The 72,089-nt window shown below is 39.5% G+C and overlaps 2 protein-coding genes across 2 annotated transcripts in view; both read left to right on the top strand.

Moving 5' to 3' along the window:
• Positions 1-8,390, top strand: part of LSM8 (LSM8 homolog, U6 small nuclear RNA associated) — an 8,395-nt gene extending 5 nt beyond the window's left edge. The window contains exons 1-4 of the mRNA XM_062207188.1: positions 1-106; positions 1,127-1,167; positions 4,065-4,192; positions 7,133-8,390. The exon at positions 1-106 is cut by the window's left edge and continues 5 nt beyond it. Of these exons, the coding sequence (XP_062063172.1) occupies positions 76-106; positions 1,127-1,167; positions 4,065-4,192; positions 7,133-7,223 (291 nt within the window). The 5' untranslated portion in view covers positions 1-75 and the 3' untranslated portion in view covers positions 7,224-8,390. The remainder of the gene's footprint in view (positions 107-1,126; positions 1,168-4,064; positions 4,193-7,132) is intronic.
• Positions 8,391-33,999: 25,609 nt separating this feature from the next.
• ANKRD7 (ankyrin repeat domain 7) lies at positions 34,000-68,615 on the top strand. The gene is made up of 7 exons (XM_062195402.1): positions 34,000-34,202; positions 45,774-45,888; positions 46,020-46,193; positions 48,405-48,511; positions 49,252-49,389; positions 53,974-54,079; positions 68,546-68,615. The coding sequence occupies exons 1-7, from the start codon at positions 34,000-34,002 to the stop codon at positions 68,570-68,572; spliced, it is 870 nt and encodes a 289-aa protein (XP_062051386.1). The 3' UTR covers positions 68,573-68,615.
• The last annotated feature ends 3,474 nt before the right edge of the window (positions 68,616-72,089 follow it).

Here is a 72,089-nt window from a genome sequence, read left to right as displayed (position 1 = left end):
GTTTCTGGCGGGCCCTTTTAGCTCTAACTGTCGCCGGCGCGGCTCTGTTGCCCCGGAACCTCCGGGCCGAGCAGTATGACGTCCGCTTTGGAAAACTACATAAACCGTATCCTCGGGTCGCCTGCCGTGAGCGTTGGCCGGGCGCAGCGGGGCGGGGGCGGGAGAAGCGGGGGTCGGGCTCGGCGGGCGGGTGGGAGCCCGGCCACGGCGGGACCCGGGGTGAGAGGGAGCGGATGAAGCCTCCGGAGCGGCCGACCCCCTCGCGAGGTTCCAGCGGGTCCCGGACGCCTGGCGATTTTACACCGAGAGACACAGACCGACCCGAACGTCCTTGTGGCCAACTTTTCTCTGATTGATAGATCCTCTGCTTGATCGATTGATTGGCCTGTGTGTTCAAGTTTGGGTGATGAGGTGAACGGTTGCGGCAACCAGCGTGTTGCAGATCTTTGCACTGTACTTGCTTCATTCGTAGGCTTGGCGTCTCTAATTGTTGATAAAATGAAGTCACATTTGTTGTTGGATTAGAGTGAGGGGCGGTAGTTTTTATTTATTTATTTTTTTAAAAGTATCGTTTAAAATGTTGCCATTTTGAAATCTCAGGGCAAAAATATTACGTTGTGCTCTCGTTCAAAATTGGAAACAGAAGTTCAGGACTGAAGGCTTCTCATAATGCAAGTGTTATTGGTACCTTATGGCACTGAGTTTAGATTTCTTTGGAATTCCAGAATACAAGCCCTGGGAGACGGTGTCTTAACGTGCCTGAAATTAACATTAATTAATTTAGCACTCACCCAATTTTCATTTGAGAAAGAATAGGCCTAAGAAAGGAGGACATGTCTTGCTCACATCAGAGATTTATTAGGCAACATTGTTAGCAGAAAAGTGGCTGTTCTGATACAGGAGACACTGATCACAAGGAGAAAGAGGCTATTTCTCTCCCCTTTTTAATTGCATAATTATCACAGAGTCGGAGTTAAAGACATTAGAAATGTTCTTGAGTTTTCACGCAGTGGCCATCTTGAGTCTTAGATGTGTTACCTCTTTTTTGTAGTATTCAAGCTATTCCGTTACTAGTCTTAAGTGCTCAGTTTGCCTTCTCAAATGCTTTCCTTGATTCAGTCACCAGGAACTGTAGCTGTTATTACTTCCGATGGGAGAATGATCGTGGTAAGTCTGGCATTTTCCTTCCCTGCTTGGCTTTGTGGGCTTGGTGGTTGTAAATGTTTACGTACAGCCTCCGATGTCTTAACACCCAGACACCAAGGTACACCTGTAGTGCAGTCTCCTTATTGTTGTCTCTCTGCTGCCAGTCCATACGTTCTTCACTAATAAACGTTGATTCTGTGTTACCTACAAGGCTTCTGAGGGAAGCTTTTGCCTTCAGAGAGCTTATAGTCTGATCTGCAGGTTTGTGTCTTAAATTTGTCTTCCTATTTTTGTTTCCTTTCACCATTCAGTGCTATTGTCCTGACATTCACCAGATGAATCATCATAATCATTTGAAGCTTTGTATATTTTTAATCAGAATTTTTTAATGATTTAGATACTACATCTATATGAAAATTTGAACCTTTTATGATCTTAATATCCTTTGAATATTCAAAGGTTGTAATGACCTCTTTGGCAAATAATGATGATTGACTGAATTTATATAAAAAGAACACTTCAAAATCTCATGGAAAATAGCCTTACAAAATAATGCAGCGGTGGGCATTTGGCACCAAGGATAAGAGACTAATTGAAACACTGGTGTTCCATATTGGAGTCCCAGCTCTGGGTCCTGACTCCAGCCAGCATTTTTGCTAATGCAGACTAGAAGGCTGTGGTGTTGGCTCAAGTAATTAGGTCTTTGCCACTCATGAGGGAGACCTGTTTTGAGTTCCTGTCTACAGACTTCAGCTTATTCCAGCCTGCTACTGTTGGCATATGGGGAGTGAACCAGGGGATGGGAGATCACTGTCTGTTTCTGTCTCTGTGCTTAAGAAGATAATGTAAATTTTGTATGAACCTTTTGAAGTCCCCTGTTTTATATGTCCTCAGTCTGTTACTCCACCTCATGTTTCAAAGATAATACTTTCCTGTGACTGATAATTGTATTTGGAATTTGATCTAAGGAATTTATCCTATGGTTTGTAATTCATGCTGTGATTGCTGCTTTCAAAAAAAAAAAAAACAAAAACCCAAGGGCACAGTTAGTTTCTAATCTAATCATTTTGAGTTGATTTCCTACTCTGCAGTTTTGTTTTGAACACTTACAATTTTATCAGTGACTTCTTAGTGACAACTATGGCCACAGTTCTAGAGTTTACCATTTACTAAATGTATATCATATTCCAGATTCTTTATCTGTATTATATCATTATTCATTTGTCAGTATAACCCTGGGAAGAAGAATTGCTTCTTATTCTAAGTTAGGAACCAGGCTTGCAGAAAATGAGTTACTTTCCCATAGTCACAAAGATGGTAAATGACAGAACCAAATGGAGATTTGATACGGATTTAACACCCAAGCCAAGGACAGTTGCCATGCTTCCCCTTTAATCAAGGAAGAACTCAGTGGTCTTTTTAGGCACCTCTCATTGTTTTTGTTTGTTTGTTTTTATTTTGTCAAATTGAGCAGCTTGAAATATTTTAAACTCAGCACTTAAAATGAACTTATTGTTACTAACACATAATTGCCAGTAATTTATTTTGTGAAAACCTCAAGTTTAAAGTTTCTTATTTTTTTAATACGGTAGATAGTAAATTGGAAAATCATTTTAATTTTATAGAAAAGGGAAAATTATACAAGACACTTTTGAGTGCTGAAGTTTAATAGTCATGATTTTGTTTTGTTTTGTTTTGTTTGGAGAGGCAGAGACAAACAGAGTTCCCATATTGCTAGTTCACTCCCCAAATGCCTGTAACAACCAATGCTGGGCCAGGGCAGGAGCAGGGAACTCAATCCAGTTCTGTGTGGATGGCAGCAAACCATTTAATTGAACCACCATGTGCTTCTTCTCAAGGTCTACATTAGCAGGAAGCTGGAGTCAGGAGCTGGGTATCAAACCCAGGTACTTTGATGTGGAACATGGGCATCTTAACCACTAGGCCGTATGTCTCCCCTGTAGTTCTGTATTGATTGATAATTCACTTAATAGAATGAATAGTTACATAAGAGATTATGGGTGAATGCTTGTGATAACTACCACTTGCTAACTAGTATAGCCAATACTCCATTATCTTGGTTCCAAATTATAGGTCCTGGGTTTCTCTATTTCATTCTGACTTTATGTATTTGACTTTGAGAACATGCAGTCATTTATAGTGAACTTGAGAGATTTAACCAACCCAAACCATTATAAGCTGATGTTTCTTCAGAAAGGAGATTAGCTTCTGAGACTGAATTGTGTTCTATCTTTGTTTTCCTTTATCCAAAGCCTGGCTTGTAAGTCTGTTTGTACCTATAGAGAATTTAATAATAATAAATACACATGAGACTCAGGATACTGGCTGCTAGTAATCGTTTATTAAGTGTTAGCTGTTATTACCAATTGAAATTTGAATATATTAATGTGACTTATTTGATTTAGTTGGTTAGGATAGGATAGTATACTTCTGTGGTCTGGCATTGGTGCTAGCCTTTTGTGGTTTCAGGTTTTGATTCTGATACTTAACACCCATGAGACCTTGAGAAAGTGCCTTAGTTTTTCCTTTTTGAGATGGGGATATTATAGTATGAACTCAAAGGGTAGAGATTAGTTGATATAGTATGTGCAGTGTTTGGCGCAGTACCTAGTCCTGTTTTGTAGCGTACAGTGTGTTACTTTGCTGTAGCTGGTCTGTATGTTTCTCCCTTATTTTTAAATATATATATATGTATGTGTGTGTGTGTGTGTGTGTATGTATATTGTTTTCCTTCAAATATCCCTTGTTTAAAAGAAGTCAGTTTATTTGACAGTGGACTTATTACATAAAATAGACAACTTTTGTCATAGTACTTGATGACTAAATGGTTGTAAGGTTGAATATATACATTCAAGTGAAATAAAATATTTGTATTTTTGTCCTGTATGTTTTTACAGGGAACACTGAAAGGCTTTGACCAGACCATTAATTTGATTTTGGATGAAAGCCATGAACGAGTATTTAGCTCATCACAGGGAGTAGAACAAGTGGTACTAGGGTTATACATCGTAAGAGGTGACAATGTGTAAGTAAAATATGTCCTTTTTAGGCATCTTAAAATTATACAAGTGGTGAAGTGGGGAGTGCTGGTGCTGTGGCATAGCTGGTAAAGCTGCTGCCTGTGGCGCCAGCATCCCATAAGGGTTTCAATCCCGTCTGCTCCACTTTTGATCCAACTCCCTGCTAATGCTCCTGGGAAAGCAGCGGAGGATAACCCAAACTGCTTTGGTCCCTGTACCCACGTGGAAGACCTGGAAGAAGCTCCTGGCTCCTGGCTTTGGTCTGACCCAGCCCAGGCCACTGCAGCCATTTGAAGAGTGAACCATTGGATGGAAGATCTCTCTTGCTCTCTCCCTCTCCCTCTTTCCTCCTCCCTCTACCTGTAACTCTGGATGAGATTTCAAAAAATTTTTGGAAAAGGTATTAAAAATGAATTTATTTTGGTGCAGAATTTAGGGCACAGACAAAAAGTTTGTGGAAAAATCTGTATTCTGAAGAGAGTGTGGATTGCCAGTGGCTTTTGTGCACCAAAATATATTTTTGATTTTGTGTTTCCATAGATTTTTTTTTTTTTTTAAGGTTTATTTATTTGAAAGATAGAGAGTGATGGAGAGAGAGGGAGAGACACAGGGCATTCATCCACCGGTTCACTTCCCAAATGGCCTCAATAGCCAGCTCTTGGCCAGGCAGAAGCCAGGAAGCAGGGACTCCATCGTGGTCTCCCACAAGAGCAACAGTAACCCAACTACTTGGGGCATTGTCCATTGCTATCCCTGGTATATTAGCAAGAAAGTAATTTCTACAAACTTTTTGAAGTCCCCTTGTATGTTAGCATTCTTAAGGAGCCACAGTTGCTAAGATATCTTCTGTTTGTTCTGTGACCTCACATAACTTAGGAGAAACCAATAGCCATTTTGGGACTTTTTTTTTTTTTAAGATTTATTTGCTTATTTGAAAGAGTTACGGAGAGAGGAGAGGCAGAGAGAGGTCTTCCACTGGTTCACTCCCCAATTGGCTGCAACGGCTAGAGCTGTGCCAATCCAAAGCCAGGAGTCAGGAGTTTCTTCTGGGTCTCCTACATGGGTACAGGGGCCCAAGGACTTGAGTCATCTTCTGCTTTCCCAGGCCATCAGCAGAGTGCCGGATCGGAAGTGGAGCAGCTGGGACTTGAACCAGCGCCCATATGGAATGTTGGCACTGCAGGTGGTGGCTTTACCCACCACACCACAGCACTGGCCCCTGGGACTATTTTCGTGGTACCATTTTAAGAAAAATCTGAAACATTCTAGAGCAGTGTTGTTCGATAGAACTTGCTGCAATGGTGGAAGTGTTTAGTTTCTGCAATTTTGAATACAGTAGCTACTGACTGTGTGGCTGATGAATATTTGAAAAGTATGTGACTGAAGAACTTGATTTTAAATCCTATTTAATTAATTTTTATAGTCACATGTGGCCAATATTAGTACAGTTATAGAGGGTGGTTGAATGTTGAATCAGTTTTCTAGTGAATAGTGTATAGAATCAAGATCTGGAAGCAGGGGGAGATACTATTTTGGGGGACAGGTAAGAAAAGATGAAGAAATACTTTATTAGTAAATTTAGATTTGATTATCTGATTTGATCTAAATCAAATTTAGATTTGATTATCAGGGGTTCATAAATTACTTTATAGAGATGACTTTTCAGTGAATTTGTAAAGTGAGCTGTAAAGAATGAGGAAGAAGCAAAGCAGACAGGGCCTTGACCTGAACAATATTGGTGATATAGGAGCTATCTTTAATAGTTGATTTTAAGAGTTCTGTGGAGTTTAAAACCTTTGCCTTAGACTCAGTAGTGTGTTGGAACCAGTTTATACTGGCTCATGTTTTCAGGAATGTTGCCAGCCAGTTGATTGTCTTTCTTGTTAGTGGTTTGAAATTTGCCAATAGGATGTTTGTCCCATGACAACCAGGTGGCGCTGCAAGTCAGCTTCCCCCTTTTTCCCCTGAGAGCTGGCTTTTGAATTACCCTTAAGGACTTCAAGTGATACTAAATCTTGAAAGATGGAATTAAAGTCTTTAATTTGTTTTATTTTGAGAAAATAATACAGTCTGCCAGGGTTTGCTCCTTTTCATTTATTAGGGAGTTCAGGGTTGATTTAAATATACAAAATTCTATATTACAAATATTTGAATTTACTCTCATTACCAAGTTGAAATCCAATAAATTACCAATTTTTTGCACAGCCTGTGGTCTGGGTGAGAATGTTGATTATATGTAGTTAGAAGGTCATGAGTTGGTCATGATTTAATGAAATTAATGTTGCAGATTTTATGTTAGTGTTGAATCTAGGAAAAGCTTCCTAGCTTTAACCCTAGCAAATCACATAAATCATTTGATAGATACCAGAGTACCTGTTACTGCTTTAATCTTTGTATGTGAAGAACTCTATCTATACACATAGAAAAATGAAATCAGTTTATTATATATCATTGTTCTATTTTGTTACATCTAATTACTCAAATAATGACTACTTTCATTTGTTATTGCAGTATTTTTTTATTATTGTTAATGTGGGTTTTTTATAACCATTATTATTTATTATTGTTATTGCGGGTTTTTTTTCAGTACTATCTTAGAATTTAATTGAAACAGAATTGAACATTTTTAATTTTTATACCATATTATGTCTTTTTCCTGTTAAGATTTATGATCCAGTTGCTACACTCAATCTTTGTTCTTTAATTTTGGTTCTCATATTAAGGTTATCTTCAAATTATTTTTTACATGTTTAATTCACTGACTCATGAAACTATTGTTTCTACTTTACCTTAAGTATTTTCTTTTTTATCATGCCTTTTCAGGTTATGTTTTGAAAGAATTATACTAAGTGTTTTGATTTGTTTAATAAGATTTTTGAAACACATGTAAATTTATTTCAGAAATGTATTTAACTCTGAATTGTTTCCTCCATAAATAATTACAGTGCAGTCATTGGAGAAATTGATGAAGAGACCGATTCAGCACTTGATTTGGGGAATATTCGAGCAGAACCTCTGAACTCTGTAGCACACTGAGGAAGAACTACATACACTGGACACCTGTAAATCTTTGTATAGAAACTGATTATTCTGAGGATGGTGGGAGTGTGGAATTTTTATGAACATGTAATTGTGATTCATTGTAATATGTAAATTAAAATATTTCTACCTTTAATTGAAAAAAAACTTTTTTTTTGCTTCTGTCATGTTTGGTAGCTTGGTTTATTTTTGTATTAAATACTATGAAAATCTAATGGTAACTTTGAAAACTTTTGGAAAGAAATCGGTACTTTCTTTAATTTTAATTGAAATTTATGGAAAACTAGTTGAAAAGAGAACTTTGTATGCCATAAAGCATTCTAGTAGAACTGGTGGTTCAGGATGTTAGTTTCTCTTTTTTTAAAAAAGTCACAGGAGTGTAAATTGTACAGTTACCTGAACTTTAGGCATTTATCTGCACAGCACTGGTGGTGCTTTGCCAGTGCTTTTGAAAGTAGATCCCTAGCACTTAAAGGCTCGAGTAAAAATGTGTGGTTCAGAAAAAGAAAAATGCTAACACAGTTTTAATACTTTTGGGGGTCCAAAATAGAGAGCTGAATATTAAGGATGATTAGGAAGGATAGGATTGAGGAGGAAGGTATTTTTAGAATCTTTGGATGCCCAATAAGTGAGACATGAAAGTAATATGAACACATTCTTGACTTTAATGAACAGTATGTGACTTGAAGAGATTGAGTCTATGTAATTGTCTTAAAAGCCCTCATAGCTTTTAATTTTTAATACTTGGAAGAGTTTTGGGACCAGCGTTATGGTGTACCAAGTAAAGCTGCCATTTGTGATGCTGGCATCCTGATTGGGCTGCACTTCCAATCCACCTCTGCTAATGGCCTGGGAAAAGCAGCAGAAGATAGATGGCCCATGTGTTTGGGCCCTGCCATTCAAGTGGGAGACCAGGATGAATTTCCTGGCTTCTGACTAGCCTGGCCCAGCCCTGACCATTGTGGCCATCTGGGGAGTGACCCAGTACATGGAAGATAACTCTGTATGCCTCTCTAATTCTGTCTGCTCCCCACCCATGCCAACTCCCCATTGCCCCCATAATTGACTTTCAAATTAAAAAAAAATCTTAAAAATTGGGGATTTTCTAATATTAAAGGTGTTGTTTATAAATGTGAGTAAATAAACCTTACATGTACATTGAAACTAGTGCTTGCTATTATTACCAACAATTTTTCCATGATTCACTGCTTTCACAAATTAGATTTAAGTAGTAAACTTTACATTTTAAAGAAATCATAGAAACAGTGTTGCAATACTGTTTAGATATTTAGGCTAGTGCACAAGAATTCTCATCAACTCCTGTAGATCAAAGTGTGTATCTCTTTGATGAGAACTAAGTAAAAAATACATCCTTGTTATTCAAATAAAACAAGTTTTTGTTTTTAGACGAGGGTGTTTATAACAGAAGTTGGCAAAGTTTTCCATAAAGATCCAGATAGTAAATATTTGAGGCAGTAAATAGGCTTTGAAGGCCATATGGTCACTGTCATAACTAGTCAACTCGTATTTTAACACAAAAGCAGTCATGGGTAATACACTTCTATAAATGAATCATCTTGGCTGTGTTCCAGTGAAACTTCATTTATAAAATAGACAATAGGCCAAATTAGGCCTGAGAAGCCCATGGCTTACGATAAACAGTGTACTTCAATAAGGAGAGATGATGGGCAATTTGTGCAAATTTTGAAATGGGTTCTATCTGAGGATTTATAAAGGTGGGTTACATTCACATTTTTAAATAATTAAAACTTTTACTAGACATTATAGTGCTTTTGACTCCAAAATCTTTTCCAAAGGAAATATCTTCATTCTCACAGCTTTGTAAAAGGAACATTTAGGATGTTTTCTTCATTGGTCATACTCCCTGGAGAATAACTTGGTTGATGTTTAGTACTGCCTGTGGGAAGGACAGATTAACTAGCATTGGCTATTAATAAATAGTTGGCTGTTATAATGTAAGATTTTCTATTCAGTTTAATAATAAAATGAAAATAACGTTGGTAAAGCAGACTTGAACCAGTTTAATTAAATACCATGAAACAAACAGACTTAAGTAGTGGCATTTGGTAAACATTAATATAATTCATTAAATTGCTGAGAAAATTTCATTCTAATAATACAAATGAAGTCCAAAATCAGATCTTTCCCCAAAGTACTAGACATACCAGTACAAATTAAACAGAAACAAGTAAATACTAACTTCAGTCCTCTCCGTCAGTAATAGATTTCTTACATGGTTTATCTCCTTTATGAAATTTAATTTAAAACAATCTATAAAGATGTATTTCTGGTTAATATTGGTAAAATACTCCCAATACATGAATTATTTCATGTATTTAAAAATTTATTTGTGAAGGAGCACCCCTCTCTTGGTTCATAAAGTGCCAACAGCTGGGGGTAGGCAAAACCAGGACTTCAACCCGGGGCACAGCTACTTCAGCTATCACCTGTTGCCTCCCAGGGTGTGCTTTAGTAGGATGCTGGGATTGGGGGAGGAGCCAGGATTCAAACCTGGGCACTCTGACATAGAATGTAGGCACCCAAAGTAGCATCTTAACTGCTAGGCAAAATACTTGCCCTTATATCCTCTTATCAATGGTATATGGGAGAAGTGGATGATAATATATGTGTGGTATGTGCAATTTTTTATTCTTGCATGCACATGGTTGGCTTTTAATGCTTATAACCAATTCAAATTAAAGTGTTTTTTGCATGAGGATTATAAGGAACCACAGCCATGAGTGATAATATGATTAAAATGCAGTGTCAAGTGGTTTTTTTTTTTTTTACATTCTTTAATGAAACTTTTATTCTGTAATTGGTTTCTTATTTATGGAGACTCAAATCAGTTTTAGCCTGTAATTCCGTCTGCTTTGTGACTCCGGCACGATCTAAAGCCAGCTTAATAATGAATGAAAGAAAAATCTTGACAATACAAAGTTATTTGAAAAGGCAATTGACTGCAAAAAGCACTTAATTTTTTTCTTTTTAACTGAAAAGAAGCTATCTGAAATAATAGTTTAAAATAACATTACTTTTGGGTTAAAACCCTTTGATAAATTGACTGCATGTACAGCTTTGGTTTACATAATAAAAATTCTGATCTTCGAAGAATGAGAGATAAAAAGATAAAGTTTTATTTATTTGATTTACTTAAATACCTTTATAAAAGTTTGAACTTGTAAACTAATATTGTGAAATGTAAGAAAAAAACACCTCCTAATTATATTTAGTGCAAATATAGAATAACTGTCCATAACAGGATTACAAGGTAACAGGATTATAAATTTAACCTTGTGGATAAGAAGGTAAACAAGCCCTTCATAGGCGCACATGTGAACCTGCTTGTCTATTAGCTACGTTTATAAAATAACCCTTAACTAGCAATATGGTATACATTCTGGACTTTTTTTTTTTTAATTTTTTTATTTTTTTTATTTTTGACAGGCAGAGTGGACAGTGAGAGAGAGAGACAGAGAGAAAGGTCTTCCTTTGCCATTGGTTCACCCTCCAATGGCCGCTGCAGCCGGTGCGCTGCGGCCGGCACACTGCGCTGTCCCGATGGCAGGAGCCAGGTGCTTCTCCTGGTCTCCCATGGGGTGCAGGGCCCAAGGACTTGGGCCATCCTCCACTGCACTCCCTGGCCACAGCAGAGAGCTGGCCTGGAAGAGGGACAACCGGGACAGAATCCGGTGCCCCAACCGGGACTAGAACCCAGTGTGCCGGCGCCGCAAGGCGGAGGATTAAATCGCCTGTTGAGCCACGGCGCCGGCCACATTCTGGACTTTTACCTTCAAAATTGGAAGGTAGCATTTCTTCAGTGTATGTCGTGTTCCAGGCATGATGCTAAGTGCTTACAACAGTGATCATTTTGCATATGGGAAAACAGGCTCCGAAGAGTTAACTACCTTAGAAGAGGTAGCACAGGTGAGTAACAGGACTCCAGTTCAACCAAGTCTTTCTACCTATACAATATTGCATGTCATCAGCAAGTGTACTCTCAAAATCTGTGCTGTCATATCTATCAAAAGCCTTATTAAGAAATACTCGGATGAGCAGTTCCCAAAATTATTGTGGGCCATTTTCATTATAAATACATGAAGTGGTTTAAACATATTAGCCCTATTCTTACTGAGTATGTTTCAGTAGATCAGTTTAGAGTCAGAAAGAATTATTAAAAGACATTGAAAGTCATACTTTGGGCTGAGTCTCGATTACTCTCCAAAATCCTCTTTCTTAAGATAGAGATAATACCTGTTTTCCTGGGACATGACAAAATTAAACTGCATTTAAAACACTTGGCATAATTTCCAGCACATAACACTGGACAGCTATTCTAGATATTCTAAAGCCATTGTGGAAGAGTTATAAATTGGGCCTTATCACCTAAATTTCACAGAGTCCATCTCACTGGATACCATTATCTATAAGAGACTGGAGTATAGTTTGAAGAATTCAGGTTATGTGGAAAGTAGTCATACGTTTACACTATTTTAACAAATATGCAGTCAAATCAGATTTGTTTCTATGGCAGTCATATACTCCTTGAGTTAGAAAATGAAAGCTTAAAAATCTATGATCAGCAATGCCACTCCCAGGTATTTACCCAAAGGAATTGAAATCAGTATGCCAAAGAGCTATCTGCACCCCCAAGTTTTTGTAACATTATTCACACTAGCCAAGATATGGAAGCAACCTAAGTGTCCATCAGGCGATGAATGGATTTAAAAATGTGTTATAGATACAGTGGATGCTATTCAGCCTTAAAAAAACAGAATTCCATCATTTCCAACAACATAGTTGAATTTACAGGGTATATTAAGTGAAATAAGCCAGGCACAGAATAACAAACCCATATGTCCTCACATACACAAAGGTACTTTAGAAAGTACAGTGCAATTCAAATAAATTTATTTTGCTGAAGAAAATTTTGAAATCCATGCACAGTGGGAAGTAGAGTAGAATGGTGGTTTTTAAAGTCTGGAGTAGGGAGAGGTGGAAGCAGAAAGGGGAGATATAGATCGATAGGCATAAAGACAAGAGAAATAAGTTTTGGTGTTTTATTAAACAGTAGGGTGACTACTGTTAATAACATTTCAAAATATCTACAAAAGAGGACTCTGAATGTTCTCATCAAAAATGAAGGCTTGCTAGTCACCCTGATTTAATCATTATGAAATGTATATATGTGTAGAAGCATTGGTATGATTCTTATTTGTCAAGTAAAACAAAAATCTTGCACAGATTAAGAGGAATCTCTTTATTCTGAACTTGTACAGTTATTACCTCATTTTATAGTTTTAATAATTTAAAATTCTGTTTTACTCATTGGGCTGCTTCTCCTTCCTCCTCCCCAGCTTGGGCTGTTATTCTCAGTTTTTAAATCATGGGCAAATTTGATAAAATCACCTTCTGTTTACATGTATTACTGAAAATAAAATGCAACAAGGAAAACCTCCATCCAGCTTGATACACATCATTAAATAGCATAGTCATTCAGCCCCATACACATTTGTTTAAGTTCATGACGCGTAGGTTTTTAAAATTTCTATGTATTTTTTGTTTAGAAGACGGAGATCTTTGTCTGCTGTCCATTCCCCAAATACCTGAAACCACCAGGGTTGGACCAAGCTGAATCCTGGATCCAAGAATTTCATCCAGTTCTCCCACCTTGGTGACAAGGATGGGAAGTACTTGGGTGCTGCCTCCCAGCGTGCACATTAGTAGGAAGCTGGAGTCAGAGCATAGCTGATGCATGAACCCAGGCATGCTAATAGGGGATATGGGCATCCCAAGCCGCTTCTTTATCCCTATGCCAAAGGCTTACCCCTCAAGACATCTGGTTGCATCCTGTTTACAGGAATTCTGCATGTAAAATTTGGTGAGATATTTTGATGTGATATGGGCTCAGTTGGCCTTTGTCAATCAGTGTTGCCTCCTAGTGATCCCTGATTCCATTTCTGTATATCCTCAAACTAAAAAAAAAAAAAAAAAAAAAAGTTTCTTATTTTGTCAGAGACATTTGTCAAGCAGTTAATACATGCCAGGCACTGTGCTCCAAGCTACCAGGAAATGATATTAAGTTCTTGTCCTTGTGAAACTTGTCTCTATCTGGCACCTCAACCAAATCATCTCACTCAAGGATTTAGTGCCCAAGGCCATGAGTTATTTCATCAAATTGCTTCAGTACTTCAGGATATAATTAATGGAGCCTGGGTTTATTTCTAGCAATGAGAAAAAAATTTTAAATGAATTTAATTTGTATTAATCATTTTCCTTCTTTATTTCTTTTTTTTGTTGTTGTTGTTGTTGTTGTAAGATTGCTCGGGCTGCGTAGGTTGCATAACTCTAAGTATGAAGGCAAAAAATAGCTCTTCATCAGCAGGGTTTTCTGTCATTAGTTGACAAACTGTTGCTTGCTGGCACCATTTGGGGAATAGAAAAGCTAAGAACTGTTCATTAAGACACCTTTCAGAGTTGAAGAGAGACATTTTAACATTAGGATTTATTTATTTATTTATTTAAAAGACTTTATGTATTTGTTTATTTGAAAGGCAGTGAGAGAGAGAAGGAGAGAGAGAGAGAGAGAGAGCTTCTATCTGCTGGTTCACTCCCCAAATGGCCACAGCACCTGGAGCTGGGTGAGGACAAAGCCAAGCTGGGCCAGGACAAAACGAGGAGCCAGTAGCTTCCTCTGGGTCTCCCATTTGGGTGGCAGGTGCTGAAAGACCTGAGCCATCCTCTGCTGCTTTCCCAAGCACATTAGCAGGGAGCCAAATGGGAAGTGGAGCAGCTGGGACTCAAAGAGGCTTCTATATGGGATGCTGGAGCAGCAAATAGCGTCCCAACTCGCTTCACCACAGCACTGGCCCCAGGAATTTTTTAAAATCCAATTTTGAGAGTTTTATTTTGTTATACTCATTTACTTTCAAGTTTTTGTATTTGTTTCTTTTTTAAAAAGCTTTTATTTTATTTTATAGAGTATTACTTGGCAGAAGAGTCACTCAACATGCATTCCTACAGCCAGTGTCAAATCCCATCCTATTAATTCTCCTCCAGAATTTTTTTCTAGTATATGATAGGCTTCCTCTCTCTTTTCATTAGCATAATATTCAACTATCTGACAAGGTTTTGTTTTTAGTTTTCTTTTCCTCACATTTACTGCCTTTACAAATATCCTGTAATGATAAGTTACAAATTATTTTTACACATAAAATATGTTGAAAACAACCCAGGTGTAGGGATGGGTGGGTGAAAGACATCTCTGGGGAAATTCAACACACTGTGAAAGGCATTAAAACCTAGTATGTGTGTTCTAGTATGGGTTCTAGTCCCTGTTGGGACACTGGATTCTGTCCCGGTTGCTCCTCTTCCAGGCCAGCTCTCTGCTGTGGCCCGGAAGTGCAGTGGAGGATGGCCCAAGTGCTTGGGCCCTGCACCCACATGGGAGGGAGACCAGGAGGAAGCACCTGGCTCCTGGCTTCAGATTGGCGCAGCAAGCCGGCTGCAGCGGCCATTTGGGGGGTGAACCAATGGAAGGAAGACCTTTCTCTCTCTCTCTCTCTCACTGTCTAACTCTGCCTGTCAAAAAAAAAAAAAAAAAAGAGGGCAGGAAGTAATTAGATTATATGAGGTCATTAGGGTGTAGCCCCTATGATTGAATCCTAGTGACTTTGTAAGAAAAGACCACATAGATACAGACATGAATGCTCTTTGTCTCTTGCCATATGATGCCCAATGCCACACCGCAGGACTCTGCAAGCAAGAACACCATCCTGAGGGGATGAAACAATCAGGGGCCCACCTGATCTTGGACTGTGAATCTCCAGAACCATTAGCCAAAATAAACTTTTTCTTTATAGACTGCCTCACGTTTCATTATAGTAATGAAAAACTGATTACTACAGGATATATAGGCTTTACCTCATTTGCCTCATATCAGGAAAACTGTAAGTTATAATAAATTATACTCTACAAAGAGGAAAACTCAGTAACCAACACAGGTTTCCATAGAATGCTGCACTATGGCTTACATAACATTTTAAAATAAATTAATTGAAAGAAGTCACAAGGAGATAAGTTAAAAATATTTAATTTGGGAGTGGTGTTTGATGTAGCACTTGGTATGCCCACATCTCAGAGGGCCTTCGTTTGAGTTCTTGACCCACTCCTGATTCCAGCTTCCTGCTAGTGCAGACCCAGGGAGGCAGCAGGTGAAGGCTCAAGTGATTGAGTCCATGCCATCCACAAGGAACACTAGGAGGGAGTTCCTGGATCTCCACTTTGTCTTGGCCCTTTGGGCATGGAGAGTGAACCAGCAGATGGGAGCTCTCTCTCTGTCTCTGCCTCTCAAAAACAATTAAAATAATGTTAAATTTTATTTATTTTAAATGTTAAAATTCTAAAAAGTGCTTAGATTTCTCCACCTGAATTGGGTAAACTTCATTGTAAATGTACAGAAAAAGGCTACAGACCACTCAATTCAGTCAAATAGAATATGTGCATTATACTTATTTGAAAGAGAGAGAGAGAGAGAATCTTCCATCTGCTGTTTCACTCCTCAAAATGGCCACACAATCAGGAGCCTGGAACTCCTTCCATATCTTCCGGGTGCTCACACGGGATGCCAGCATTATAGCTTATCCCACTGCGCCATAATCCCAGTCCCAAAGATGTGATGTTAAAAAGGAAATTGTTAATTAGGGTCTTAGGCTAGGCCAGGATAGCATGGCAGAGCGTAGACTCTGAAATCAGATTTAGCTTAGAGTTTGCACATAGTAATTGTCATATGTTTTGGTTGCTTCAGTGAAAATGAGACGGGTCAGTATCATGGCATAGCTGGTAAAACTACTGTCTACAATGCAAATTCCCATATAGGAGCCAGTTTGTGTTCCAGTTGCTCCACTTCTGATCTAACTCCCTGATAATGTGCCTGGGAATGTAGCGGAGGATGGCCGAACTACTTGTGCCCACTATCCACATGAGAGACCCAGATGAAGCTCTTGAGTTAGGCCTGTCTCAGCCCTGGCCATTGCAGCTACTTGGGAATGGAACCAGTGGATGGAAGAGCTGTCTCTCTCTGTCTTTCCTTCTCTTTCTGTAACTCTGACTTTCAAATAAATAAATAAATCTTAAAAAAAAAGAAAAGAAAAGAAAATGAGACTACATAGTACCTGCCTCTTTGGATTATAAAGATAAACTCCTTGGAAAACTATCTGGAATATAGTAATTTGTCAATTTTTTTTTAAAAATACATATATATGTATATTTTAAAGAATTTTTTTTTTAAACTTTTATTTAATGACTATAAATTTCCAAAGTACAGCTTATGGATTATAATGGCTCCCCCCCCATAACTTCCCTCCCACCCGCAACCCTCCCCTTTCCCGCTCCCTCTCCCCTTCCATTCACATCAAGATTCATTTTCAATTCTCTTTATATACAGAAGATCAGTTTAGTATATATTAAGTAAAGATAATTTGTCAATATTATTAATAGCTAACACTTGTCCCAATATTGTGACCTACAAAAAGGACACACATATAAAATCATTCCTTGATAAAGATGATTTTTTTTTTGACAGGCAGAATTAGACAGTGAGAGAGAGAGAGAGAGACAGAGAGAAAGGTCTTCCTTCTATTGGCTCACCCCCCAAATGGCTGCTACGGCCAGCGCAATGCACCAGTCTGAAGCCAAGAGCCAGGTGCTTCCTCCTGGTCTCCCATGCAGGTGCAGGGCCCAAGCACTTGGGCCATCCTCCACTGCACTCCCAGGCCACAGCAGAGAGCTGGACTGGAAGAGGAGCAACCTGGACAGAATCTGGAGCCCCAAATGGGACTAGAACCCGGTGTACCGGCGCCGCAGGCAGAGGATTAGCCTAGTGAGCCACGGTGCCAGCCTTTTTTTTTTAAGATTTATTTATTTATTTGAGAGGCAGAGTTGCAGACAGGGAGAAGGAGTGACATGTGGGAGACCAGAAGAAGCTCCTGGATCCTGGCTTCAGATCAGCTCAGCTCTGACTGTTGCAATCATTTAGGGAGTGAACCAGCAGATGGAAGACCTCCCTCCCTCTCTCCCTCCCTCTCTCCCTCCTTCTCTTCCTCCCTCTCTCCCTCTCCCTCTCCCTCTTTGCCTCTCCTTCTCTCTCTGTGTTACTCATTCAAATAAATAAATAAATCTTTAAAAAGAAAAGAAAAAAGACCATAGGAGAGATTTAAGATCAGTACTACACTGAGATGATTGGTGCATCAGCTCACACAGCAATTTTAACTGTAATAAATGGAATATTGTCCGTGTAGGCATTTTGCCCGCAGTTTGAGACGTGTGGGGAGACACAAGTGCTTAACAAAGGACTGAATATTTTGGTTTGAAAGCAGTGTCCAAATTACAGATTAAAGAACTATCGTTGCCTTCCTTAAGTGCAAACTGATTAGTAATCAAAATCTAATCAATAACTTTTAGTGAGTGATGCATTTTTGCATTTTTTAAAGATTTATTTATTTATTTGAAAGGCAGAGTTACAGAGAGGCAGAGGCAGAGAGAGAGAGAGAGAGAGAGAGAGAGAGAGAGAGGTCTTCCACCCATTGGTTCACTCCCCAGATGGCCACAAAGGCCAGAGCTGCACCACTCCAAAGCCAGGAGCCAGGAGCTTCTTCCAGGTCTCCCATGTGAGTGCAGGGGCCCAAGGACTTGGGTCATCTTCTGCTTTCCAAGGCCATAACAGAGAGATGGATTGCAAGTGGAAGCCGCCGGGACTCAAACCAGCGGCCATTTGGAATGCAGGCACTGCAGGCGGCGGATTTACCCACTATACCACAGTGCCAACCGTGACGTTCATGCATCTTCATACCTTTAAACTTAAGTGTCTTTCTCATGGCCCAAATACATAATGTAAACCTCATATTGAATCATCGTGTAGAAAAAAGAAGTGCGGGCATTAAGTGTCCAAGAGCACGCTATATTTACTTTGTATAACCACTGGAGGTAATAATAGTTTCAGAGCCATGAAATGAATTGTAAGTGGCTTCTACAGAGCTCTCTAGGGGCAGAAGTTGCTAACTCTGGAGATGGCTACTGCTGCATCTCTAATTGGTTTCTCAAGTGAAAAACCTATCAGTCCTGCATAGCACCTTTGAAAAACATTTAATTTTACTTCCCTGGAGCAAAATTCACCTGAAATCTTTAGAGTCTAGAATATTATTAGCACTATTAGGTTAGAACATGATTCAAACTGAAAATACAATGATCCTTGTTCATTTGAAAATGTTTTAATATTTTCATTAACCTTGGCCGGATTTATTATTTTTATGACTTTAATCTTACATATTTATGAGGTACAGTGTGACAAGTCAATACATATATTCAGTGTGTGAAGACCATATCAGGTTAGTTAGTATTTCTGACTCTTTAAACATTTAAAAACTTTTTTGGTTAATAATAATTGTATATATTAATGGTGTATAGTGTCACATCTCACTAAGTGTATATAATGTGCACTGATAAAACCTGGATCATGTTTCTCTCTCCTTGTCATGTTTCATGATTAGAGCCTTAGAACTCATCTGTTCTGTTTACTCAGAACATATATTAACAGGTTAATCACCCTGTATGTTGTGGAACACTAGGAATTATTCCTTCGATCTAACTGATTTGTTACCCAATATACACTCTCCTTCTAAGCCCCTCCCTGACAACCTTTCCAGCCGCTACTCATTACTATTATATGTTCAGGTCAACTTTTTTGCAGCATCCACATAAGAGGGAGGATATATAATGTTTGTCTTTTTGTGTCTGTTTTTTCACTTAACATAATGCCAAGGGCCAGTGCTGTGGTGTAGCGGGTAAATACCGCCACTTGCATTGCCAGCATCCCATATATGTGCAGTTTGAAGCCTGGCTGCTCCACTTCTGATCCAGCTATCTGCTATGGCCTGGGAAAGCAGCAAAAATGGCCCAAGTCCTGGGCTCCTGCACCTATGTGGGAGACCTGGAGGAAGTTCCTGGCTCCTCCTGGCTTCGGATTGGCCCAGTTCCAGCCATTACGGCCATTTGGGGAGTGAATCAGCAGCCAATGGACAATCTCTCTCTCTCTCTCTCTCTGCTTCTGCCCTTCTGTAACTCTGCCCTTCAAATAAATAAATAAATGTTAAAAAAAATGTAATGCCGTCTAGTTCCATCCATTTTGTAACAAATGAGATAATTTCAATTTTTTATTGCTAAGTAATATTCCACTGTAGATATTTATTCCAGGATACATCTATATCTATATATCTTTTATCCTATATCTGCTAATGGATACATTGGTTGATTCCATATTTTGGCTATTGTGCACAGTGCTGTAATAAATATGGTGGTATAGATATCTCTTTGATACAATGAATTTTTTATTTTGGATATATTCACAATAAGGGATTGCCAGGTTGTATGGCCATTTTGTTTATTGTTTTCTAATAAATCTCCATACTGTTTTTCAAATTAGCTCTATTTTTGCCAATAGTGCTCAAATTTAATACTGTTTTCCCTCTGGCAACTGAATCTATCGTACATGTAACCACCATTTATTTATTTTTAAATTTTTATTTATTTATTTGAGAGGCAGAGCAACAGAGAGAGAGAGAGAAAGAGAGAGAGAGAGAGTTCCTATCTGCTGATTCACTCCCCAAATGCCTGAAATGGCTGAGATTTGGCTGGGACAAGGCTGAAAGCCAAGTACTCAGTCCATGTCTCATACATGGGTGTTAGGAACCCAGTCACTTGAGCCATCATCACTGCCTCCCAGCGTGTGTGTTAGCAGGAAGGTGGAATCAGGAGCCAAATCCAAACATCAAACCTTGGTATTCTGATGTGGGACATGGGTGGCTTAACCTCTAGACTAAATATCCATCCCAGAGCCACCATTTTAATGGAAGAGACTGAGGTTTCCAAACCTTGAATTTTGATGGCAATTGATGGGCAAAGTTTCCCTGAACATTCCACATTCCATTTATAAATGTATAGTAATATTAATATATAGCTTCTATCAAGATCTCAGTAATTTGTCATCAATTGAGATAAAATTTGTGATACCTCACCTTGAGCCAGGCTGTGATCTGGTGTATATCATTCATAAAGAAAAGCGTTCCTAAACATAAGCATGTGGGTTGTGTTTGGTGCAGCAATTAAGATGCTGGTGGGGATACCTGCATCCCACATCAGAGTTGGGTTGGTTTGGGTTGGGATGGGCCTGGGATGGAGTCCTGCTCCAATTCCAGCTTCCTGCTAGTGAACATATTGGAAAAAGGTAAAGGCTCAAGTACTTGGGTCCCTGCCACACACATAAGAGAACTAGACAGAGTTCCAGATTCTTGGCTTTGGTCTGGTCTAGTACCAGCTATTATGAATATTTTTGGAGTGAATCAGTAGATGGAAGATATCTCTTTCCCCACCCCAACCTTTCAAATGAAGATAAAAATTTGAAGAAAAGAATAAGCCTTTAATGCACTTTTAATCTATAGCATTTCATTTCAAATAACCATTAAATCAAGAGAAGACAATTTTATAAATGGCTAGAAGTTATTTTGAGATAACTTATACATTATAGAATTTTGAGCTAAAAGACAGATAAACTTCATTTTTATTAAAGAAGAGGAGAGAAGTATAAAATTAAGAGAGTGGGCCAGTGCTGCGGCTCAATAGGCTAATCCTCTACCTGCAGCGCCAGCACACTGGGTTCTAGTCCCTGTCGGGGCACAGGATTCTGTCCCGGTTGCTCCTCTTCCAGTCCAGCTCTCTGCTATGGCCCGGGAGTGTGGTGGAGGATGGCCCAGGTCCTTGGACCCTGTACTCGCATGGGAGACCAGGAGAAGCACCTGGCTCCTGGCTTCAGATCAGCGAAATGCGCCGGCTGCAGTGCGCCAGCCGCACGGCCACTGGGGGCTGAACCAATGGAAAAGGAAGACCTTTCTCTCTGTCTCTCTCTCTCTCACTGTCCACTGTGCCTGTCAAAAAAAAAAAAAGTATCTGCAAGTCTGGAGCTGCCAAGGAGCATGTGCAGAGAGTCTCTGGGGTGATAGCAACTCAGGAAAACAGAAGCAAGCAATGAAGAGACAGCTGGCCTCATGATATCATATAAGCACCTGGACCCAGCCATGCCTGAAAAGCTAATGCCCAGATTTTTCAGTGAGAGGAGACAGAACTATTTCTTTACATAAAGCATTTTGTGATGCTTTTATAATGTACTACCAAAAGTCCTAACAATATATGTATTTATTTTGCATTAAATATTGATAAAAAGGTTCTTTCCTTTGCTGGACTCTAGCCACGACCTTGCTCAGAATTCAAAAGAGGCCAGCCTCCAGTGTCCTTGTGGTGAAAGGTCTGGTTGATCCCTAATGAGACCAAGGAAATCACCAATGTTAACTACCATCAGCAGATCTAGAAGCTGATCAAAATGGGCTGATCATCTCTAGGCCAACAACTGTCCATTCCTGTATTCCATGCCAGATGCACACCTTGGCTCTGACACCTTGGTTCCCTTTGAAGAGAGAGAAAATGTGCATGGGTAGATGAAAGGGTCAAGCCAATGCTCAAATACTGGAGAAGTAGCCTGGACAAGGAGGATGTAAATTGTGCACTAGCTTCTCAGAAGGTGCTGTGAATCTAAAAAGACTGACTACTATGTGCATTATGGTCTGTACCTGAAGATGAAGGGGGGGGGGGTGTGTGATCAAAAGCAACGGATTCTCATGGAACACATCTGTGAACTGTAGGCATACCAGCTCTGCAGGAAGCTCTAGGTTGACCAGGCTGAGATGTGTAGGTCTAAGACCAAGGGAGCATGCAAGTGGAAGTTGTCAAGACTCTGTCCAAAGAGGAGGAGATCGAGAAATAAAGCTTCCCTTCTTTTGGTCTGTGCACAATGGCTTTGATAATACATAGAATAATAATTGAAATAAACAAGACTTGTGGCCAGTGGTGTAGTACAGTGGGTTGTCACCTGTGACACAACACCCCATAGAAGCATCGGTTGGAGTCCAAGCTGCTCCACTTCTGATAGAGTTCCCTGCTAATATACCTGGGAAAACAGCAAGATGGCCCAAGTACTTGGACTGCTGCCACCCATGTGAGAGACTTGGATGGAGTTCTAGGTTCCAGGCTTTGGCCTGGCTGAGCTTTGGCCTTTGCTGCCACTTGGGAGTAGACGATCAGGTAAAACATCTCTCTCTCCCTGTGTCTCTCCCTCTGTCACTATGCTGTCTAAATAAATAAATAAATCTTAAAAAGAAATACAGGGCCGGCACTGCGGCTCAATAGGCTAATCCTCCGCCTTGCGGCGCCGGCACACCAGGTTCTAGTCCCGGTCGGGGCGCCGGATTCTGTCCCGGTTGCCCCTCTTCCAGGCCAGCTCTCTGCTGTGGCCCGGGAATGCAGTGGAGGATGACCCAAGTGCTTGGGCCCTGCACCCCATGGGAGACCAGGAGAAGCACCTGGCTCCTGGCTTCGGATCAGCACAGTGCGCGGGCCGGAGCGGCCATTGGAGGGTGAACCAATGGCAAAAGGAAGACCTTTCTCTCTGTCTCTCTCTCTCACTGTCCACTCTGCCTGTCAAATAAATAAATAAATAAATAAATACAGAAGTCTTTATATAAATGTTCCATACAAAAAAAATCCCAATAATATTCATAAATTTAAGTATGTGTTTATATCACATACATTTTTGTATTTTTATTTATTTATTTATTTATTTTTTACTTTTTGACAGGCAGAGTGGACAGTGAGAGGGAGAGACAGAGAGAAAGGTCTTCCTTTGCCGTTGGTTCACCCTCCAATGGCCGCTGTGGCCAGCGCATCTCGCTGATCCGAAGCCAGGAGCCAGGTGCTTCTCCTGGTCTTCCATGGGGTGCAGGGCCCAAGCACTTGGGCCATCCTCCACTGCACTCCCGGGCCACAGCAGAGAGCTGGCCTGGAAGAGGGGCAACCGGGACAGAATATGGTGCCCCGACTGGGACTAGAACCCAGTGTGCCGGCGCCGCAAGGCAGAGGATTAGCCTATTGAGCCGCGGCTTCGGCCCTGTATTTTTATTTTTAAAAATAAGATGAAGTGCTGGCACTGTGTCATAGTGGGCTAAGCCTCCGCCTGCAACGCCAGCATCCCATAAGGGCACTGGATCTAGTCCTGGCTGCTCCTCTTCTGATCCAACTCTCTGTTACAGCCTGGGAAGCCAGTAGAAGATTGCCCAAGTGCTTGGGCCCCTGCACTCGCATAGGAGACCTGGAGGAAGCTCCTGGCTCCTGGCTTGAGATCAGTGCAGCTCCAGCCATTACAGCCATTTCAGTAGTGAACCAGCAGATGGAAGACCTTTCTCTCTGTCTCTCCCTCTGTCTCTAACTCTACCTCTCAAATAAATAAATAAAATCTTCATAAACAAATATGAGTTTATCCTGCTCTAAAACTATGAAATTAAACTTTTCTTACAATTCTAGTCATGTGAAATAAAAACATTTACTAATGAACATCTTATGCATATATTTGTAATAACTCTTCAGTTTTGCAAGATTCTACTTCTATCAAAGAGCCTTTAAATGTAATAATTTTATCTTCTGAGTTTCCCAATACATAATTAAGGATTTATCACTAGTTCATAAGTAATCTTCTAGCACAAATCTTACATACAAATGTCTTACAAATCTGTCTGTTGTCAATTATGTCCCTAGATCTTGATCAACTCCAGGTGAATTTGTAATATTCTTACAAATCCCTAGGACCCAAACCAGATTCATTAAAAATAGAGAAGGTGGTAATTCACAATAGCTCAACAATTCTTTCTGCCTCATTAGTGCTCCTCAAAAAAGTAAGGATTCTGGGGATGTATAGAAATATATACATTGGCAAGTTTGTTTCTTGTCACATAGATAATGCCTTTGAAGAATTCTGATATTTGTTTAGGGTCAGGTTTAACAATTAGGAAAACACAACTATTGATTCTGGACTAGGGCAAGAATCTCAGATTTGTGGTCAGTGTTTGTGCAGCCATGGGTTAAGTCACTGTCTGTGACCCTGGCATCCCATATGAGTACCAGTCCAGGCTGCTCCACTTCCAATCCAGCACCCTCCAGTGCCCTGCTAATGTACTGGGAAAGTAGCAGATGATGGCCCAGGTACTTGGGCCTCTACCACCCATGTGTAGAACCAAATGGGCTTCCAACTTTTGGCATCTGCCTGGTCAAGCTCCACACATTGTGGCCATTTGGGGAGTGAACAAATGGACAGAAGATTTCTGCTTCTCTCTCTCTCTCTCTCTCTCTCTCTCTCTCTGTCACTCTGCCTTTCAAATAAATAAATAAATCTACTTTTAAAATCTCATATTTATTTGCGCTTTTGCAAAAAAAAAACTGACTATATTGTGTTTACTTAAGTAAGCCAACTCAAATCCAGGATACTGAATTGTTTATCTAATTATATAGGGTCAGGATCAGAGACTCTATTAGTAAGCATTCCAAACCTACATGCATGAAAAGTGGGACGAAAGGGTCTGGACAGAATTCCATACAAGTCTATAAGTATAGTAAAGTGGAAGGAAAGAACAATGGAAACTTATCTTCTCTAGATGAATTCAGATGTGCCTTGTGGCAGCCTTCTGCATACTTTCTGAGAGTTCATTTCAGAGGGTAACTATTCTATAGGTCAGCAGGTCTTCATCTTGCATTATAAAGTCAAAAGGTCAAGCCTCTGATTGGGCCTGTTATGCTTTCAAAAAGATACCTTAATGAGCTTTGTTTTCTTCAAAGAAAATTTCAACATTTTACTTTTAGGCTTTGCACCCTTTGTTACTACTTTATAATAGTATTGTAATTTTCTACATTTGTCTCTAATCTATAATAGTATTATACTTTTTAAATATTGTCATTACTATATATATTTTTCTTTGAACAATTTGTCACTGTTGAAATAGCCATCAACTCACAGCAAAACACAAAGCAAAGCAATTATCAGAATGACAACAGCATAAAATAAGGAATTAAATAAAATGCAAATGACAGCAATGTAGTATTTTTGAGTGGCTGTGAGCACGTTAGAATAATTTCATCTTTCTTCTAAAAGATTTATTTATTTATTTGAAAGGCAAAGTTGCTTAGAGGGGGAGAGACAGAGTTCTTTCATCCATGAGCTTACTCCTCAAGTGGCTACAAAGGCCGGGATTGGGCCAGGTTGAAGCCAGGAGCCTTGAATCCCAGCGGGGTCTCCCATGTGAGTGGCAAGGGTCCAAAGACTTAGATCATCCTCTGCTGCTATCCCAGGTGCATTAGCAGTGAGCTAGACCAGGAGTGGAGCAGTCAGGACCAGATCTTGTGTCTTTATGGGATGCCAATATTGCAGGCAGCAACCTAACCCATTGCACAACAACACTAGCCCCAGAATACTTCTATTAAGTTGAATGCATTATAAACCTTGGCAATTCTAGCGAATGAAAATTTCAAGTTCTTTATGGGAATCATAGACCACTCTTCACTGGCTTCATATAAGAAGTAGGAGCCCAGGTGCTTTTTTGGTTTTAAAACTTATGTTGTTTATTTATTAAAGGCAGAGTGACTGTATGTGTGTGTGGAGAGGGAGAGGGAGAGGGAGAGAGAGAGAGAGAGAGAGGAGGGGGCAGAGGGAGAGGGAGAGAGAAATCTTCACTGATGAGAGGAACTCCATTATGGTCTCCTTTGTGGGTGGCAATGGCCCAAGAACTTGAGCCATATTCTGCTGTTTTTCCAGGCACATTAACAAGGAACTGGACCATAAGTGGAGCAGTCTGGACATGAACTATGCTCTGATATGTGATGCTGCTGTTGCAGGCAGAGGTTAACTCACTGAGCTACAATGCCACCTCCAGTGGGTTTTTCTTTCACTCCCCTATCAGCATAAGTGATTAGCAACACCTGAAACCTCCCTCCCAGGGCAGTAAGATCTGCCCCTTTGTGACCAGGCAGTTTCATCCCTTTTCAGGATACAAAAAAGTGTTTTGCAGGACCTTCTGCAAATAAGGCAGGCTTTATGACTTTGTTTCTGGGCTTCTACTTTTGTGGGGAATGCTGAAATTCACCCAACTTACCTTTGACTGTTAGTATGACCAAGCTGTCACAAAAATCTTCTTAAAAACATTTCTGGGGCTCACTTGGTTAATCCTCCGCCTGCAGCACCGGCATCCCATGTGGGTGCCGGGTTCTGGTCCCAGTTGCTGCTCTTCCAGTCCAGCTCTCTGCTGTGGCCCGGGAGGGCAGTGGAGGATGGCCCAGGTGCTTGGGCCCCTGCACCCACATGGGAGACCAGGAGGAAGCACCTGCTTTCTGGTTTTCAATTGGTGCAGCGCCGGCCATGGTGGCCATTTGGGGAGTGAACCAGTGGAGGGAGGACCTTTCTCTCTGTCTCTCTCTCTCACTATTTATAACTCTACCTGTCAAATAAATAAAAATAAATAAATGAATAAATAAATAAAGACATTTCTTTACTCATTTATTGTGGGGGCGCAAATGGAAAGAGTTCACTTCCCAGATGTCCATAATGGCTGGATCTGGGTCAGAACAAAGCTGGGAGCTGGAAACTCAATTCATGTCTCTCTGAATACATGAGCCATCACCACTGCCTCCCAGGGTTTGCATTAGCAGGCAGCTGGAATTGGGAGCTGGGACCATAACTTTAGCCCAAACCCTCTGATATTGGATATGAGCATCTCAATCAGGGTCTTAGCCACCAGGCTGATTGTCTACTCAGAAAAACTTCATTATGGACCTCTGGCATTTTCAGTTCTACCATTGTGGTGGGGCAATGGACCATCAGCTTCTTGTGACTGTGGCACCTCCAATATGGTGGACTACCTTCTGTCACTTAGCAGGCTTTTTATTAAACAAGCAAAGTCTACTGGTGATAGTATCTTATTTAATAGTGTATTCCTTTTTGCATAGGGCCATGAAGTGAAAACGTGCTATAGAGTAGAATTTTCCATTCCTTGGTTTCCTTCCTACCACAACAGCCAGGTTTGAGCCGACCTGAAGCTTCCAGGACTCCATCCAGACCTCCCACCTGGGTCACACTGATGTGAGCCATCACCTTAGCAGAAAGCTGGGTCACAGCATAGAAGGCAGGATTTGAACCAGGCCCTCTGACATGGGATGAGAGCGTCCAAGTGGTGACAAATGTCATTGCAGCAAATGCCCACTCCTACTTTGAACCAGGCCCTCTGACATGGGATGAGAGCGTCCCAAGTGGTGACAAATGTCATTGCAGCAAATGCCCACTCCTACTTTGAGCTCTTGGATTTTCTAATTTTCAAGTTGTAAAACACACACACACACACACACACTCAGAGTTCTCCTTGGGTTGTTGTGAAGATCGAATTGAGAAAATATATGGAAATTTTTTTGGAATCTGTGAAGTGTTACGAGTCAAAGGAAGTTATGAATACCATGAATAATTACATCAGTTGGAACTACAATTGGCTGGTGGCACCTCATGTCATATTTTCTTTGTAGTTAAAAATAATAAAGAAAAGGAAATAGGAAAGTGGTGGTAGCATATGTGAAAAACAAATGTTTTCCCAACCACAGCCAGCTGACTAATCCTGGCTATACAGCTTGGATGCCACTGAACAAAACATTTTCATGTGGTCACGCCTAACTACAGTGCAAGCTGAGAAACTGAGCGATTTTGTTTTCTTCTCTCGGTGATACATTGCTCCTCCCAATAAAAACAGACTATTGTTAGAAAGAATGAAAGAACAGAGATAAGGCAGAGAGCCAGCAATGCCTCTCATCGTGCTAGCACAGAAGCAAGCATCTTGGAGGCCACCAAATCCAACTCCTTTGTCCAATCAGGGTTCTTCTTGTATTTTTGGTTGGTAGTCATTAGGCCTCATTTTGTCTGTCTTCTAATGCTGGGGAGAGCCTCAATTTACAACATAACTTCTCTTACTCTCTTTTTAAAAGATTTATTCATTTGTTTATTTATTTTAAATGCAGAGTGACAGAATGAGAAAGAGAGAGAGAGAGAGAGAGCTTTCTTCTCTGGTTTGCTTCTTAAATGGTTGCAACAGCCAGGCCTGGGCCAGGTCACAGCCAAGAGCCTGGAACTCTATCCAGGTATCCCACAAGGAGGCAAGGGTCCAAGACTTGGGCCATCACCCTCTGTCTTCCCAGGTGCATTAGCAGGGAGCTGGGTAAGAAACAGAGCAGATGGGACTTGAACCCATGCTGTCATTCGGATGGTGTCCTAGGTGGTGGTTTAATCCACTGCATCACAAAATGCCAGCTCCCCTGCCATGATTTGAGCCACTTGGAACAAGTTAATAAAATATCCCCAATCAAAAAACCAAGTCTTTAGGTAAAGCTGCATGTTTAAAATAAGTTCTATTTTTAAAAAAATATTTATCTATAACAGTGTACAGCACATTAAAGACAGAGATCCTACATAATATATTTTTTAAAAATTAATTTTCTATACCATTTCCAATTTAACACCAGTTTTTTTTTAATTCCAATTATCTTTATATACAGAAGATCGATTCAGTATATAATTAGTAAAGATCTCATCAGTTTGTACCCACACAGAAACACAAGTGTAAAAATACTGTTTCAGTACTAGTTATAGCATCACTGCACATTAAACAACACATTAAGAACAGATCCCACATGGGATGTAAGTACACAGTGACTCCTGTTGCTGACTTAACAATTTGACACTCCTGTTCATGGCATTAGTAATCTCCCTAGGCTCTAGTCATGAGTTGCCAGGGCTATGGAAGCCTTTAGGGTTCGCTGACTTTGATCTTATTCTGATAGGGTCATAGTCAAAGTGGAAGTTCTCTCCTCCCTTCAGAGAAAGGTACCTCCTTCTTTGATGGCCCCGTTCTTTCCACTGGGATCTCACTCACAGAGATCTTTCATTTAGGTCTTCTTCTTTTTTTCTTTTCCAGAGTGTCTTGGCTTTCCATGCCTACAATACTCTCATGGGCTCTTCAGCCAGATCCGAATGCCTTAAGGGCTGATTCTGAGGCCAGAGTGTTGTTTAGGACATCTGCCATTCTATGAGTCTGCTGTGTATCCCGCTTCCCATGTTGGATCCTTCTCTCCCTTTTTGATTCTATCAGTTAGTATTAGCAGACACTTGTCTTGTTTGTGTGATCCCTTTGACTCTTAGACCTATCAAAGCCATCAATTGTGAACTGAAATTGATCACTTTGACTAGTGAGATGGCATTGGTACACTGTTATTTAATGCTATAACTAGTACTCCAACAGTATTTTTTTTCACTTTGTGTTGCTATATGGGGGCAAACTGTTGAAATCTTTACCTAATATATACTAAACTGATCTTCTGTATATAAAGAGAATTGAAAATGAATCTTGATGTGAATGGAAGGGGAGAGGGAGCAGGACAGGGGAGGGTTGCGGGTGGGAGGGAAGTTATGGGAGGGGGGAAGCCATTGTAACCCATAAGCTGTACTTTGGAAATTTATATTCATTAAATAAAAGTTTAATAAATGAAAAAATACATTTATCTATTTACTCAAAAAATTATTTATTTACTTGAAAGTCAGAGTTACACAGAGAGAGAAGGAGAGGCAGAGAGAGAGAGAGAGAGAGAGAGAGAGAGAGAGAGGGAGGGAGAGGGAGAGGGAGAGATTTTCCATCTGCTGGGGATGGAAAGCAATTTTATAAGTATGTTTGATGAATATTAAAGTTGAATATAATAATAGCATGTTTCAGATGAGAATAACATTAGAGGATGGCTATTTTCTTACTAAGAAAATGAAGATTAGAAAGGCTACATGATTTGTCCTGGTGGAGAGAGAGATATGAATCAGATTAGTGATCTGTTGAGTTAGTTTTTTGCTATACTGCTGCTACCTCCACCTAGGAGAGACTATAAAAGGACTCTATTTTAAGATGATCCATATAAATCTGTAGCTACAAACATGCTGAAATTTTCCTGCAATCCCCATATTAGCACTAGGTCACAGGAACAGGCTTCTTTGGGTCCTGGCACCAAAGTGCCACTGCTTAAATACCTGGACTTAAGAAAAAGGCAAAGTTGCTACAGGTGCTACACGACTCTGTAAGCAGCAGCTCTGGGCATGCACACTCAAAGACTCAAGTCCAGCAGGTGCAGAGCTCCAGGGCACATGTACACGTCTTGGATCACAGTGTCTGTTTTGGCAAGTTAGGCATCAGAATGGTGGAGATGTTCCAGTGATGTTCATGCTCAGGCAAACTGCGTTGCCCAGGAATCTGGGCCTTGCTGACCTCGGGCTTAAGGGCTGTGACAGCCTTTCCCAGGCACGTTTTCTCAAGATTTGAAACTCAAAAGTCAGAAAGAGGTAAAGACAGCACTAAAATACGTATGAATGACTATGCAGATAGACAATGGCAGCCTGACCACATATGAAAATAGAACCCTGACCCGTGTCTTCTGCAGTAATCACCCCGGAATGTTCAAAACCTGATCAATGACTGCCATCTGTGTATTACCTTGTCCCCTCCTGTCAATGTCCCAAAGACAGCCCAAAAAAGCCAAATGGGCTCCTTCGTGTTAGAAGTGGTCAAATCCTGTGTGTATTTTGGAAGTTGTGTGATCAGGATTTGCTAACTGATTAGATATGGCCTTTGAGGAAGAGAAAAGCTAAGTATGACATCCAGAATTTTGACCCAACCAACTGGGAAGAATCACTCATTTTTAAAGGAACACTGAGAAGGCAGGTATTGTGGGGCAGTGGGTTAAAGGGCTGCTTGGGACACCTTTATTCTATATCAGGGTGCCTGGGTTGAGGTCCTGCTTCTGTTTCCACCTTCTTGTTAATATTCCTGAGAGGCAGCAGGTGATGACCCAAATACTTGTGCTCTTTTCAAATATGTTGTAGACCCAAATGGGGCTCCTGGCTTGTGGCCTCATATTCTCCCAGCCTGGTGTGTTGCAAACATTTGGAGAGTGCAGATGAACAATCACTCTTTTTCTGTCTCTCCCACTCTCTGTCACTGCCTTTCACATAAATAAATAAATTGATGGGGGTGAAAGAAAGAGAGAGAGCAATGAGAGAGAGAGAGAGAAAAGGAGATAGTTTCAGGAGGTCGGTTTAGACATATTAAGTATGACATGCTTATAGCATATATAATGTAGACAACCAAATATAGATATTGAATAAGCTATTATGTATAATGGTCTGGCATTCAGGAGAGGGACCAGTCTAGAATTTGCAATTTGGGACTTAATAGCACACAGGTGATATTTAAAGCCAGGGGGATTGAATGAGATATTCATAGGGAATAGGGATAAGAATAAAAGTCAATTGAATTCTGGACATATTTTGTAGTTAGAGGTGATAGGATTTGCAGGCAGTTTAAATGTAGGTGTAGGCGATAGGATTTAAGGATGCCTCCCAAAGATTTGGGAGAAAAAAAGAGCAATTGATAGACTGACCTTATGACTCTTCATATTGAAGATAAAAAAGAACCAATAACTGGACTGAGAAGGAGCCAATAACTGGTTAGAAAGGTGGAAACTGAGTCAGACAAATGTGATGGTTTGGATCCACTCGAAGCAAGTGCTTCAAGAAGCAAGATAATGTCCACTTGTGTCAAATGTTCCAGTGTTAAAGTGAACATTCAGAAATGATGATTGGACTTCACGTGATGGAGATCATAACGAACATTGGTTAAAAGCATTGTCAATGGGGTGGTGGGAGAAACAGTTAATGTAATGATAGGAATTGATGAAAAGGTGAAGATAAAAATAAAAATAAAAATTTGTAGATGAAGATTATAAGATTAAGATAATCCTTCTGAGGAGGTTTTACAGTAAAGTAGAGATGGTTACAGAGAAAGTGGTAGTCACTTTTTTTTTAATTTTAGGATGGGGAAATGCTAGCATGTACTTAATACTAATAAGAACTAGAGGGATAGATATTTGTTGTAGTGGTAAGAGGCTGGTTGGGACACCCACATCTCATATAAGAGTGCCTAGTTGAAGTCCCAGCTCTGCTTTCAATTCTGCTTTCCATCTGATGCACACACTGAGAGGCAGCAGATCATGGCTCAAGTACGTAAGTCCCGTAACCCACGTGGGAGACCTGGATTGAGTTTCAGGCTCCTTTCCTGGCCTGGCCCAGCTCCTGCTGCTGCAGGCATTTTGGGAGTGAACCAGTGGATGGAAGATTCTCTCTCTCTCTCTCTCTCTCTCTCTCTCTCTCTCTCTCTCCCACCCTCCTCTCTCCCTCTAGAAATACATGAGAAAGCAGGGGAGAAGGGTTTGCTGAAGCAATGTCTTTGCATAGGCTACAGAGAATGGAGTCTCTAGGATATGCAAACATAGTGCTGGCCTTCACTAGCAATGTGAACATATCTATGAAGAGCGACGATAAAGAAATGTTTTTGCAAGGTAGATGTCTTGCCTGTAGAATTTCATTTCTCTTCTGACTGGACCTCATTCTCAGGTTCAGGAATCAAGGATTACCTGAGGAGATTAGTGGAAGATTTGAAACAGTCATGGAAAGTGGAAGGTATGCATGGAAGAGGAAAATCTCTAAGGATTGTTAGGAAGAACAACAGTGCACTTGAGGCATATTTTTTTAATTCTTTTTTTTTTTTTTTGACAGGCAGAGTGGACAGTGAAAGAGAGAGAGACAGAGAGAAAGGTCTTCCTTTTCCATTGGTTTACCCTCCAATGGCCGCTGTGGCCAGCGCATCACGCTGATCCGAAGCCAGGAGCCAGGTGCTTCTCCTGGTCTCCCATGCGGGTGCAGGGCCCAAGGACCTGAGCCATCCTCCACTGCCCTCCCGGGCTACAGCAGAGAGCTGGACTGGAAGAGGAGCAACCGGGATATAATCCGGTTCCCTGACCGGGACTAGAACCTGGGGTGCTGGTGCCACAGGCGGAGGATTAGCCTATTGAGCCGTGGCGCCCACCAAGGCATATTTTTATGAACTGAAAATGAAAGATGGCATCATGGCTTTATTTTATTCTTTAATCACATTCATTGGCCCAGATCGGACAGAGAGGTTGGATTTAAGTAGGGCTGTGGTTGGTCAGATAAGTATGAAGAAGAAGAGAGGCAGAGTTATTCAAGGTGTATGCAATGGCAGTGATGATCATGATTGACCATGGAGTTAAACCAAGTTCAACGGGAAAACGAGGGTGCAGAGTGAGGTGGTGAAGCTCAGGGATTCCTGCACAGTAGGGTCAGTGAATCCAATTTTCTAAGGGCTTCTGTAGCTTTGTCATTGAGCAGTGGTGTTCAAAAAGTATGTGTTTAATTGAGACTATGGAGAGATTTTAGTTCTTGTTAAAGATGGACTGTAGCATGGGGACCATGGAGGTGAAGTTGGAAGAAAGTTCAAGGCAAAATCACAAGAAAAAATCCACCCCTTCACCCCACAAAGTAAATCTTAGTTGGCAAGAGTTCAAGCCATTGAAGGAGGAGGGGCTATTTGTAAAAGTTGGTAGATTTCCATCCACGGGCTCATGCTCTCCAAGGAAGGCCATGGATGTGGCTGTATGGCCAAGGCAAAGGGGATAATCTCGCGAGAGCCTCTGGGATGCGGTCACAAACACAGCTGAGAGCTCACAGACGTTGCCTGGCAACCCTGGCCTATATAGCTCTGGGTCTCGGGCCTCCGCTCATGTCCCGTCCACTGTTGGTTCGGGGCTGGAGGAGGCTGTGAGCCCAGAGGCCAGGGCTGAGGAGCAAGGCCTGCGTTTGGACCATATTGGTCCCATTTGACGATAGTAGCCTTGCGCAGCCATGGAGAAGCTCTTAAGGTTCTGCAGCGGGAAGAATGAGTCCCACAGCCACTTCTCAGACCTGCTCAGAGGCTGGGGCTTCGGCCTGCCGAATAAGCGTTTCGGGAAACTTCACAAGGCAGCTTCAGCTGGGGATTTGGAGAAACTGAAGGAATACCTGCAGCTCAAGAAATACGATGTGAACACGCAGGACGAAGATCTCAGGTGACCAGGGCAGAAGAGCCAGCGGGCGCCCGAGGGGCAGCATAGAGGGGAAGCTGGGTAACACTGTTAATGGAAGCAACACCTGCCCGGGGTGTTTGACACTGGTTGTCTGGTAGCCTCTGGCAGATGTCATATTCCAGCTTCTGGCTTCTGACTTAAAGATTTTGAATGCTAATCTGGGTGATTGAGGGGATTCTCTCAAGGTCCACACTATATTCTTTCCCCATCTTGCTATAATGCTCCTGGAAAAAAATCTTTGTCTTTGGCCACATAGGCTTTGTAATTTTACTAATGGAAGAATAGGAAAGCAGTAATGGGGTGACCACGCAGAATAGTGGTTACTAAGATTTTAAGACTTTGGGACACCAAGTTTTTTTTTTTTTTCTAAGAAACTTGTTAACTTTAAATATCAGATTGATTTGGGCAGAGGATGACTTCCCCCTTATTTACTGCACATCCCTTAACACAATTTGCTTTACCACAAATATATGTGAAAACTATATAACCAAACAGTGTTAGATTTTGTGATATAATAGTTAATAACAGACTATTCAAAGGCCAAAATCATTACCATTGAATTTGTCAAGTCACAAAGATCCCTTAGAGCCCAGATGGACTTTGATGCAGCGCTGTCAGCCAGACAGCCTTATTTAAGCCAGTGATCTTCAGTTACAGTTGAGAAGATTCTTGGTAAACGTCCAAACTCAGAGCTGTTGTTGAGCTGTGCTTTGCAAGCAGAGGGCTCCCAGGTAGCTGCATATCCTAGTCAGCTCTGCGTAACAAGTACAGTTTACAGGACCTGTTTTGGCACATTTGGGAGTGCAATGACAGCTTTAACTGATTTTGAATTAAGTTTTACTTTAGGTAAGTATATAATATGAGATCTACCCCTCATCTTCCCTCTCCATTCCCAGACCCATTCTCCACTAAGACCCATTTTTGATTAACTTATACACAGAAGACCAAATCTAACTAAGTAAAAGAGTTCAACAATTTGCACAGTAAAAAAAAAAAAAAAAAAAAAAAAAGCCAGTTTCATGGCTCACTAGGCTAATCCTCTGCCTGTGGTGCCAGTATTCCTGGTTCTAGTCCCTGTTGGGGCATTGGTCCTGTCCCGGTTGCTCCTCTTTCAGTCCAGCTCTCTGCTGTGGCCCAGGAAGGCAGTGGAGGATGGCCCAAGTGCTTGGGCCCTGCACCCGCATGGGAGACCAGGAGGAAGCACCTGGCTCCTGGTTTCGGATCAGTGCAATGTGCCAGCCATAGTGGCCATTTGGGGGTGAACTAATGGAAAGAACACCTTTCTCTCTCTCTCTCCCACTGTCTAACTCTGCCTGTCAAAACAAACAAAAAACTAAAAAACAAAAAACCCTGTTTCTCAACAGTTGAGATAAGGGTTGTTTCAAAATCATTGCATCCTGAAGTTAATTTCACTTTTTTTTTCAGAAAATTAATTTTAATGAAGCACCCAAGAATGATACATCTTTTGGGAGCACTTAGCATAGTTATAATACAACTCTTTGAGGAGAGAGGTCCTGTATGGGAAGGTAGTGCACATTGACTCTTATTGTTAATTTAACAATTAAAAGTCTCATGTATGACATCAGTGATCACCCGATCGCTCTTCACATGAGTTGCTGCCTAGGCTGTGGAAGACTTTGAATCCACAAACTCCATCAGAATTTAGACAAGGCCATAAGCAAAGTGGAAGTTCTCTTTTCCCTTCAGAGAAAAGTACCTCCTTCTTTGATGACTACTTCTTTCCACTGGGGTCTCACCCAGTGAGATCCTTCATGTAGGACACTTTTTTGCCTCAGTGTCTTGGATTTCCATGCTTGAAATGCTCTCATGGGATTTTTCAACCAAAACAGAATGCCTCAAGGGCTGATTCTGAGGTCAGAGTGCTATATAAAGTGATTGAAATTCTATGAGTCTGCTGTGTGGGCTGCTCCCCATGTTGGAGCTTTCACTCATTTTTAATTTTATCTATTATTATTAATATTGACATTTCTCTCATGCACTTACTGGGATCTTTTCTTTATGTTTTACTGCAGTGAGTTTGATTACAATGTGTCATGGCAAGGATCTTTTCTGGTCATGTCTATTAGGAGTTCTGTGTGCTTCCTGTATTGGATTTCTCTTTCTTTCCCCAAATTAGGGAAGTTTTCTGTTATTATTTCACTAAAAAGGCCTTTTAATCCTTCCTCTCTTTCCACACCTTCAGGAACTCCTAGAACCCATGTTGGGTCATTTGACAGTATCCTGTAAATTCCCAACACTGTTTTTTAGTTTTCTAATTTCCTGTTCTCATTTTTTGTTTGACTGTATAATTGCCCACAATTTGTCTTCTAAGGCCAATATTCTTTCTTCTGCTTCACCAATTTTGTTGTTAAGGCTTTCCACTGCATTTTTTATTTGTTCTATTGAATTCTTCATTTCCAAGATTGCATTTTGCTTTCTCTTTAAGATCTCAATTTTGCAGGAGAAATTTTCTTTCATATCATGTATGGATTTCATTAGTTCATGCATTTGCTTGTGATTACTTCTATGTAATCTTAAAATCAATTTTTTGAATTCCATTTCTTGCATTTCTTCAAACTTTTCATCTTTATAATCTAGTATTTAAGTGTTGTAATCTTTTGGGGGCATATGTTGTCTTTGTTTTTCTTGTTTCTTGAATTGGTGCATTTATTCAGCATCTGTGGAGATACTTGCTGGTTTCTTCTTTGTTTTCTTTGATGTGGTGGCTTTTATCTTTGGACTATGTCTGAGTGGATTAGTGGAGTGTCTGCTTTCAGGGAATACCTACAGGCATGTGGTGGGGGTGGCCAGGGATCTCTGTTTAGTGCTCCAGAGTGAAGGGAGTGTTAAGGTGACACCCAAGAGGGTGTGGTAAATTTCCTCTTTTTTTTTTTTTTTTAAATCAGAGGGGAGGTTTTTCTTTTGTTGGCATAGACTCAGCTCATTGCCTCTCCTCAAAGGGGACTGGTGCCTGGGCACTAGCACCAGTGGGTATAATACTCATCCACATTTCCACAAGGACCACACAAAGGATCTGTGCAGTCCTGGGTGTAAGAAGATTCCCCAGCAATGTCCCTTACTAGGGAACCCGGGAGCCCCGAGTGTATGGAGCCTCTCACAGTGACTGCCCCAAGCCTCAGCCACACCCTGAGCCTTCCCATGCAGCCTCAGTGTTTTCAAAGGCCTGCAGTTTCAGTGTTTTCAGAGTCCTGGCACACAAGCCTCCCATAGACACAAGCACCCAACCTGTTGTCAGTTCTCCCTGCCAGACTCAGGAGTCTCTGTGCTCAGCTGGTTGCTTGGTGGGGACATGAGCCGGTGCAGCTGTTACATATGTCCAAAATGGTACCCATTCTGTATTGCCTTTTTGGAGGACACTGTTGCACAGTGATCAGAGAGGGAGAAATGTGCCGCCCCAACCCCCCTTTTTTTTTCTCCTCTAGTTTGGCAGGTACACTATCCCCTACATGGCTCCAAGCCAGATTCCCTCCCAGCCTTTCCTGCAGCTTTATTACAATGGCTTGGGCTGCTTCAGTCTGATCTTGCCTCTCTCCAAAGCTGTTGCAGAGGCTCTTGGCTGTTGGGATCCTGAATTGTGCATGCCCACACCCTCCTTATAGGTCCCCTGTGTCCCTCTAATTTGCATGGAGTTTCCTCTGCCATTTTCTCCCTAACTCTTCCCTGAGACTGCAGTCTCTCCACTTTTTTTAGAGTATCTCCTCCTAGACTAGAGCAGTAAGCTCCCTCCATACTCTGCCATCTTAATCCAATCCAGTGGATTTTCAGTGTATTATTGTTGGCTATAGGTACGAGGTATATCAGATCTTCAGAGCTTATTCCTGCTGGCCTAAAATTCTGAGCCCTATTTGACAACTCCCTATTTCTAAAATAGGATCATTTAAAGTACATTTTTTACTTCATTTCTGCTGTGGATCTTTCTCTCTCCCTCTTATTCTTGCTCTAGCTCTTTCCCATTTTCTTGGGCTGAGCTTTCTAGGACTGTTTTTGAAATGGAAGTGATCAATTTTTCCTAGTTCTTGATCTTAGGGGAAAAACTTTCAGCTTTTCTCTATTGACTGTGATGTTAGCTGTGGTCTTTAATATATAAATAATTTTTTGTCAAATTTAGATAATTTCCTCCTATTCCCAGTTTGTGAGAGTTAGTTTCATGAAAGGAGTTTGAATTTTGCCAAACCCTTTTATGTTCTTTATTGAATTTTATCCTTTATTCTTTTAACTTGGGCTATCATATTAATTCTTGGTTTGTACATGGAACCACCTTTGTAGCCCAGGGATAAATCTCCCTTGGTATATTTTTTGATCTTTTTAATGTGTAGCTGGATTTGGTTTGCTAATATTTTGTTGAGGATTTTTACATCTATATTCATTGGGATTGCTTTTGTTTTCTTTGTTATCTAAGTTTTGTCATCATGTGAATGCTGGCCTTAATATAATGAATTTGGAAGAATTTGAGAAGGATTAATGTTAATTCTTTAAATATTTGGTAGAATCACCAATGAGACCATCTGGTACTGGGCTTTTAATTGTGGGAGATTTTTGATTATTGATCTCATCTCTATAAAATTTACAAGCCTGCTCATAATTTTAATTTATTAGGGATTTAATCTCAGAAGATTGACTGTTTCTAGGAATTTGCCCCTTTCTTCTAAGTTGCCCACTTTGTACATATATTGCTGTCCACAGAAATCTTGCATGGTCCTTTTTTATGTCATTGGTTATAGTTGTAATGTCTCATTTTACATTTATAATTTTGAGTTCAGTCCCATCTTGTTTGTAGTTGGTCCTTCTAGAGTCTGTCAATTTGTTTAATTAAAAAAAAAAAAAAGAAATCCAGCCCTTCACTGATTTTTTTCTGTTATTTCTGTGATAATATTTGTTATTTTGTTTTATTAAACTTCTGGTAATTTTGAACTTATTTTGTTCTCTTGTTCCTAGTTCTTGAGGTGTAAAGTTAGGTTGTTCACTTAAGATCTTTTTTTTTTAAAGTAACATTTATTGCTATGATTTTCCTTTTATACTGTTTCTTGTATTCCCTTTGTCTTGGTAAATATGTGTGTACATTTTCAGTTTTCTGGAAGTATTTTCAAATTTGTTTTTTGATTTCTGTTTTGCTTAATGGTTACTCAAGACTGTTGTTTTCACTGGCGCTGTGGCTCACTAGGCTAATCCTCTGCCTGCAGCACTGGCACACCGGGTTCTAGTCCTGGTTGGGGCACTGGTTCTGTCCCGGTTGCTCCTCTTCCAGTCCAGCTCTCTGCTGTGGCCCAGGAAGGCAGTGGAGGATGGCCCAAGTGCTTGGGCCCTGCACCCACATGGGAGACCAGGAGGAAGCACGGCCATTTGGGGGGTGAACCAACGGAAGGAAGACTTTTCTCTCTCTCTCTCACTGTCTAACTCTGCCTATCAAAAAAAAAAAAAAAAAAAAAAAAAAGAAAGAAAGAAAGAAAAAAAAGACTGTTGTTTAATTTTCACATATTTGTGAATTTTCCCACCTTCCTCTGCTATTGATTTCTAGTTTCATTCCATGTAGTCCAAAAGATACTTGGTATGATTTCAATCTTCTTAAATTCATTAAGATTTGTTTTGTGACCTAACATGTTATTTTTCCTGGAGAGGAACCTTTCTGATGTAGGATGGAATGCTCAATGCCATGTACTGTTCACAAACATTTAAATATATTCAGAACTTATGTTATGTGCTTGGCATTAATAATAGAAAATATCTACTTTCTGTGGCTGCTTTAAAATCTTTTGGGGAGCTTTCAAATCATTGAGCGTGAAAATGTCAACTTTTATCCTAATTGTGTAGCTAGAAATGATATGATTAGAAAAATGACTGATGTTCAGCTTGCTGATAGGTATGCCCTTCTCCCTAACAGAAGCAGTGTTGTCCAATCTCCCATATGGCTTTTATCCTACATCACTCCACTGAATTATTTTGTAAGGTCATGGTTAACTTCATCCTGACTTCAGTCAGCGTTAATTCTCAGTCTTACTTCCCTGGCACATCAGCCAAGTGTCTTATTGCTTTATCAGTAGTATTTGAAATACTGTCCTGTCTTTCAGGATGTTGGCTTCACCTATATGTTCTTATACTTCTCTAGATAGTTCTTTTCAGATTCTTTTGCTCATTTTGCTTTATCTTCCTGTCTTATAAACATGTTGGAGGCTCTGAAATAACTCTCACTCTCTGTATTGTCACTTCCCTGCAGAAGAGAGATTGGTCTTATGTAGCTACATTCTTTTAAACAAATTTTTCAATTCAAATGTTTATTTATTTCAAAGGTAGCATTACATTTATATATATATGTATAAATGTATACATATGTATATATGTGTGTGTATATATATATATATATATAGAGAGAGAGAGAGAGAGAGAGATCTTCCATTCTGTTTTATGGCCCAAATGGCTGCAATGGTCAAGGCCGGGCCAGGCTGAAACCAGGAGCCCCGTACTTCATCTTGGGTCTCCTACATGGGTGGCAGAGGAAAAATCTCTTGAACTACCTTCTGCTGCTTTTCTAGGTTCAAAAGCAGAGAGCTGGCTTGAAGTGGAGCAGCTGGGACTCAAATCAGCATTTATATGAGATGTTGGCATAGCAGGAAGCAGTTTAACCTGCTGCATCACTATGCCAGCCTCAAACAGCTACATGCCAATACCTCCCTATTTTTCCTCCAGCCAGACCTCTTCCTTGAAATACATACATACATATAATGTATTGATACTTATGCATTAGTGAAATACATACCTATACGAATATATATAAGTATCTGTGTCTGTCTATCTATCTATCTATCTATCTATCTATCTATAAATTAGTCTTCTATCTATAAATTAGTCTTTCCTGAACTACAGGTATATAAAATTGCCTGTAGGGGCCAGTGTCATGGTGCCACATGTTAAACTGTTACTTGTCACACCTGCATCCCATATTGAATCCTGGTTTGAATCCTGGTTGGTTTGTTTCCCATACAGCTTCCTGCTAATGCACCTGGAAAGGCAGTGAAAGTGGCTGAAGTACTAGGACTACAGTTACCCATGTGGGAGACCAAGATGGAGTTCCTGGCTCCTGGCTTTTGCCTGGCCCTGACCTGGCTGTTGTGTCCATTTGCAGAGTGAACCAGCAAATGTAAAATCTTTCCCTCTCCCTCTCTCTGCCATTCTGCCTTTGAAATACAAATTGACAAATATTTTTTAAAATTCTCTGTATTTTCTCTTGGCCGTTTATGAGGCAGTGGTGTGCTAGTTAATGTTTAATAATAAATCTTAGGTGTGGGAAATGTTGGGAAGGAAAACCTGTGGTTTTAGGATTTGTTGATAATGGCTGATTTTAAACCACCAAAATGATGTGAATTGTCTCACAAAATTCCTAAAATGTTAACAGTTTGAGAGAACCACCAGGTCCATTATATTATTTCTTTGGTATCTCAAACTGAAATCTCAAATATTCTTTCACTGAGATTGTTATTCCACTTCAGACTTGCTCTTATCTTTCTATAAATCCAAAGCTCCTTAATGTGCTTAGACAAGAATATTTAGTCATTCTTTTGAATCCTTTGTAAGACTAACTATACCTAAGATCTAGCCATTTCCTTCTGCTTTTGCAACTACCTCTTGTGTAAATCTACTATCATGTCATAACCAGAATTACCTTGGTGACCTCTTTTTTTTTAAAAAAAAATTTTTTTTTTTTTGACAGGCAGAGTAGACAGTGAGAGAGAGACAGAGAGAAAGGTCTTCCTTTTGCCGTTGGTTCACCCTCCTATGGCCGCCGTGGTAGGCACGCTGTGGCCGGCGCACCGCGCTGATCCGATGGCAGGAACCAGGTGCTTCTCATGGTCTCCCATGGGGTGCAGGGCCCAAGCACTTGGGCCATCCTCCACTGCACCCCCTGGCCACAGCAGAGAGCTGGCCTGGAAGAGGGGCAACCGGGACAGGATCGGTGCCCCGACCGGGACTAGAACCCAGTGTGCCGGCGCCGCAAGGCGGAGGATTAGCCTAGTGAGCCGCGGCACCGGCCTGACCTCTTTTTTAAAAAAAAAAACATTTTTTTTATTTATTTGAAAGGCAGAATTATAGAGGGTCAGATGCAGAGAGAGAGGCCTTCTATCCACTGGTACATTCCCCAAATGGCTGCAATGGCTGGCTCCGGTCTGATCTCAGGCCAGGAGCTTCCCCTAGGTCTCTCACATGAGTGCAGGCGTCCAAACACTTGGGCCATTTTCCACTGCTTCCTTAGGTGCATTAACAGGGAGCTGGATTGGAAGCGGAGCATCCAGGACTCAAACTGGCACCCATTTAGGATGCCAGCTCTGCAGGCAGAGGCTTTATCCACTACACCACAATGCCGGTATTCCATCCGCTGGCTCACTGCCTAATTGGCTGCAATGGCCAGAGCTGTGCTGATCTGAAGCCAGGAGCCAGAAGCATCTTCTGGGTCTCCCATGCGGGTGCAGGGGCCCAAGGACTTGGGCCACCTTCTACTGCTTTGCAAGGCCATAGCAGAAAGCTGGATTGGAAGTAGAGCAGCTGGGACTCAAACTGGTGCCCATATGGGATGTCGGCACTGGAGGCAGCAGCTTTACCTGCTATGCCACAACACTGGCCTCCATTTAAAATATTTTAAAAATAAATATAAATACAAAATCTTAAGACATTTATTTTTAAAATAAATATTTTAAGTAAATTATTAGAACTTTAAATGAATGCACATATGTGTATATAAATATGATAAAATATTATTCAGCTGCAGAAGAAATAATCACTGCTATATGAACAGCATAGATGAATATCAAAAGTGTCATGCTAAGTGAAAGAAGCCAGACACAAAAGGCTACATTATAAATGTCACCATTTATTCAAAATTCCAGAAAAGGCAAAAGTACAGTGGCAGAAAAGGGTTTCAGCTGGGGGAAGTTAAGGGATTAGATGTGGGGAGCCTGAAGGAGCTTTCAGGGTGATGGAAATGTTCTGTAACATGAATATTGTCATGATTATATGACACTATGTTGGTCAAAACTCATAAAATTGTGCTCTTAAATTTTAGTGTGTGTGAATTACCTGTAGACTATCTCTTTGTCAGTGTTCTTTGCTTGTTTAACTTATTTTTGTGCTTTTATTTCAAGAACACCATGCTTAATGTTTGAAATGAACTAGGTGATGTTTGTTACTTCTGGGATCTGGTCACTGTTGACCAGTGCACAGTCCATGCTTAGAATTCTTCCACCGGAGTATGAGAGAGTGATAAATTAGAAGGAAACAACTTCAATGAACACAATTATTCTAGCTAGCCTAAAATCCTTGAAACTATCACTAGACTTCACAAGGATTTAGATTTCCAGTAGATGAGTGCTACTGAGAAATAACAATATAAAGTGTTACACTGAAAATATAAATATATTGATAAAATTAAGGACTTTTGATATGGAATGATATTCTTGATTTTACAGTGTTTAAGATATCTGCTAATATACTTCTAGCATTCAGCTGATTCAAAAAATAGTGATGCTTTTTATATTAGGTGCAGAAACATTTATATTGGTCTCAAAGCATTTACATTATATAAATAAATATATATATATGTGTGTGTGTGTGTCTCTGTGTGTGTGTGTGTGTCATGATGGCTACAATAAAGAAATTATTGTGTACCTTAACAGTGACCTCTGCTCTGCAATTTAAGGATAATCATATTGAAAATTTCAAGTGAAATGAATGTAGATATTAAATCTGTACATTCTTAAAACATTTGGTTCTTCAGACCAGGGTGACTAATTTTTTTTTTTTTTTTTGACAGGCAGAGTGGACAGTGAAAGAGAGAGAGACAGAGAGAAAGGTCTTCCTTTTACGTTGGTTCACCCCCCAATAGCCGCTGCGGCTGGTGCACCGTGCTTATCAGAAGCCAGGAGCCAGGTGCTTCTCCTGGTCTCCCATGCAGGTGCAGGGCCCAAGCACTTGGGCCATCCTCCACTGCACTCCCAGGCCACAGCAGAGAGCTGGACTGGAAGAGGAGCAACTGGGACAGAATCCGGCACCCTGACTGGGACTAGAACCCGGTGTGCCGGCGCCGCAGGCGGAGGATTAGCCTTTTGAGTGGCACTGGCCCAGGGTGACTCATTTTAAAAGATGATAAATATTCTAGTAAAAATCTTCTAAGGCTGTCTGGAAGATTTGAGGGATACTGTAAACATTGTAGTGTTTCAAATGTGCTTAAGATAGATTTATTCTTGCTTCACATTTTGTGTGAAAGACCACAGGCTATATTGTTCAGTATTTCCTTAGAAAGCTGAATCTCTCATGAATGTTTTGATTTATCAGATTTGTGGTGGATTTCCTAAACTCACTGGAGCATTCAGATGATGCTGAGGTTCTTATCAAGGATTCAATTCTTCACCAAGGATTTTAGATTTCAACTGGAAGGGTCAAATTACCCAGCAGGGGTACAGAAGTTACTTTTGGAAAACATACTTGGAATTACCCAAATGCACTTTAATTTTTCTTAGAGCGTGGTCTTTATTTTTGATTAATTAAGAAAGAAAACTGGAGTAAATCTTAAGATTGTGTGCAAACCACTAAAAGTTCCTTGGGACTAAATTGTTCAGATGGTCATATGTCTGACTCTGGATGGAGGAGATAAGCTAAAACTACTTGCCAGAAATTGCTATGTTACTGCAACGAGTTACCTAAGGTGGGCTTAAAGCTATGTGGTCCTATATATTTGAGCTGAGGACAGGAAAACCTTCCTATTACATAAGAAACTTCTTCCTTTAGTCAAATTATGGGTGCTGAAAAGGTTTAAAAAACATTTTTCAGTGCTTTCTTTTTTCAGGATTTGTGAGAAACAAAATAGTCTGGGTGGGCCTACGTGGGAGACCCAGAAGAAGCTCCTAGCTCCTAGCTTCAGACTGGTGCAGCTCCGGCCGTTGTGGCCGATTGGGGAGTGAACGAGCGGATGGAAGACCTTTCTCTCTCTCTCTCTCTCTCTGCCTCTCTTTCTCTCTCTGGTAACTCTGATAGTCTTGAGGGATATTTCTTCTGGACCACAATGTCTGATGAAAAGCATCGTTCCTTTCAAATTATCCTCTTCATGGAAGATGTTAATTTATCATGAATAACATCTGACTCTCTTCTATCATCCAGCCTGACTAATCTTTTCTTGATTATATAGCCTTTCTTTTTTTAAATTTATTTTTATTTATGTAGTCTTTCTTCAATGAGAAAACTATATTAAATTTCTAGTTTTATATTATATTTATGTTATAGTCTTGTGTTCCAGAGATTACATTCATACAACTTGTACAGGAATTTTAACATTCTCAAATTGTTCAAAGCTACTTTTATACTTTGATTTACTCTGATAGATGATAATTTATATCATCTTGTAGGGGTTTATGTAGTCTAATAGTTTGAAAGTTACCTTAATGTAAAGACCTTGAGAGCTACCATCCTGTTATGCTTACGTGTCAGTAACAGGTCTAAGTAGATGCAAGTAAGATTTATCTCTAACTTCATGTTTCATTACACTGATAACAGAACACCCTTGCACCTGGCCTGTGCTAATGGATATACAAACATCGTATCTCTTCTAATTGAGAAAAAATGCAAAATAAATGTCCAGGATAGTGAAAACAGATCCCCACTGATTAAGGTGTGTTCTGTTTATTCCTTTTTAACTGGAATGTGTTGTATTTTTATCCAGTGAACTTTTGCTGATTTTACTGCTTGAAAATTTATTCCGGGTAGTAAATGGGTTACTCATTTATTCTTTTGCTTTGATAGGCAGTACAGTATCAAAACGAGAATTGTGCTACTGTTCTTTTATATCATGGAGCAGACCCAAATCTGCTAGATATTCATTACAATACCGCTCTTCATTATGCTGTTTGTGGTCACAGTGTCTCATTAGTTGAAAAGTTGCTTAAACACAAAGCTAATCTTGAAGCTAAAAATAAGGTAATTTTCTATTTTTAAAAAATATATTTTTAGAAAACTACAGAAGATGGTATTTGTTTCAGATAATTCATGTCTGTATATTACATAAAAATTAATGTTTGAAAATGACATCAGAGAGGGGAGTGAGATTATAAAAAAACTGATAGAATTTTCCTTATTTTAAAGGCTTTTTCTATTTCATTGCAGACTAATCCTGACCTCCAAAGTAACGTCATATTTAGCAATGATAATTGCTTAAAGGATCATATCAAATATTTGGCTCCCTTATATGTGGATATCAATAAAAGTCATACAACCTGGCTGGCGCCACGGTTCAATAGGCTAATCCTCCACCTTGTGGTGCCGGCACACTGGGTTCTAGTCCCGGTCAGGGCACTGGTTCTGTCCCGGTTGCCCCTCTTCCAGGCCAGCTCTCTGCTGTGGCCCGGGAGTGCAGTGGAGGATGGCTCAAGTGTTTGGGCCCTGCACCCCATGGGAGACCAAGAGAAGCACCTGGCTCCTGGCTTCGGATCAGCGCAGTGCGCTGGCCGCAGCGGCCATTGGAGGGTGAACCAATGGCAAAGGAAGACCTTTCTCTCTGTCTCTCTCTCTCACTGTCCACTCTGCCTGTCAAAAAGAAAAAAGAAAAAAAAGAAAAAAAGTCATACAACCTACTTTTCCATTTTATTGATATATGAATGAGTAGTAATTATAATTGGGTTGAATTAAATTTCAGTTATATTCAAAATAACCTAAATGTCCTATTGTGACATTATAGGCAAATAATGAACACTTTTTTTAAAGCATCTTTTTTAAAAAGTGTTTTTACAGTCGGCGCCGCAGCTCACTAGGCTAATCCTCCGCCTTGCGGCACCGGCACACCGGGTTCTAGTCCCGGTCAGGGCACTGATCCTGTCCCGGTTGCCCCTCTTCCAGGCCAGCTCTCTGCTGTGGCCAGGGAGTGCAGTGGAGGATGGCCCAAGTCCTTGGGTCCTGCACCCCATGGGAGACCAGGAGAAGCACCTGGCTCCTGCCATCGGATCAGCGTGGTGCGCCGGCTGCAGCGCGCCTACCGCGGCAGCCATTGGAGGGTGAACCAATGGCAAAAGGAAGACCTTTCTCTCTGTCTCTCTCTCACTGTCCACTCTGCCTGTCAAAAAAAAAAAAAGTGTTTTTAAATTAATTAATTTATTTGAAAGCAGAGTTACAGAGACAAAGAGAAAGAGAGAGAGATAAAGAGATATCTTCCATCCACTGGTTCACGCCCCTAATGGCTACAATGGCCTAGGTCAGGCTGAAGCCAAGAGCTAGGAGCTTCTTCTGGGTCTGCCATGTGGATGGCAGGGTTCCAAGTGCCTGGACCATCTTCTGCTGCTTTCCTCACATTAACAGGGAGCTGGATTGGAAGCAGAGCAGCTGGCCCTGTACTGATATGGGATGCTGGCTTCCCAGCAGCTTAACCATCTGTGGCACAGCTTTTTAAAAGGCACCTTGGGGCCAGTGCTGTGGCATAGTGGTTAAAGCTGCCTGCCATGCTGGCATCCCATATGGGTGCTGGTTCAAGTCCCAGCTGCTCCACTTCCTATCCAGCTCTCTGCTATGGCCTGGGAAAACAGTAGAAGATGGCCCAAGTCCTTGGGCCCCTCCACCTGTGTGGGAGACCTGTGTGGTAGAAGCTCCTGGCTCCTGTATGGATCAGTGCAGCTCTGGCCATTGCAGCCAACTGGGGAGTGAACCAGTGGATGGAAGAGCTCTTTCTCTCTGCTCTCCTCTCTCTTTGTAACTCTGACTTTCAAATAAAATAAATCTTTTAAAAAAAAGCATCTTAACACTTTAGTTCACTGATACTTTATCTGCATGAAGTCCAAAAATAAGTGCATTTTTGGAGGTGTAAATAGTACCCACTGGAAACTGAATTATGACAACAAAATGGAATGTGAATTGTTATAATACTTACATTACATGCTACATGCCCATCACTTAATTATTTCAGTCTGCTTTTGTTCACAATTTGAATTAAGGTAACAGAAACTTTAATTTTTCAATTGGCTTAGCTGTATTTGTTTATGTTTGAAAACATATTTTGTTCTATATTAAAATCTTTTAAAAGTTAAAATATATATTCGTAAGTTTGTTATAAGCATACTTATTTTAAAAATTGAACTTAAATCCTAAACGCATGTAACTCTGGTACAACATTTTACGTAATCACTGTAAAATGTTTTTTTTCAGGATGGGTATACTCCACTATTACTTGCTGTTTCTGAAAATAAGGCAGAAATGGCAGAATTTCTTCTGGAGAAAGGGGCAGATGTGAATACTTCAGATAAGAATCAAAGGTATAATTAATAAAGCTAAATAATATATACTATAGCTATGTAAGGATAGAAGAAATATATAGCAATATACATTTATGTATTTATACTTAAATCTGTATTCAAAACAATTCTAAATGCATATAGATACACATTTATATTCACATACACAAGTAAGCATGGATTCCAAAATTTTACACCAAAACATAGTTACCTTTTCTGTTTTTTATTAAATTTCTGATGTACCCTTTCATATATGAGTGTGAATGTGTGTGAGTATATATATATATATATATATATATATACACATATATATATATATATTTGATACTGGGAAAAGATAGGATCAAGTGACATATGATTTCAAATTATCTAGACCCTCAAAATTTTTCTGTCCACAAATGAAACAGTTCAAAAATCTGATTGTTAAACTCTTATTATTAATAACATTTGAATCTTACATAGAAGACCAACTATAGTAGTTAAATGGGAATAGGGCCCTAGGGTCTGAGACATCCCCTTCCATGGAATTTTGGGACAACTTGGAATCATTAGGCTTCCAGAGATCAGAGATTGAAAACTAGGGATCTAGCCACTGTATGTTCAGGGACTCTATCTTTCAGCTCTGTAATGTGGTCTGTGATGGGCATACCTTTCTGAGTAGATCTGCCCCACTTTTTACATTGTTGCCTTGCCTTTTACTCATAGAGATTCTACATTTGAATGGTAAACTGAGCATCCCCAATTTTTCTCTTTTGCTCCAGAACAGCCCTTATGATTTCTCTCAGTGAGGAACCAACAAGTATAGTAAGCCATCTTCTTCAGTATGATGTGGATCTATCTTGCCAAGATATTTATGGATTTACAGCTGCGGAATATGCTTCTTTTAATGGTTTTACCATGTAAGTGATGCTGTATATCTTTTAATAACTGTGTGGAGTTCCTTTTTTTTGTAAAAAAAAAAAAGATTTATTTATTTAACTTGAAAGGCAGAAGTAACAGAGAGAGAGAGAGGAAGAGACATGGCAGAGATCTTCCACCCACTGATGCACTCCCCAAATGCACATAACAGCCAGGACCAGGCCTAGCCAAAGCCAGGAGACAGGAACACCATACTGGAGGCCTAGTAGGTGGCAGGAATCCAAGTACTTGGGCCCTCATCAACTGCCTCCCAGGCATATTAGCAAGAAGCTGGAAGTGCAGAGTAGCTGGGGTTCCAGCTGATACTCTTATGGGATGCAGGAGTTCCAAGTGGCCCCCTAAGTTGCTGGGTATCAATTCCTACCCATGGTTTGATCTCAATCACAAATAATGTGCCTTAGAATACAAAGCTGCGGGGCCAGCGCTGTGGCGCACTAGGTTAATCCTCCACCTGTGGCGCTGGCATCCCATATGGGCTCCATGTTCTAGTCCCAGTTGCTCCTCTTCCAGTCCAGCTCTCTGCTGTGGCCAGGGAGAGCAGTGGAGGATGGCCCAAGTACTTGGGCACCCACACCCGCATGGGAGACCAGGGAGAGGCTCCTGGTTCCTGGCTTCGGATCGGCACAGCTTCAGCCGTTGTGGCCATTTGGGGAGTGAACCAATGGAAGGAAGACCTTTCTCTCTGTTTTTCTCTCTCTCTCTCTGACTGTCTATAATTCCACCTGTTCAAAAAAAAGCAAGCTGCAACAGGCTTAGCAACATAGGCAACCCTATAAAAACCTTGGACCTATTGTTTCAAGTACTTGATTTCCTCTAGTTTTGGGCTCTAATCAGTATGAGGGCTGCAGGTGAGCTGAGTGAAACTGTGGATACCATGTAGATCAGAGGACTTTGGACTTTGATTCAGGGCCCTTATCTGAATGAGAAATTCAGGAGAGACTCTCAGTGAACTGTTTGAAAACAACTAATTTTCCTTTTTAAATAGGTAAAATATCTCACAATTGTTCAACTTAAAAATAAAATTTTCCTTATATTACCTGTTACCTTTGGAGATCTTTTAAAATATTTTTAAAAAAAGATTTATTTATTTGAATAGTAGAGTTAGAGAGAGAGGGAGAGACAGAAAAGTCTTCCATCTGCAGTTCACTCCCCAGTTGGCCACAATGGCCGGAGCTTCACCGATCTGAAGCCAGGAGCTTCTTCCAGGTTTTCCATGTAGGCGCAGGGGCCCAAGCACTTGGGCCATCTTCTACTGCTTTCCCAGGCCATAGCAGAGAGCTGGATCAGTAAAGGAGCAGTCAGGGCACAAACCGGTGCCCATAAGTGGAGGCTTACCTCACTATGCTACAGTGCTGGACCCTAAAAATTTTCATTAACATAAAGAGAATAAATTTCATATATTTCATAAATATAATTCTAAGAAAATAACCATTTTCCTCCCTTCTCTATCCCTCAATCTCTCTCCTTCCTTCCTTTTAATTTTTTTAATATTTGCAAAATCGTAATTTCAAGTTACTCTATAATCACAGGCTTAATGCACTACTAACCATAATATTCAACAAGTAAAAAGTAGAAAGGCCACGGTTTCACAGGAGTGTTAAAAACATGCTTTAAATATTGCTACTACTGTTTCATTAGCCAACTTTAGTTTCATAATTCTTCATAATATTTCAAAGATTTTTATTTATTTATTTGAGGGACAGAACCACAAACTGAGAGAGGGAGAGACAGAGAGAAAGATCTTCCATCCACTGGTTCACTCCCCAAATTGCCGCAACGGCAGGAGCAGGGCCGATTGCGAGCCAGGAGCCAGGAGCTTCTTCTGGGTCTCCCTCGTGGGTGCAGGGGCCCAAGGACTTGGACCATCTTCCACTGCTTTCCTAGGCCATAGCAGAGAGCTAGATCAGAAGAGGAACAGCCAGAGCTCAAACTGGTGCCCATATGGGATTCCAGCCCCACAGGCAGAGGCTTAGCTCACTACACTACAGTGCTGGCTCCAGAATTCTTAAGTATATTTTTATTACACCATGAAGACAAAATATTTTCAAGTATGAGCATGCATTTCTGATTTTTAATAGTAAATGAGAAAATGGGATACAATAATAGAACTTTATAGTTAATGAAGTTAAAAAGCACATGTTTAATAATTTGATTTTACTTTAAAAATTATTTAGTTGAAAAGCTGAGAGAGGAGAGAGACAGAGAGATCCTTCATCCTCTGATTCACTCCACAAATGCCTGCAATAACTGGGTTTTTGTAGGCTGAAGTCAGGAGCCAAGAATTTGATCCAGGCCTCCCATGTGATTGGCAGGGACTCAAGTACTTGAATCATTGCTGCTTCCCAGTGTGCATATTAGCAAGAAGCTAGGATGCATATGGAGCTAGGACTTAAACCCAGGTACTTTGATAAAAGATGTTAGCTTCTCAAGCTGTGGCCTAATTGCTGCACCAACTGCCTAATTTTAAATTATAGAAAGGTATATATTTTTGAAAGAGTTACACAGAGGGAAGGAGGGAAGGAGGGAGGGAGGGAGAGAATCTTGCATCTACTAGTTCATTCCCCAAATGGCCACAACAACCAGGGATCAGCCAGGCCAAAGCCAGGAGCGAAATCTTCATCCAGTCTCCCACATGAGTGCAGGGGCCCAAAAACTTGGGGCATCTTCTGCTGCTTTCCCAGGTCCATTAGCAGGGAGCTAGACTGGAAGTGGAGCAGCTAGAACTCCAACTGGTGCCCATATGAGATGCATGAGCTGCAGACTGTGGCTTAACCTTCTGTACCAGAGTGCAGGCCCAATGGCCCCATATTTTTGAAATCTTAATTGAAAACTTTAGACATAAAGGAATTTATTTTCTATTAAATCTATCAACCATAATTGTATACTTTACTTCCTTTGTAATACTGGATATGTATACCTTTTTGTACCTTTATTTATGCAAGCCATATATATGTATATATATATATAAATTTAAATAAAATAGATAAATTACTGTTGAGTGCTTGTACTATAAGTGTTCTTGATTTTATAAAAGACATCCCAGCTAATCCTTTTAAATGTGGAATTTCCACCACCACTTCAAAATTTTGAGTATATGACACTAGAAGACAGATATATCCTGTTTATTAATGTATCTCTTGGTCAAAAATACAGTATTTGTATATTTGAAATGACATGTTTACATCTATCAGTCTCATGAAGCCACTGTTTTGGTAGTTCCATGGAAGGGAATCTCAGAATTTTTTATTACATCACCCCCCAAAATAGCTTTTTTTCTTATATCTTGATCCATCATGAATTTACCACTAAACAGAAACATGTTCATTTCATCATGGGATTTTTATTCTCTCAATATTATTCTCATGTTTTCAGTGTAGAAATAGAGTTCTAGCAGAATTGTATTAGTTTCTTTTTTCAAAGAAATGAAAAGAGGTAGTAATGATGAATCAGTTACCTGTCGGCTGTAGAAATGATCAACATTTAATTCAAATTGTAACTGATTCTTCTCAGCCACAGTCTAATTGCCCTTTCCCTTGTTCTGTAATTTACCCCTTTTGCAATGAGAAATAATTTTTCTGTAATCATGACTGGTTGATCAGCTGTTGCATGTGGCCTCTGCTTATTGATGTCACTGCTTAACTATTCCACAGATATTTTGTGGTGTAGAGCGGAAGCAAAACCACATTTCTCATGTGGTTTTGAAAATACAAGTGAAAACAGCTCAAATGGAGGAATTATGTTTAGGCATTTATTTTACAGTTAGAAATATATTTCCTTATCCTTTTCAGTGAAATTCTAAAATTAAAGTGTTGCTAGAATGAGTTCTTAGGCATGAAGAGGTGGTTTGTTTTTCATAGATGTTTATCAGCCCTGTTAAACCAGTGTTATGAGCTGAATTTTGTTTCTCCAAAATTTATGCTAAAGCTCTAACTCCAATACCTTAGATTGTGATTTTATTGGGACATAGGGCCTTTAAAGAGGTGATGTGATGCAGTTAAAAGAGATGAGAAGGGTGGTCGCAATCCAGTCTGACTGGTGTCACTACAATAAGGTGATTAGGACACACAGAGAGCCACCAGGGGGACTCCTGCATGGAGGCACAGATGACTTATGAACTGAGGCAGCAAGAGGAGAGACCTGAAGCAACTCCTTCCCTAAGGACTCTCAGAGGAAGTCAGCCGTCCTGGCACCTTGATGCTGAACGTTCAGCCTCTGGAATTGAGAGGAAATACATTTCTGTTTTTGCCACCCAGCTATGATGTTCTGTTTTGACATCCCTAGCACATGAAGTAAATACCAAGACGAATATAAGTGATTTTTTCCCCCTACCTTATTGAGGGCTTTCTAAAAATCATATTTGTGATAGCAGGAAGAAAAGAGGTGTCAGAAAATGGGAGTACGTGAAATATAAAATGGTGTCTGTTAACAGAGCAGGCTTAGGAGGAAATTGAGACATATTTGAGGTTGGCATCCTGTGTCAAGGTTTTGATTTCGTAACTGTGTTAATCATTGAACTGAATTTCTTTGTATGCTATAATTCACATATATTTTCACTTTATGCATAGATATCATCAATTAATGGCTAACAATGGAAAGGAGAATAAAGTTAAGCAGAAGTGCTTCTCTGAAGATAAAACTTTTGGCACTAAGTCATGGAAGAACTCAGGAAAGGTAAGAATAACTAACTGAACAAGTACTTTTTTTTATTGCTTTTGACTTTTGTAGGAAGAGAAACAATTTTTTCAAGTAATATCTAAATCTGTAATGAAAATATTCTATTCTGAAATGGTAAATACTTTTAAGAATTATTCTTTTTTATTTATTATTTATTAATTTGAAATGCATACCCAGAGAGAGAGAATCCTCCACCTGGTGGCTCACTCCCCAAATGCCTGCAATGGTCTGGGCTGAGTCAGGCCAAAGCCAGCAGCCAATAATTCCATCTGGGTCTCCCACACGGAAAACAGGGGCCCAACTACTTGGGCTATCTTCAGCTGCTTCCCCAGTTGCATCAGCAAGAAGCTGGATTGGAAGTGGAGCAGCCAGGACTCAAACGTGGCAGATGGACATGGGTTGCAAGGTGAATTACAAGCAGCAGCTTAACTAACCCTTTATGCTGTAATGCCAGTCCCAAGAAACATTCTTAAGAATATTTTCAATTGAAATATTCTGATACCATGTTGACCAAAAATATGATGTAAAGATATACAAAATGATTAAGACCTCTTTTTTTCCATAACCTCTTGACTACTTACAAAAATAATTTTTTTTCATGTATATAGATTTTGAGATATACAAACTATATCTAATTTTGCTATAAAAAAACTCTCAACACATTTGATATGAGCTAAGGTAATATATATGAATGTATGTGTATATATATAATGCATATGAATAAATATGAAATCATTACATAAAATTTAAAAGTAAGTAACTGAATTTTATTTACCCAAATCTATTAAAATAATCTGTGGTGTTCATTTTCAAAAATGCATACAAAGGTACTTCATGAAGTTCATGGAAAATGGAATTAAAAGAAAAATTTATTTTGTTGCAAGCATTTTTGAGTGGACACAAGGGGTTTTGTTATGAAAAACCATGCATGGATTCAAAAATTCTCTTTGGCACAAAATAAACATCTTTTAATTCTATTTTACATGAATGTTTAAAAGTGCCCTGTACAATTATTGTAAAAGATAGGTATCTTTTTGTTGTTGAATATATCTTACACTGACTTTTTTTGTCAGATGTAAGAACAATTTTTACAACCATTCTCTGTAAAACCAGCAACCATACTCCAACCCTACCCCTTAACACACTACGTATAAAAGAGCAAAAATAAACAAACAAAAGGACAGACAAGGAACATGATGTCAACACTATTCAAACCCTCTCTTTTCCCTCACAATTATGCTTACAACACTTTTTGGCCCTATTAAATACAGATGTGTTAAGAGCAAGTTCTTGGAATTCCTCGAGCTACACTCTTCTCATGTCTTCTTTTACTCTTAAAAAATATTTCTATAAGTACACATATAATGGGGCAGGTATTTGGTCTGATTAAAATGCATGCCACTTTAGATTCCTGCATCCCATTTCGAAGTGTTTTTTTCCTGGCTTCTGATTTGGGCTTCCTGCTAAAACGCCATGGGAGGCAAAAGATCATGACTCAACTAATGGGATCCCTACCACCCCTGTAGGAGACCTGAATTCAGTTGCTGACTACTGGCTTCAGCCTGGCCTAACCCCAGCTGTTGTGGGCAACTGGCGAGTGCCTATCTTTGGCTTTCCAAAAGTTAATACAAAATCCTAAAAACCTATGTAGCTATAAGAAGTAAAGAATTTCTGTGAGTTATACCTCATTTATTAAGGGAACTAAAGCAGTAGAAACTACAGAGTAAGCATTTCTACATTTTGAGTATTTTCATGCTGATAAATATTTATAAACAATTCCATCATTTTACCCTGGCAATTCATGTTTCCAGTGAAAGGTTAATATTTAAAAGTTTTAAAACATAATAAAATATTAGGTCAAAAATTACCAAAATATACTGCAAGAATATGGTGAATTTGAGCAGTTGTATTTCTGTCAGATTCAAAGGGGATAACTCAGTTGTTTCCTAAAATGACTATAAAGTTCAAAGCATCCATGCTGAATTGTAATTGTGTTGTAAGTCATAGCATTTAAGGAATGCACTCAGGAGTGAAAATATCTGGACATAAATGAATTGCAAATGTCATTTGTTTTCTAGGTGTGTAACCTCATTTCTACAAACCTTGTGCTGCTTCCTTGAATTAGAAAAGTGTTTTGAAAGAGTAGTTAAGTGAACCATCATAAGATTTTTGCCTAGTACTCGTCCATTAAATGGAGAGATTTTTTTTTTCACCTTAGAGAACATGAGGAAATTTTTCAAGAAATACATCTATATCATGAATCATCAATTGCAAAGATATAACTTGAATTCAGTATATAGGCAGAGGAAAATTTGTAATCAAAATACCAAGTTGAGTAACAGAATGAACACTCTTAGGCATATGTCACAAATTTAAATAAAATGAAAATACTAACATTTCAGCTATAAAATCAGGAAAAAGTAATTAAAATTTTGTGTGAAATTCTCTTATTTCCAATTACTTTCATTGATAAATGAAAGTTTATTTTCTTTTAGAAATTTATTTTTTCTTAGAAATACTACAGTAAAGTATACTCAGAAAACTTGGGTATTATACAAGAAAATTCACAGACCTACTACCCAAACAATACATTTAAAATTTTTTGGCATGTTTTTGTAGTCTTTTATAATTTGCCTAAGTTTTTTTTTTCATCGAAGATAATTTAAATTTTTCTTTTTACCAACACAATACATTTTAACACAGATTTCACTGTGATCTTTGCTATACCTTTATGTCATGAAACATGGTCTGGCTTTAGGAACGGTTGTTTCTTGGAAGACTTCCTTTGGCTGATTTCTGGGACAGTTTCTTCACCCTAGTTGGAACCTCAGTGAATGATGTATTATTCTGTCACATACAATGCATTGCTACCTATTTCTCTCCTTTTGTTTTTGAAATGCAAGCTTCATGAGAACTTGAACTTTTTGTTTTCTAACACTTGTGAAATTCAGTTTGTTGGCCACATTACAAAAATTGCCTTTGTCAGGCAATATTTTAAAGTCTTTAAATGTTTTAAATCATGAGACATCACACAGTCTTGTTGAGATGTGTGTTATTTGTATTCTCAACTTAAGGACATTAGACTGCAGAGCAATATGGCTTGTTGAGCGTTACTGAGCTAGGAAGCTGAGAGCTGGGATATAAACCCATGTACTCTGGAGTTGAATCTACATAGTCTAATGCCAGAATTCATATCATTAATCAGTACACCATGCCTTCTCTCTTAGGAGTGTCTGAATATATAGGATCCTCATAAACTCTATGTTTTAAAGGCTCAGAAGGAATATTTTAGTATTATTTGCAACTTATTTAAACCATTTTTTCTATATCTGAGAAGAATAGCCTTGGTATTTTGATTGGGATCACACTGAATCTGAAAATTGCTTTCAGTACTATGGACATTTTGATATTGATTCTTGCAATTCATGAACATGGAAGACATTTCCATTATTTTGTGTCTTCTATTTCTTTCTTTAATGTTTTATAATTTTCATCATAGAGATCTTTGATGTCCTTGGTTAAATTTATTCCAAGGTCTTTAATTTTTTGTAACTATTGTTATTAGGCTTGATCTTAGAAGTTCTTTCTTAGCCATGGCATTGTCTGTGTATCCAAGGCTATTGATTTTTGTGTGTTGATTTTATATCCTGCCACTTTACCAAACTTTTTCATGAGTTCCAGTAGTCTCTTTGTGGAGTCTTTTGGATCCCCTATACATAGAATCATGTCATCTGCAAACAGGGATAGTTTGACTTCCTCCTTCCCAATTTGTATCCCTTTCATTTCTTTTTCTTGCCTAATGGATTTGGCTAAAACTTTCAGGACTATATTGAATAGCAATAGTGACAGTGGGCATCATTGTCTGGTTCCAGATCTCAGTGGGAATGCTTCCAACTTTTCCCCATTCAGTAGGATGCTGGCTATGGATTTATCATAAGTTGCCTTGGCTTGTGTTGAGGAATTTTCCTTCTATACTCAATTTGCTTAAAGTTTTCATCATGAAATGGTGTTGTATTTTTTTTTCATTTATTAAACTTTTATTTAATGAATATAAATTTCCAAAGTACAGCTTATGGGTTACAATGGCTTCCCCCCTCCCATAACTTCCCTCCCACCCGCAACCCTCCCTTTCCAACTCCCTCTCCCCTTCCATTCACATCAAGATTCATTTTCAATTCTCTTTATGTACAGAAGATCAGTTTAGTATATATTAGGTAAAGATTTCAACAGTTTGCCCCCATATAGCAACACAAAGTGAAAAAAATACTGTTGGAGTACTAGTTATAGCATTAAATAAGAGTGTACAGCACATTAAAGACAGAGATCCCACATAATATTTTTTTTAAAAATTAATTAATTTTCTATGCCATTTCCAATTTAACACCAGTTTTTTTTATTTCCAATTATCTTTATATACAGAAGATCGATTCAGTATATAATTAGTAAAGATCTCATCAGTTTGTACCCACGCAGAAACACAAGTGTAAAAATACTGTTTCAGTACTAGTTATAGCATCACTGCACATTAGACAACACATTAAGGACAGATCCCACATGGGATGTAAGTACACAGTGACTCCTGTTGCTGACTTAACAATTTGACACTCCTGTTCATGGCGTTAGTAATCTCCCTAGGCTCTAGTCATGAGTTGCCAGGGCTATGGAAGCCTTTAGAGTTCGCTGACTTTGATCTTATTCCGATAGGGTCATAGTCAAAGTGGAAGTTCTCTCCTCCCTTCAGAGAAAGGTACCTTTTTCTTTGATGGCCCTGTTCTTTCCACTGGGATCTCACTCACAGAGATCTTTCATTTAGGTCTTCTTCTTTTTTTTTCTTTTCCATGGTATTTTGGCTTTCCATGCCTACAATACTCTCATGGGCTCTTCAGCCAGATCCGAATGCCTTAAGGGCTGATTCTGAGGCCAGAGTGTTGTTTAGGACATCTGCCATTCTATGAGTCTGCTGTGTATCCCGCTTCCCATGTTGGATCCTTCTCTCCCTTTTTGATTCTATCAGTTAGTATTAGCAGACACTTGTCTTGTTTGTGTGATCCCTTTGACTCTTAGACCTATCAGAGCCATCAATTGTGAACTGAAATTGATCACTTGGACTAGTGAGATGGCATTGGTACATGCCACCTTGATGGGATTGTATTGGAATCCCCTGGCACATTTCTAACTCCACCATTTGGGGCCAGTCCGATTGAGCATGTCCCAAATTGTACATCTCCTCCCTCTCTTTTTCACTCTGAAATTTAACAGGGATCACTTTTCAGTTAAAATTTAAACACCTAAGAATAATTGTGTGTTAATTACAGAGTTCAACCACTAGTACTAGAACAACAACAATAACAACAACAAAAAATACTAAAAATGATAAAGTATTACATTGTACATCAAGAGTCAGGACAAGAGCTGATCAGTTCATTGTTTCTTATAGTGTCCATTTCACTTCAGCAGGTTTCCCCTTTGGTGCTCAGTTGTCACTGATCAGGGAGAACATATGATATTTGTCTCTTTGGGACTGGCTTAATTCACTCAGCATGATGTTTTCCAGATTCCTCCATCTTGTTGCAAATGACCGGATTTCCTTCCATACCCAGTTTGCTTAGAGTTTTCATCATGAAAGGGTGTTGTATTTTATCAAATGCTTTCTCTGCGTCTATTGAGAGAATCATATGGTTTTTCTTCTGCAGTCTGTTAATGTGGTGTATTACGTTGATTGTTTTGCGAACGTTGAACCATCCTTGCATACCAGGGATAAATCCCACTTGGTCTGGGTGGATGATCTTTCTGATGTGTTGTTGCATTCTATTGGCCAGAATTTTATTGAGTATTTTTGCATCTATGTTCATCAGGGATATTGGTCTGTAATTCTCTTTCAATGCTGCATCTTTTTCCGGCTTAGGAATTAAGGTGATGCTGGCTTCATAGAAAGAATTTGGGAGGATTCCCTCTTTTTCGATTGTTTTGAATAGTTTGAGAAGAATTGGAGTTAGTTCTTCTCTAAATGTCTGGTAGAACTCAGCAGTGAATCCATCTGGTCCTGGGCTTTTCTTTGTTGGGAGGGCCTTTATTACTGTTTCAATTTCTGTGTCAGTTATGGGTCTGTTTAGGTTTCTATGTCTTCCTGGCTCAATTTAGGGAGGTTGTATGTGTCCAAGAATCTGTCCATTTCTGATAGATTTCCCTGTTTGCTGGCATACAAGTCCTTGTAGTAATTTCTGATGATTCTTTTTATTTCTGTGGTGTCTGTTGTTACGTTTCCATTTTCATCTCTGATCCTATTGATTTGGGTCTTTTCTCTTCTTTTTTTAGTTAGTTGGGCCGATGGGGTGTCAATTTTGTTTATTTTTTCAAAAAACCAGCTCCTCGTTTGGCTGATTTTTTGTAATGTTTTTTTGGATTCAATCCTGTTGATTTCTTCTCTGATTTTAATTATTTCTCTTCTCCAACTGGTTTTGGGTCTGGTTTGCTGCAGATTTTCTAGATCCTTGAGATGACTTGAAAGCTCATCTATTTGGTGCCTCTCCAATTTCTTGATGTAGGCACCTATTGATATAAACTTTCCTCTTAACACTGCTTTTGTTGTATCCCATAGGTTTTGGTATGTTGTGCTGTTATCCTCATTTACTTCCAGAAAATTTTTGATTTCTCTTTTAATTTCTTCTATGACCCATTGTTCATTCAGGAGCATGTTGTTCAATGTCCATGTGTTTGCACGCGCTCTAGGGATTCCCGAGTTGCTAATTTCCAATTTCATTCCTTTGTGGTCTGAGAAGCTGCATGGTATGATTCTAATTCTCTTGAATTTGCTGAGACTTGCTTTATGGCCTAGTATGTGGTCAATCCTAGAGAAGGTTCCATGTACTGCTGAGAAGAATGTAAAGTCTTTAGATGTAGGATGAAATGTTCTGTAGATATCTGTTAGATCCATTTGGGCTATAGTGTCATTTAAATCTACTGTCTCCTTGTTGATCTTCTGTTCTGTTGATCTGTCTATCTCTGAGAGTGGAGTATTGAATTCCCCCAGAACTACTGTATTGGTGTCTAAGTCTCCCTTTAAGTCCCTTAACAAGTCTTTTAAATAAACTGGTGCCCTGTAATTAGGTGCATATACATTGATAATCATTGTATCTTCCTGTTGAATGGATCCCTTGATCATTAAATAGTGCCCCTCTTTGTCTCTCCTAACAGTTTTTGTGGTAAAGTTTATGATGTCCGATATTAAGATGGCTACGCCCGCTCTCTTTTCATTTCTGTTGGCATGGTATATCTTTTTCCAGCCTTTTACTTTCAGTCTGTATGCATCATTGTTGGAAAGATGAGTTTCTTGTAAGCAGCAAAAAGATGGGTTTTGTTCCTTAACCCGATCAGCCAATTGGTGTCTTTTAACTGGACAGTTCAGGCCATTAACATTCAATGTGACTATTGAGAAGGAGTAATTTTGCCCTGCCATTTGCCAAAGATATTTTCTAATATATGGTTTGAGATTCCTGTGATCTTTTGCTGTGAGGTTTCCTTCCTTTACCTTCTTTCATATTGGTGACCGGTTTTCTGTGTTTCTGTATGTAACACATCTTTAAGTATCTTTTGCAGGGCTGGACGAGTGGCAACAAATTCTTTCAATTTCTGTTTGCTGTGAAAGGTCTTTATTTCGCCTTCATTCACAAATGAGAGCTTTGCAGGATATAATATTCTGGGCTGGCAGTTTTTTTCTCTTAGTACCTGGGCTATATCTCGCCATTCTCTCCTAGCTTGTAGGGTTTCTGAAGAGAAGTCAGCTGTGAGTCTAATTGGAGATCCTCTGAGAGTAATCTGGCGTTTCTCTCTTGCACATTTTAGGATCTTTTCTTTGTGTTTCACTGTGGTGAGTTTGATTACGACGTGTCGTGGTGAGGATCTCTTTTGGTCATGTTTATTAGAGGTTCTATGAGCTTCCTGTACTAGGATGTCTCTGTCCTTCTCCAAACCTGGGAAATTTTCTGCTAGTATCTCACTAAAAAGGCCTTCTAATCCTTTCTCCCTCTCCATGCCTTCAGGAACTCCTAGAACCTGAATGTTGGGTTTTTTAATAGTATCCTGTAGATTCCTGACAGTATTTTTTAGATTTCTGATTTCTTCTTCTTTTCTTTTCTTTGACTGTTTCCTTTCCTGTTCTCTGTCTTCTAATTCCGATATTCTCTCTTCTGCTTCACCCATTCTGTTTTTAAGGCTTTCTAATGTGTTTGTCATTTGATCTATTGAGCTCTTCATTTCATTGTGGTTTCTTGTCACTATCACAGTTTCATGTTCTACTAGTTGTTTCACTTCATTTTGATTCCTCCTTAATATTTCATTTTCACAAGAGAGATTTTCTATCTTGTCCATTAAGGATTTCTGTAGTTCAAGAATTTGTTTTTGAGAACTTCTTAATGTTCTTATCAGTTTTTTGAGATCTTCTTCTTGCATTTCCTCTATCTCTTCATCTTCATAATCTTGGATTGGGGTGTCTTGTTCATTTGGGGGCATCATAGTGTCTTCCTTGCTCTTGTTACCTCGGCTTCTACATTTGTTGTTTGGCATGTTGGGGATAATTTATGTGTTTTTTTTTTCCTGTGGTGATTTTTTCTCGTTATACTATGCCTCTAAGTGGGCTGTCTGCTTTGATGGATCCTTAGAGGCTGTGATGGGTGTGGCCAGAGAGCTCTGCTTGATTCTTCAGGTTTAAGGCTGTGCAAAATGTGACTCACCCAGATTGTTCTCTCCCTTGCTCCTTGCTGGATCTCTCGCTCTCTCTCTCTTTCTCTCTCTCTTTTTTTTTTTTTTGACTCAGTTGGGAAGTAATTCCGCACAGCTGAGTGGAATTGAGGGTAGTTGAAATCTGGCCTCTGTGAGTATTCGTTTGATCTATCTCTGGGACCACACAAAGAGTTTATGCAGCCCTCAATGTGTTCTCAAGTTTCACCATAGACCCAAAATTACTGAGTTTGTGTACTCGTTGCCGCTTTACATATGTAAAATGGTGCCTGCTCTTTGTTTTGCTCAAGTGGAGAGAGAGGCCTCTGCCTTTCCCCACCAATGTCTCGGGTGTCTGAGGCTTTTGTCTTACCTCCGGTTCCCGCGCTGGCGAGATTCTGTGGTCCGGCTCCCGCCGCTGGGCTTCCACGCGGTGGGCTCCCTGTAGGTCCTCTGTGTCATATCCACTAGATCCAGAAGCATTTCCACTGCAGTTTTTTTCTTGAGTCTTTTCCTGAGGCTACAGTAATTCCACTTTTATGAAACTATATTTTCCAGACTATCGGCGCACGTCCTCACTATCCGCCATCTTGGCTCCGAAATGGTGTTGTATTTTATTAACTGCTTTCTCTGCATCTATTGAGATAATTATATGATTTTTGTTCTTCAGTTTGTTAATGTACTGTAGTACATTGATTGATTTGCAAATGTTGAACCATTCCTGCATACCAGGGATGAGTCCCACTTTGTCCGGGTGAATGATCTTTCCAATGTGTTGTTGGATTCAATTGGTTAGTATTTAATTGAGAATTTTTGCATCTATGTTCATCAGGGATATTGGTCTGTAGTTCTCTTTCTCTGTTGGATCTTTTTCAGGCTTAGGGATTAAGGTGATGTTGACTTCATAGAAGGAGTTTGGGAGGATTCCCTCCCTTTCAATTGTTTTGAATAGCTTGAGAAGAATTGGAGTTAGTTCTTCTTTAAGTGTCTGGTAGAATTCAGCAGTGAAGCTATCCAGTCCTTGGCTTTTCTTTGTTGGGAGGGTCTTTATTTCTAGTTCAATTTCTGTCTTGGCTATTGATCTGTTTAAGTTTTCTATGCATTCATAGCTCAATTTGGATAGGTTGTATGTGTCCAGTAATCTATACATTTCTTGTAGGTTTTCCCAATTTGTTGGCATACAGCTCTTTGTAGTAATTTCTGATGACTGTTTTTATTTCTGTGGTATCTGTTACATTTCCTTTTTCATCTCTAATTTTATTGATTTGGTTCTTCTCTCTCTTGTTGGTTGGGCCAATGGTGTGTCAAACTCTTTGTTTTGCTGTTTTATATTTTTTATTTCAATTTTTTTATTCTCTAATTTTTGTTATTTCTTTTCTCCTAATAATTTTGGGCTTGGATTGCTATTGTTGCTCTAGGTCCTTTAGATGCATTACAGCTCATTTGTTTGGTGTCTTACCACTTTCTAGATGTAGGCATCAATTGCTATGAACTTTTCTCTTAACACTGCTTTTGCTATATACCAAAGTTTTGATGTATTTGTCATCTTCATTTGTTTCTAGAAATTATTTTATTTCTCTTTTGATTTGTTGTGCCTGATTGAGTGCTGATGGAGGACCATCACACACTGATAAATTTTGGAGTCCTTCATTGTCAGTGGCTGAGAGTGGGCTCATGCCTCAAAGAACTCTTGATCTCGAAGCCCAAAGCAACAGGGTTTACAAAGGCAAAAACCACAAAAGATGGTTGCTAGGATAAGAGGGGAATGTATGATTACTCGGTTCAAGCTAACCTAAAGCCTATGTGAAACTATTATCTGTTATAATCTTAATAACATCAGTTACAATCTTTTTTTAAAGATTTTATCTATTTATTTGAGAGGTAGAGTGACAGACAGTGAGAGGAAGATACAGAGAAGGTCTTCCTTCCATTGATTCACTACCTAAAATGGCCACAATGGCTGGAGCTGCGCCAATTCGAAGTCAGGAGCCAGGAGCATCTTCCGGGTCTCCCACATGGGTGCAGGGCCCAAGCACTTGGACCATTTTCTACTGCTTTCCCAGGCAATAGCAGAGAGCTGGATTGGAAGAGGAGCAGCCAGGACTAGAACCGGTGCCCATATGGGATGCCAGCACTGCTAGCAATAGCCTCACCCAATATGCCACAGTGTGACCTCTCAGTTATAATTTTGACATTAATCCAGGTATTGGCCTAAATTGTATGTGGGACATAGACAAATTTCAATCTTATCATTAACCCAGGTGCAGCCTATCTGTTTTTAAGCTTGATGAATCATTTTAGGGTTTTCATTGGTTTCCTAAGTGTGATGTAGTGTACTGCCATTGTCTGAGTGCTTTAGATCATAGTTTCAGACCAGAATGTCATGGTGGAAGGTGCTTTCTCAAGATAGAGTCTCAGGTGCTCCAAAGTAGAGTCCCTACTGTCAAGGTGTTATGTCAATTTCTTCTATGACCCACTGTTTGTTCAGGAACATGTTATTCAGTCTCAATATAGAACATACTTGCATATGTTCTATTGATTCTTGAGTTCTTGATTTCCATTTTCATTCCATTGTGGTAAGAGAAGATAGCATGGTATGATTTTGATTGTTTTGAATTTGCTGAGACTTGCTTTATGGACTAGCATGTAGTCTATCCTAGAGAAAGTTCCATGCACTGGTGAGAAGAATGTGTATTGTGCAACTATAGGATGGAAAGTTCTGTAGATATTTGTTAGGTCTGTTTGGTCCATAGCATCAATTAACTCTGTTGTTTCCTTGTTGATTTTTTTTCTGGTTGATCTGTCCATTGCTGATACTGGGATGTAGATGTTCCCCATTACTATTGCATTGGAGTCTAGGTCCACCTCTTGTTATGCTGATATCCCATATAAATGCAGGTTTAACTCCTGGCTGTTCTACTTCTGATCCATTTCCTGCTACTTATGCACTTGAGAGTGTAGTAGAAGATGATAATGTGGGAGACCTGGATGAAGTCCCAAGCTCCTGGCTTCTGCCTGGTTCAACCCTGGCTGTTGTGGCCATGTGGGGAGTTAACCAGTATGTGCTCGCTCTCTCTCTCTGTCTCTCATTCTCTCTCTGTAACTCTGACTTTTAAATAAACCTTTAAAAAGTTTTATGTTTTTATAGCATATTTTAGAAAATCTAAATTGACCTTCATTCACAATGGTATATGGGGAGAAAATCTTTATCCATGTTTAAAGTTTTAAGATACTTGAATACATAAAGATCCCTGTGTCAGTTCTGAATACAGAGTTGTTATCATTTTGAATAAATTAACATCTTCTCCATTAGCTGCTACATCCAAACACATACCAGCCAGCTATTAAAATTAAATGTTGAATATTGTTGAATGAATAAGATATTTAATAGATTATAAGTATTTTTCAGTGCTTGGGAGCATCTATAACTCTTATATTGAATTCAGTTTTTTCAATACTTAGCAAGAAGAATGGTTAAAAGCTAGAAGGCTTATTGTTATTACAAAAGAATGTGTACACAAAATTGCTAATTTATATACCTAGACTACAGATGTCAGTCTGTGTATATTTTTCCTGATTTGCTACTTCTACATTTTTTATATTCAGGGTTTTTATAGTTCTAGGAAATAGTGAGTGGAATTGTGCTGCTTATGCTAGGAACTATTTCATCTGGGATTTTGTTGGAGTATTCACCTGGTAGGGACCTGTAAGTGTACTCTAGGTTACTTGTCTACCTTAAGCAATTTAGGCAATTGAGAGTGTTAGAGCAGAAGTTAATCAATGTGTGCTTTAGAAGGTGTTATTCATAATGTGAGCCAAAAATTCCATTCAATACTTGCTCAGTTTTCTTATAGTTACTCATTATATGTCAGCACATACTTAGTCATGGTAATACTGAGATGAAAAACAACGTATATTCTAATAGGATTTTTCAGATAAATAGGTTAGGTTGAAAATCTCTTACCTTCTTTTTAAGAAATTATTTTAGTTGATGTGATTCCCTATGCCCATATTTAAACAATCATAAAAAATCCTAATATCACTTGCCCTTACACGAGCTCCATTTGAATATGGGTGGAATCTTGAATATGACAAGGCATCACTCCTATAATTATGTCACCTTAAATGGCAAAAGGCAGATTATCCTGACCCAATCACATAAGCCTTCTAAATCTAGGCTTAGAGGTAAGACATAGAAGACAGAGAAGCAAGTGTGGTGGTTATTTGCATTGAGGGAGATTTTCTTGCTCATTTTTAATGATGAAGGAGGCCATGAGGCAAGACCTGAGATGAGCTCAGAGCTTCCCTTGTCCAATAGCCAGTAAGAAAAAGGTGCCTCCATCCAGAAAAACAAACACTGAATGCTTTCAGCACGTGTATGAGAATAGAACTGGGTGCACCGGATGAGAAAGCCACTTGTGGATGTGTTGATTTGCCACCATGAGCAGGGAATCCAACCATCTGTGTCGGAACTTGTGCCCCTGAGAGGGTGAGTTCTCCAATAGCTTAGAGTTTCCAGTATGCAGAAGTCTTCTGCCTCCCAAGTTCAGCTGAGTTTTTTTGATGCTATTGTAAAGAGGACTATTTTCTTAATTTCATTTTTATGTAGTATAATAATAGTTCATTGCTATTACAAAGAAATGCAACTGACTTTTGTATATTAGTGTCTTGAAACTTAATTAGTGTCTAAGTTCTTGAGTGAAATCTTTAAGAATCTGGAAAGGTATTCCATATGTAAGATCATGTCACCTGCAGACAGATTGCTTTAATTCTTTTTTTTTCCAATTTCTTTTTTAAAATTTTTTTATCCTAATTATTCTGGCTAGAACTTCTAGTGCTTTGTGACTGGAAGTGGCAAGAGTGACCATGTTTGTCCTAATCCTGGTATCAATAGAGAAGCTTTCAGATTTTCACCATTGGGCAGGATAATAACTGTGGGCTTGGATGATTTTCATTATGCTTAGGTAATTTTCTTCTAAGTTTGTTATGGATTGAAATTATGAAGAGTGTTGAGTTTTGTCAAGTACTTTTTCTGTATTGATTGTGATGATCATGTGATCTTTATCCTTTATTCCATCTGTGTGGTGTATTACATTAATTGATTTTGCTTGTTGGACCATTCTTCCATCTCAGGGGTAGATCTCCCTTGGTCAGGATGTATGAAATCGATTTGCTGGTATTCTTGTTGGGGGTTTAGCATCTATCTATCTTCATCAGGGCTCATAGCCTTCTTATAGAAACAGTTTGGCTTTGGAGTTTGGGGAAATGCTGGCTTCACAAAATGCATTTGGAGTGTTCCTTCCTCTTTAATTTTTGGAAGAGTTGTGGAAATTCTTCCTTAAATGTTACAATTCCCTGGTGAAGCCATGTGGTCCTGAGATTTTCTTTGCTGGGAAGTTTTTGATTGCTGAATTAGTCTCATACTAGAATAGGTTTGCTGCTTTTATCCTTAAAATACAAGGTCAAAGGGAAGAATCCTTGCAGGTAGTTTGTGTTCTTGTTTCGTTTGCTTACTGTTGATGATATTCCTGACGATTTAGGTGCATACAAGGAAAAGGTGAAAATCGCATCTATAAAAATCTTTGTAAATCTTCCTAAAATTTGTGAATAATTAATGCTGCATTTTAAGAAGAATTCATGAATAATAGACTTGGAAAAAATGGGCCTGATTCCGTTGAACTCATATCATTTGCCTTTTCATTAAAGCATATGAAGTTAACTGACTGATGATTTTTCTATTATTTACAGCTAAACAGATTAAACTGTGTGTCCTGATTTCCAAAGATTGGCTACTCCTGGGCAAAGAGGAAGAAGAACATGTATTTTATGAATCAATCTTGTTTGTTTTTTTAAATTACAGTAAAATGTCTCCTTTTGTATTCAAATAAACCAAGCTAAATATATTATAGGATGGATACCACCAAATTTCTTTAAGAAATTGAAGAGAAGCAAGTATGCTGGCCACCAGCATTCAGGTGATGGAGATTCCCTTGCTCTCTTTGAAGATGAAGACCTGAGAGGAGCACTGTTTCAGGTTTAGGTTATCTATCCCTTACCTCCTTTCAGACACATAGACACACACAGTTTTTGCAAGAAGAATCACCCACCTTTTCTCTCTCTCTTTCCCTCTCTCTATTGATTTTGAAAGTCAGAATTGCAGAGAGATAGGAAGAGACAGAGAGATTTTCCATCCCCTGGATCACTCTCCATATGGCACCATGGTCAGCCCTGAGCCAAGCTGAAGCCAGGAGCCAGGAGTTTAATCTGCATCTCCCATGAGGGTGGTGGGGGCCCAAGCACTTGGACTATCTTCCCCTGCTTTTTCCAGGCTATTAGTATGGAGCTGGATTAGAAGTAGAGCAGCCAGGAATTGAACTGGTGCCCATATCGGATGCTGGCGTCAGCTTTCCCTGCTATGCTGGCTCTACCAGCTTTTCTCATAAAAGTCTTGGTTGTACACTTAAGGCCTGCACAGCTGAGTGAGATACACCTGCTTTGGGACTTAGAACCACTGGGAATATTGATGAATCCAGAGTTCAGCAGGAAGCCTGAAATACTGAGTGACACCTAAATCTTCTGCCCTGGGCTATTCTGTTGTTCTTAATATTATTAAAGTATCAAAATATAATCTTGATTAAGGAAGACTTGTGAAAGAATAGGAACTTGGAAGGTGGAAGTTCTGGAAGGGCTCTGGAGTTTTATCATCTGATTGCTGAAATAAGGGAATTCAAAAAGTTCATGGAAAATGTGTATCATGAAAAAATTATGCATGGATTTCAAAATTTTTTTTGCAACAGATTGAACTTATCTTTTAATTTCATTCTCCACGAACTTTTTGACATACTCTCATGTACCATGGAATATCAGGAATTTCTGGTAAATCAATGGCAGTCTATTTAAATACTGTAACTAGGTAAGGAAATGATTGACATGTAAGCTACCAACAATTCTATTGTCTCATTCACTCTGATTTTCCCTGTCACTGCCACCCTCCACCTGTGTTTTGAGAATCGCTGATTCAGAGGTAACCTGAGGAAAATGAAGTGTGCATTTTGTTAGCTAATTCACATAGAGATTAAGACAAAGGGAAGAAGTAGAAGACTACAGATCTTATAGATGTACAAAGTGTATTACTGTATACTTGTATAAAATCCTTGCCTTCAATCTGAGCTAGAAATACTGAATGATGATGATTGCCTTGACTATTTCAATATTTCTGGGGCCTACTTTTAATTTTCACTTTAATATTTCTGTGATATGGATGTCTATGATACCATAATTGATACCTGCAAAATTATAGACTTTCCTTCTAGATGATTTTTTCTGAAGATTTATTTATTTATTTGAAAGGTAGAGTTACAGAGAAAGAGAGAGCGATCTTTTATCTACTGATTCACTCCCCACATGAAATGGCAGAGGCTGGGCTAAGCTAGGAGCAGGAGCTTCTTCAGAGTCTCCCACATAGATTCAGGGCATCTTCTGCTGCTTTCTCAGGCATATATATAGCAGGGAGCTGGATTGGAAGTAGAGCAGCAGGCTCTTGAACCAGCATCCATATGCGATGGCAGCATTGCAGGCAATGGCTTAACTTGCTATGCCACAATGCCGATCCCATTAGGTGATGGTCTTGTAAGCTGTCTTCGTTAACCATTTCTTAGAGTTGCTGAAAAATAATTTATTGAAGCTTGTGAGACTTGGAAGAAGCTCCCGGCTCCTGGCTTCTGATCAGCCCAGCTCCGGCTATTGCGGCCATTTAGGGAGTGAACCAGCAGAAAGGTTTCTCTGTCTCTCCCCTGCCCTCTCTCTGTAATTCTGACATTCAAATAAATAAAATAAATCTAAAAAAAAGAGTTTTTGTCTATAAGTAGGTCTAATTGATGTAGACTAAACTGCTTTTCAAAAATATCTTGGTATCACTTTGATTTAGGCTATTCTTTAAAAGTGCTGTGTACTTCAAATGAAGCTCAAGAACTACAAAACTAAATATGAATGGCTATAGTTAAGTACGCTTGATTTTTTTGAAAATTTAGAAGTCAAGAAGTTCCAGAAATTATTTGAGGGGCAGAGAAAAGAAAGAGGGAGAGAGAAAGCTCCCACTTTCTGGTTAATCCTCAAATGTCTCTCCTGAATCGTCAGGGGTGGGGAATAGCAAAGCCAGGAGCCAGGAACTCAATCCAGGTCTCCCACATTGGTGGCAGCAACTCAATTACCAGAATCATCACTAACTGATTTTCAGAATGCACATTGATAGAAAGCTCGAATAATGAGATGGAGCCAGGAATCAAACCCAGGTACTCTGATGTTGGATACAAGCATAATAACCAATGTCTTAATTACTAGGCCAAACGCCTGCCCCTCAAAATGGTTTATATCCTATAGCAGAAACCAGCTGAAGAAAAAATAACTTATTTAGGATGAAGGAAAAAATTACAGCAGAATTCCTTTTAGGAATTGTGTTATCTGTAAGATAATAGAGGAAGCCATCTTAAAAACACCAAAAGAAAAAAGTTAATCTAGAATTACATACCCATTTAATATCTTTCAGAAATGAAGGTGAAATTGCCTCTTTTTTTACACAAAGAAAATGCATTTCTTCCCAGTGTATATGACATGTTAAAAAAAAAGTTCTTTATTCAGGAATTTAACAACTGATGGAAAGCTAGGTGAACAAACAAGAAGACTAGAGACGGCAAATTTGAGAGTAAATATAAAATTTGCTTACAAATTTTATGACATTTGTAAATAAGCAGAAGTAATATATTTGACAATAAAGGAGAGAATGAGGAGGAGAGGATTATGGAAGTATACTATTCTAAGTTTCTTAGGCTTCATGTGAAGTGGTTTAATATTCCTGGATGATAGACTGTGGTAAGAATACCTATATAGGTCTGGCACTGTGGCATAGCTGGTAAAGCTGCTGCCTAGAGTGCTGGAATCCCATATGGGCACTGGTTTGAGACCTGGCTGCTCCACTTCCGATCCAGCTCTCTACTATGGCCTGGGAAAGCAGTAGAAGATGGCCCAAGTCCTTGGGCCTCTGCAACTACATGGGAAGACTGAGAGGAAGCTCCTGGCTCCCGGCTTCGGATCGACGAAGCTCCAGCCCCATTGCAGCCAATTGGGGAGTAAAAAAGCGGATGGAAGACCGACATTTCTCTCTCTCTCTCTCTCCCCCTCTCTCTCTCTGCCTCTCTGTTCTTTCTCTCTGCCTCTCCTTCTCTCTCTGTGTAACTCTGGCTTTCAAATAAATAAATAAATCTTTTTAAAAAAGGATATCTATATAGCTACCTAT

The sequence above is a fragment of the Lepus europaeus genome, chromosome 1 (genome assembly GCF_033115175.1).
Source record: "Lepus europaeus isolate LE1 chromosome 1, mLepTim1.pri, whole genome shotgun sequence".
NCBI classification, from domain to species: Eukaryota; Metazoa; Chordata; class Mammalia; order Lagomorpha; family Leporidae; genus Lepus; species Lepus europaeus.
This window is presented reverse-complemented; position numbering and strand designations above follow the sequence as displayed.

Coding starts and splice junctions, on each gene's coding strand:
- ANKRD7 (XM_062195402.1), top strand. CDS start 34,000: ATGGAGAAGCTCTTAAGGTTCTGCAGCGGGAAGAATGAGTCCCACAGC. Junction 34,203..45,773: donor ACGCAGGACGAAGATCTCAG/GTGACCAGGGCA, acceptor CACTGATAACAG/AACACCCTTGCACCTGGCCT. Junction 48,512..49,251: donor ACTTCAGATAAGAATCAAAG/GTATAATTAATA, acceptor CTTTTGCTCCAG/AACAGCCCTTATGATTTCTC.